Genomic DNA, 60,948 nt, shown 5'->3' on the forward strand with positions numbered 1-60,948 from the left:
CTCCACCTTCACAGTATCCAGTGACGATGCAAACATAGCAACCCTACATTATGAATGCATCACTTCCAATTTAGGACAAACACATATGAAAAAAGATGAACTACAAATTCGATATGTGCATCCCCACACACGAACACCGATTGACTCAAAAAGAAATGTGTCTAACCTTCTCGACCCAGGCTTCCTTAAATTCGACAATAAACGGGTGTTGAATTCGAGCAATAAGAGCCATCTATAATTCCAAATTCCCAAACATATATAAGGAAACCAAATTTCCACAGAAAACATACAAATATAAACAAAATTGCAAGTAGTGCTAAGGAAATCAGGATTTGAACTCAAGTATTGAATTGAACCTACCTCTTGATGGGCGGATCGCCGGCACCGCTCCGTCTGCCGTGCAAGGCGGATCTTCTTCAACACATATCTGAGAAATGCATCAAAACCAAATGAGCATCAAATCTGAATCTACACATTACCCAATTCTCTCTCTCTCACACACACACTGACATATGAATGTAAATTACTTCTTCTTCTCCGCCTTGTGGTGGACGAGGATGGCTGCGCCGAAGGCTCCGCGGCCGATCTGCTGCATGAGCTCGTACTGATCCATCCTGGACTCCATCGCTTGCTCCCTCGATCCACTGAGATATCAAATTAATTACAGCAATGGCTCTGAAGCAGAAAGATTCACCGATTGATTGAGTCGTGGAATTTACTCCAAAGCTCACGCCATTTCTCGAAACCTAATGATGGCGGATTTCGGATTTCAATCCATGGATCGCCAACCGCTGCTCTGGTGGCCACTCATTACCCAAAAGCGGTGCCGTTTTAGGGGTGGTTGGTTCAGTTGAAATGTGTGTATTATCTGAATATGGTTAGTGGCTAATCATGGTGTCAAGAAAACTGTAGCCAACTTTCTAAGTAAGTAAAACGCTCTCTTGCTTTCTCTCTCTCCTCTCTCCTCTCTCCTCTCTACTTTTGCATTGAGAGAGTGAGGGGGACTTGTGTGAGAGTGCGATTGGAGTCGCTGGGCCTGCTGCTGCCTTCTACGCCGACACAGGTAGCTGCCCCACTTCTACATTTTTTTCTATTCTTCTTCTGTGCTTATTTATTTAATTTCATTATCCAACTTTAGTTATTTTCTTACCATTAAAAAAACTTAGATATACCAAATTAGGGCCGGTTTGGCATTACTGAAATTATTTTAAAAGTCATTTTTTAAAAAAACTTGGGCTAAAATTGTGTTTTTTAAATGGAAAAAAAAAGTGTGTTTGGTAAATGGAAAAAAAAAAGTGTGTTTTCTCAAAATCATGGGTCAAAAACAACAGAAAACATAAGCAACTCTACCTTTACTTCTCAAGATTACTTTTTTTTTTTCACAGCACAACAACTCCGAACTAGCCTTTAGTATTACGGTCTACTGATATATTTCTCTATACTAGTAAGTGAAAGATTTTATGTTCGATTATTGTCTAAGGCAAATTTAAACGAAAATCAAACCACATTATTACTAGTTTATTATAAAGCTTAACGCGCTCTCCCATTATGAATAGTCCATTGCATTGAATTAGGTTCAATAAATCACATTCATTTACCTGATTTACCCGTATATCCCTTGAATTTATGATTATTTTCTCCTTCAATTTGTGATTAATTTTGACTATTGGAGGTTTTAAAATATAATTATGTCTCTACTGATAGGATAATTACAAAAATTATCTTCCTCTACTTATCCAAGTGTGGGCTCATCTCCTAATTTTATTTCTTCTTCCTCCTTCCTTCTTCTTCTTTCTTCTTCATGTTCCAATTTATGTAAAAGTCAAATCAAACTCCATTGCGCAACTGTCACACCTCAATTTGAGATACATAGCAGCAAAAAGTAACGGTACAATAATACATCAAGTCGATGAGACTCATACATAATATACATTAGATACTTAGCTGAAACGAAATTGCAAAAGGAACCAATCCTACTCTCGAGTGCATTGCACACACCAGCTACACTACAATCTTTGAAAACCTCTTCTCTAACCACTACCTGTTACTCTGCATAACAACCTTGCACCATGAGAATGGTGCACCGGCAAAGTTAAACTCGGATAAGCTATAAAGCTCGTGTGAGCGATACTAATATAACATATGTGGCTTAAAAATATTTCGCAATCCTTTATATATGTAAAGGGGTGTGATATCCACACACTCCATTTTACTTCTCTCACACCTTTTAAATTTTCGGTCGTCAAATTGGATGAATTGAAGAAGATCAAATGACAAAAATTAACAAGGGGTGTGAGAGAAGTAAAAAGGGATGTGTGGATAGCACACCCCTATGTAAAATATCCTCTCATAAATCTTGATTGAATCCAAACAGGCATCCAGCTGTCTTTTTATAATTGATGGGCACTCAATCATAGGGCTAGAGCGACAAATATCACAAAGTTATCCCTTTCAAAACCTCTCATGGAATTGAGAACAAGGATACGCAAAGTAAGGTCCTAAATAAACCTCTCGTGAAACCAAATAGAAACTATGCACATAATTCATGAACCTCTCAAGAACCAGAGTGGAATTCCAAAACCTCTCATGAAATATGTTGATGCACAAAATCAATGAGGACTTTGGTACAACAGAAAGTGTTAAGTTTGTGACCTTCGCTAGATTGCTCCGGTCACTAGTGTGGATAAGTATGTAAATGGATAGAGGCAGGGAAGCAAATACAAGATGTACTTGGTTTACCCAGATTGGCTACGTCCACGGAGTAGAGGAGTTCTCATTAATTGTGAAGGGTTTACACAAGTACATAGGTTCAAGCTCTCCTTTAGTGAGTACTAGTGAATGGTTTAGTACAAATGACATTAGGAAATATTGTGAGAGAATGATCTCTATTTATAGAAGAGAGTTTCTAGTTTCATTCTGACATTGACACGTGTCGTGTTGTGATTGGCTTCTGATGTTGACACGTGTTGCGCTATGATTGGCTTCTGATGTCGACACGTGTCGCGCTGTGATTGGCCTCTTAGTTGGAGGGAAACTCTTCTGGGTCCTTGACGGTATAACATTGACCGGTGCTCGGTAGTTTAGGGATTGGTCAAGTATGGTACAAACAGTGCTCCCTTAAGTTCCCGAGTGAGGGAAGCTCCTCGGTTAGGGACTTGCAAGATCCAAGCCGCTGAGTAATCACGAAACTTCTAAGTACCAAAGTGTGGTATCATCTTCACTTGCCTTATTGTCTCATAGGTAGATGTGGCATCTTCTCTGGAAGTACTCTTTCTCCATCCATGGGTGGTATCTTTAACCGGTGGAGATGCAAAAGGTAATGTATCAATTTCACTTGAAGCTTACTTGTAGTTTCAAGCTTGGTCAAGCGCGATACAAACCATGTAGTAGGAGTCCCCCAAGTCGCAGAGCTAAGAGATCTGCCGAAAGAGGTGACAGATAAGGTAAGCAATCAAAGTTCCAAGCAATCAGTCCCAAATTAGAAGTTTGATTTTGAGTTCCGGCTGATTGTTCTCATTCTCCCTATCTTACAGGTAGCAGGAAGGATAAAGAGAAGAAAAAGGAGAAGATATGATATGAGATACTTTTTCTTTTGAAGAAGTAACTTTCCACAAGCTTATTCTTGAACTAGGTTGGAGGGTTTTCTAGTTTCCTCCAAAGTATAAGGTCGACTCAAGAATTTGAGGGTCAAAACAAGTCCATCAAATCAAGAGTGCATTCGACCTTGATGATATGGGATACTTTTGCTGTTGACAAAGTAATAGATGAATCGGCACGTGTTCTGTTGTTCTTGTCTCCACATGCTTCCTTGTATCTTTCTCACTTGCCATATATGTGCCTCAGGCAGATGTGGTATCTTTTCTAGAAGCATAAGATGTTGAAGATGAGTACTTGAGAGCAATGCAGGTAAGTAATCAGGCAAGGAGTTCTAGGTAGTCAGTTCCTGACTAGAAGCTTGATTCCAAGTGCTGACTGATTGCTCTATTTCTCTTTGTCTTGCAGGTAAGAACAAGGCCAAAGGAAAAGATAGGGAAAAAGCATGATATGTGATACTCTTGCTTTTAACCCTGATGATATGAGATACTCTTGCTCTGGTGTGGCTTGTTTGCAGAGGTATTATCGGAGGGAAAATAAGCTGAGTATTTCGAGAGACTCTGTTGAGAGTGCCCTCTCAGATGTGAAGAAAAGTTGAGCATTTTTTTTTATTTGCAGGTTTGCCTGACTATAGAGGATGAAGGTCGACATATATAGGAATTGTCCCAACAACGAGTAGTAACACTATTCCTTTACCCTTCTCAGTCATAGCAATGTAGTGGGAGCTGTAAGATTCACGTGTTTTAACTTTGTCAGAGCACTTTGAAAAAATGGTCTGTGATATCTGGAAAGCTGATTTTGTGTGTGAAGATTGCAGATAAGCTTTATCCAAGGAAATCTGGCTCTCGAAGTTCAGAGAGCGGTGCCTTTTCAGTTTTCGAACAAGCAATCCTGTCGGGGATCTAGCTCTCGAGATTTGGAGAACGGTGCCTCTTCGATTTTTGAGAAAGCAATCTTGTTGGGAGTCTGGCTTTCGAGATTCGGAGAGCAGTGCCTCTTTAATTTTTTAGAAAGCAATCTTGTTGGGAGTTTAGCTTTCGAGATTCGGAGAGTGGTGCCTCTTCGATTTTTAAGAAAGCAATCATGTTGTGAGTCTGGCTCTTGAGAGTCGGATAGCGGTGCCTCTTTGATTTTTGAGAAATCCATCCTGGGTAGGACTCTGCCTTGCCACAGAGTAAGGAGGTTGACACACACAAGGACTTTCCAGTTATCAAGCAGTGATGCTGTTCCTTTACCCTTGTGGGTAATGGTAGGATAGCTGGACCTTCAAAATTTATGTGTCTAAGCTTTGTCAAAGATCTTTGGCAAAGTTATATGTGGTACCCAAGGAGCTGATATTGCGTGCGGGGATTGTCGACATATTTTACTCAGGAAAATCTGCTTCTCGAAATCTGGATAGTGGTGCCTCTTTCTTTTATAAGGGCACCAATTGTGTGCAAAAAGTACGTTCAGAGAGTTATTGCTTGTAGGAATTTTTCCTTTATTTTCGTACTTCAGAGATTTATTGGACCTTATTTCTCCTTCATCATCTCTGAAAATGTCTGGCCTATCCGACCGTCGTTTTGACTTGAACTTTGGTGAAGAGGCTGACATGCTTTCTCAAGACAACATATGGCGCCCATCATTCTTATCCCCTAATGGTCCTCTTACCGTTGGGGACTCTATGATGAAAAATGATATGACCACTGCGGTGGTGGCTAGGAATCTTGTCACTCCCAAAGAAAATAGACTACTTTCCAAATGGTCTGATGAGTTGGTTGTTAAAGATTCTCTGGCTTTCAGTGTGCAGGTTCTGTGTCTAATATGGCCCAACGTTGATTTGCTTGAACCCGCGAAGTTGAATCATTGGCGGCTGAAGTGATAAGTCTCAAACAGGAGATTAGATAGCTCAAGCATGAGAATAAACAATTGCACAGGCTCGCACATGACTATGCTACAAACATGAAGATGAAGTTTGACCAGCCGCAGGAATTTGATGGTCAGATTTTACTTGATCATCAGAGGTTTGTGGGTTTGTTCCAAAGTTATTTATTGCCTTCGTCTTTTGGGGCTGTATCGCGTAATGAAGCTCCAAATGATCAACCTTCGGTGCCTCCTCCTTCTGGGGTTCTGCCCAGTACTGAGGCTCCGAATGATCACCCTCCGGTGCTTACTCTTTCTGAGGCTCTGCCGACTGCTAAGACTTCTCTTGAGCAACCTTTGTGAAAACTCCTTCTTATTTGTTTATTTTGATTCATGTATATGTACATATTTGTAACTTATCGAAAATATCAATAAATAAGCTTTGCTTCATTTCAACGTATTGTGTTAAATACACCAAAGCCTTCTTCACTAAGTTCTTTGAATTTTTCTTTTGTTGAAGCTTGTATGTTGAAGCTTTGTGAGTGAAGCATGTATGTTGAGGTAGTGCTCCCTTAATTTCCCGAGTGAGGAAAACTTCTCAGTTGGAGACTTGAAAAATCCAAGTCACTGAGTGGTCGTGAAACTTCCGAGTATCAAGGTGCAGTAGCATATGGTAGGAGTCCTTCAAGTCTCTGGTCGAGAGAGTTGACGAATGAGGCATTTCCTTTCTAAGTGGTAGCCCAAAACTCCTCCTTCATATATATTTGTTATGAAAGCTGTTAGGCCCAAAAAAGATGAGGCCTAGGCAATTTTTTTTTTTCGAATTTCTGAATTTTTCAAATTTTCAAAATTTCGAATTTCCGAAAGAAAAAAAAAATATATTTTTTTTTTTTAAGCTTTGGTGTTGAAGCTTTGTGGGTGAAGCTTTGAGGTTGAAGCTTTGTTGGGTACCATGAATTGATTTTGCTTCACATTATCTTGATCAAGAGTGTGTGAAGCTTTTGTAGGTGAAGCTTTTGTGTTGAAGCTTTGTAGGTGAAGCTTTTGTGGGTGAAGCTTTTGTGGTGGGTGAAACTTTTGTGGGTGAAGCTTTTGTGGGTGAAGATTTTGTGGGTAAAGCTTTTATGGTGGGTGAAGCTTTTGTGGGTGAAGCTTTTGTGTTGAAGCCTTGTAGGTGAAGTTTTGGAGTTAAAGCTTTTGTGAGTGAAGCTTTTATGGGTGAAGCTTTTGTAGGTGAAGCTTTTATGGGTGAAGCTTTTATGGGTGAAGCTTTTGTAGGTGAAGATTTTATGGGTGAAGCTTTTATAGGTGAAGCTATTATGGGTGAAGCTTTTGTGTTGAAGCTTTGTATGTGAAGCTTTGGAGTTGAAGCTTTGTAGGTGAAGCTTTTGTGTTAAAGCTTTTGTAGGTGAAGCTTTGGAGTTGAAGCTTTGTAGGTGAAGCTTTGGAGTTGAAGCTTTTGTTGGGTACTATGAATTGATTTTGCTTCACACTATCTTGGACAAGATAGTGTGAAGCTTTTGAGAATTTGTAGTTGTCCTCCATTGATGAAGCTTTTGTTGGTCAAGCTTTTGTGGTCAAGCTTTGTTGGGTACCATGAATTGATTTTGCTTCACACTATCTTGATCAAGATAGTGTGAAGCTTTTGAGAATTTGTAGTTGTCATCCATTGATAAAGCTTTGTTGAATTTCCCAATTTCTTTTTTTTTTTTGGGAAATTTTGGGGAAAATTAGAAATTTGAAAATGTGGGAGAGACAACATATACAAATTTTGCTTCCACACTGTTGAGCAAGAGATTGTGATGCAAGCCACACCTTGTAGTAGTCGAAGGTTTGGACTTACCATATAAATTGAATTTGCTTTGAACAATCTTGATCAAGAGTGTGTGAAGCTTTCTACGAGTTGTAGTTGCCCTTCATTAATGAAGCTTTTGTTGGCACCATAAATTGGTTTTGCTTCACACTGTCTTGATCAAGAGTGTGTGAAGCTTTTGAGAATTGTGGTTGCCCTCTATTGATAAAGCTCTTCTTGGCACCATAAATTGGTTTTGCTTCACACTGTCTTGATCAAGAGTGTGTGAAGCTTTTGAGAATTGTGGTTGAACTCCTTTGATGAAGCTCTTGTTGACACCATAAATTGGTTTTGCTTCACACTGTCTTGATCAAGAGTGTGTGAAGCTTTTGAGAATTGTGGTTGCCCTCCATTGATGAAGCTTTTGTTGGCACCATAAATTGGTTTTGCTTCACACTGTCTTGATCAAGAGTGTGTGAAGTTTTCTACGAGTTGTAGTGTTTGCATTGTTATAGAGGAGAAATGTTTGAAGCAGATGCAAGAGGGCTTAATAGCTTGATCTTTGTATGCCATGCACTAAAGTTGTTGTTGGCTTGCAATAAGACTTTGTTGGTGACTATAACTCTTGTTGGGCATAAGTGCTCCCCTAGTTGAGTTGTCAAGCTTGAGGGTTTTTGATTATTTGTGAATGCTAGGAGTTCACATGTACAAGTTGTACCACTCGTCTTCTGGTAGGTGGAATGAATGGTGAGTTGCTTTCATCACTTGGTTGGTGGTACAAAGGTGAGTTCCTTCATCACCTTTCATATTATTTCATCACCTGGTTGGTGACACAATGATGGGTTCCTTCTTCACCTGGTTGGTGGCATAAATGGCAAGTTGCCAAATGATATTAGAGTACGGGTTGTACATTTCATCACCTAGTTGGTGGCATGGAGGAGAGTACGGGTTGTACATTTCATCACCTGGCTGGTGGCATGAAGATGAGTACCTTCTTCACCTGGTTGGTGGCATGAGTGGCAAGTTTTCGAATGATATTAGAGTACGGGTTGTACATTTCATCACCTGGTTGGTGGCATGAATGGCAAGTTGCCAAATGATATTAGAGTATGGGTTGTACATTTCATCACCTGGTTGGTGGCATGAAGATGAGTTCCTTCTTCACCTGGTTGGTGGCATGAGTGGCAAGTTGCCAAATGATATTAGAGTACGGGTTGTACATTTCATCACCTGGTTGGTGGCATGAAGGAGAGTACGGGTTGTACATTTCATCACCTGGTTGGTGAGAATAAGGGCAAGGTGTCGAGACACATTGTAGCAAGTGTCGAATGACACAAAGTATGTTGAACCATTTCGAAGCACAGTTGTCTTATGTATGAATGTGTTGGAATGTATGATTGAACGAATATACTGTGAAGCTGTTCGTTTATTTGTATAGTCTTGTTGACATATACTTAGACTTTGTTTCATGTTGGAAGCATTCATGTTGAAGCTTTGAACCCGAGTGTTTCATTGCTAGGAATGTAAGAGGATCATGACCGAGTTGTCTAAATCACCTCTTTATTGAATTCATGCCAAATAGTCTTCGTTACATAGGATGCCGAACGACTGAAGCTTAACACTTGTACAATGTGAGTTTACTTGTAATAGTACTTCAAGTGGTCAATGTTCCATGGATGGCCAAGGGTCTTACCATCGGAGCTTCTAAGCTTGTAGGAGCCAAGGGTCTTACCATCGGAGCTTCTGAGCTTCTAAGTACATAGGTTCAAGCTCTTCTTTAGTGAGTACTAGTGAATGGTTTAGTACAAATGACATTAGGAAATATTGTGAGAGAATGATCTCTATTTATAGAAGAGAGTTTCTAGTTTCATTATAACATTGACATATGTCGTCTTGTGATTGGCTTCTGATGTTGACACGTGTCGCGCTATGATTGGCTTCTGATGTCGGCACGTGTCGCGCTATGATTGGCCTCCTGGTTTGAGGGAAACTCTTCTGGGTCCTTGACGGTATAACGTTGACCGGTGCTCGGTAGTTTCGAGATTGGTCAAGTATGATACAAACAGAATCTAACAGGGTGTAGAGTTTTAGAAACTTATATATATACCATTTCACAAAGTCGATACTGATTGGGTAATAGCCATTTGTAAATCCAAGTTATACACACAAAGTATATAACAAGCAAATTTCATATGCAAAATACTTTTCACATAATATTAAAGTAAACTCACCTAAAGTCCAACGCACTTCCAGAATAACCGCAACAAAATCGTCACACAAAATGATGTGCACGGCACTTTGACGTCACATGTCCTTGATAAACTAACAATGCTTTGATAGAACCTAATTTCGCACACAACACTCCACTTAGAAAACTTATCAAGATTGATATGCAAAACGAGTCACAATGTTACTTGCACATAAATCGAGATGCAAGTCAACCAAGAATGTGACATCATCGTGATTAGCTAACTAAGCTCCATCAATCCTCAACAACATTCTATTTCCAAGTGCACAACAATCCGAAGGCAGATTCCTCAATTATGAAATTCGTACAGTGGTATAATTATCCCAAAATTCGAATAATCAAACCACTGTATCGAATTTCAAAAAATGGACCTTGAATATGGGCTCAGGATATCAAGAATGTCTCGCTATCTAAAATTCATATTTTCCCCACACACCACCGTGCGTGGTGGTTGTCAGCAAACGGAAACTCAATTTTATCAATACCTCCAAATGACACCAAATTTTTGTTGGAAATATGCCCTGAAAGTCAATCTTTTGGAAGAAACCTTTCAGGACAATGAATGTGTGTATATATGACTCTTATACATCAAAAGGCAAAGATACTAATTAGGACTATCTCAATAAACGATATATGTCCTAAATAGTGAATCCATGGACAATGGATCGATGGAAGAAGTAATCTAATGATGTTAGACTACAGAGACCTTCTTCACATAACCATCATGTCCAAAAAAGTTCCTGGTCATATGATTGTCAGAGGGATACTGACAATGCAAAGACCAGTACATGCTATGTCCCCTTCAATTGGAAGGATGGAAAGTCTCATCCCATTCATGTAGTGACACTAAGACAGGTATGTAGGTGCTCATTAAGGGAATGAATTCACTGAACACAATCGAACGAGAGTACTTGCATGGAGGTCTACTCACATGTCAAGCAAGTAACTCTAATGGTTGGAATAATGTAAGTAGTCCTTTGACCTGAGGCATCATAGTTGTCTTATGGTTAGGTCCTTGATCTTTGATTATGTCAAAGTCCCTCCATCCGCAGGTGTCCACGGCATAGTTGGGGTTAAGCCACTTAGCCATGGAGGCAAGTGAATGCGCAACAAGGGATCTCTAATCCTCGTTATGAGAGGTTGAATACTCTAAGATATGATTCGGGAATCTTCGGCCGAAGTATCGAGCGTAATAAAGGAAAGCGTTCCTATACGACTCAATTGAATCATATAACATGGAATAATCACATTAAGGGTTTGACATAATATATCCATACCCTAATAGTGTGATTGAGAGTATTGTTTTAGAGAATGATCGAATTACATTGTAATTCCAACTGAATAGGTTCTCCGAACAAATTCTACATTAGCTTGGGTAGCCATGATATTTGGTTAGATGTCACTCATGGCTTGTGAGTTCTTCTAGATGATTAAATAAGTAGTCGTCAAAGAAGAAGGAGAATTAAAAGTAAGTTTTAATTCGCTAAGTGATTGGATTAAATATAATCAATTGGATTGGTGCCAATCACCTCACTGCCTTGCTAATTAGAACCTAAAATGATTGTACACAGATACACTCTTGTAGTGAGACAACTAATGGATGATGGAAATAATTAATTGGAATAATTAAGTGTTGTGATTAATTAGAAAGTCTAAAGAAATCATAAAAGCGATAAAAGATCATTTTGGGTTTAAAGAAAAGTTCGGGTTTATTTGGGCCCATTGAGCCTAAACCCATTGGGCTTTTATAAAGTTCGGGTTTGTTTTGGGTCTTGAAATGATAAAAGCCCAAAACCCAAAACAAAACACAAAGGGCCGGCCAAAGAGAGGGAGAGAGAAAGTCAAGTTTGTTTCTTTATGTTATAAAAGGAACTTTATAGTGAAAAGTTTTATTAGGGTTTTTTGTGTGTTGATTTAACAAAAGGAGAAAACATATCTCTCTCTCTCAAACACAATAGGCCGGCCACCAAAGGGGAGACTTAGCTAATCATCTTATCTCCCTTTGGTTATTCCTCCATCCATCTCACTACACTAGTGGGTGTGGATCTTTAGAGGTCTTCAATCTTGGAGACTAAAGGAGAACCAAGGAGCACTCATTCTAGCAAACTGGAGGAAGCAAGGAGGGAGGCTAGGCTCAAGGAGTTCCAACAACAAAGGGCTTGGAGGTGGTCTATCCTTGGTCTCAAGTCTAGATCAAGAGGTATAAATCTACTCCTACACTTTGTTCTTCAATAAAATGTTTTGATGCATCTTAAATAAACCTATGCTTCTTGAAGGGGATTTGCATGACTATAGCTTTGATATTATGTGATACCATGCTTCCGTTGCGTATGTATATGAATTTTGAATTGTATATGCATGCTAGTCACTAGAAATCCCACATAAATCTCATTATTTCCCTTCAATTTTATATGCGTGTAGAGCTCAACAATAGGAATAACTTTTGTACCTGCGACGAAGTCCAAAAGTGGATGGAAGATGGTAAATTTTGCTAGGTGCACAAAACTTCATAGTATCGATTTGTCGCCCACGGTGGTCGAACGATGTTCGTTTCAACTCTGATTCATGAACGGTTTTCGTTTAAACGCTCGTGGGATCGAGCTCTATCCATCTATTCTAAACTCACTTTCAAATGCCAAAGAAAAATTTAAAATGACCAAGCGCCAAAGAAAAATTTAAAATGACCAAGCGCGCTTGAAATCATTTTCCTAAAACTATAAAATAAATAAATATATTTTCGGATCGGATATGACAGCAACGTCGGCAAGTAGCATTCTCTTCTGTAACTATGGAAGGGTTGTGCCTAAATTCTTCTTCATAATTGTGGGAAGGCATGTGTAAACCCCGTTACCAACTTAGATTTGCCTCAGTCTCCTTATTTCTATTTCTTTTCTCATTTTGTTGGTGTTTTGTTGTAAACCAAGAATGGAGCTTGATTTGATTTTTCCATCAAATTGTATGTTTTATTCTTAACCTATCATATAGGTAGATAATCACATGTAAGCTACGTTTATCATATATTTGTGTTTTTTTTTTTTAAATCAACATGTATCACTTACTACCTATATGACATTTTTTGAATAATCAACCTATATTACAGATAAGCTACATTTTTTTAACCATATCACAAGTTATTGTCTTGATTATGTTTTTGTTTTTGTACCTTTTAGTTAGGTTCGCAAGTGCGTTTATGTTGCATTGCTTAGATAGATTTCAATATGTTTTTTTTGTTTCTTAATATTTTTAAGGGGTATTTTGATCCAGGTCCAAAAAATTGAGCTGCTTTCGGATTAGGTCGAATTACATTTGATTTTTTGTATGTCCATTCTGCCTTTTAAAAATATAAATATATTTAAATTCCTTAAATTTGGATTTTGGAATTTTGAATCTTTAAATGCGTTTATCTACAATAAATCTTATAAGAAATATTTTAAAAACTCATATACAAAAAAGAACCTGTGATAGAGGTATATATAATAGGTAGTATAGATATGCAACATGTGATATGTGCGAGTGAGTACACGTATTTGCCATTTATCTTATATTTTCGTGCGCAATAAAAAATAGGTCGTAAAATCTGGCCGGACAAAAGAAACATGTTGCTTAACATCGTTTTCTTTCTTAGAAAAAAGGGGTCTAGGAGGACTGCTGGGTAGTCCAATTTTTTATCAATTACTTTTCTAAAGTAGGGTTTACAAATACAAGTAGGTCCATCCTTTATTAAAAGGGAACTTTAACGAAAAACACCCGGTACTATTCACTTTAACGAAAAACCATATTTTTACACTAAAAAGTCAATCATGGTACTATTCACTTTACCCTTTATTTTGTCCTTATCATTAAAACTCAAAGTTTTCAAGCCCTTTTCATTAGTTTTCCTTTATTAAAAAGGTAGATGAAGGTCGTGATCTCGATAGAATTGGGTGAAAATGTGATTGAGTAATACTAGGAAGATTAAATTTACATACTAAATGAAGTGTTACCAATAGGAATAAACACGTTTATCAACTTTTAAGTAATAAATTAATCTTCAACTTCCATGTCCTTTAGTTTTTAAAACTTTGTCTCCAAATTTAGTCTACTTAAATGTCTAGGTGTGGTGATGTTCTGATTCAGTTTATGTTTTGTGGTTATTAATTTTATGCATCTATTTAAACAAAAAGTTGAAAGTTGGGACAAAATATTTTTCCTTTTTATATAAAAGAGAAAATTGTCAAGTTTCAATCCAATTTTCTCAAATTTGAAAAGGCATCTAAGGAAAACGATATAAAAAATTTGTAGCTCTGACGTCATATGAGAGCCGACCGACATTTCTCACCTAATTATGAGAGCATGAGGTCATTCATATATGCTATTGTATTTTTTCAAATCGAATTCTTTGTACTAGAATCACCAAAAGTGGATGCATGTGCAACTCCTATAAGAAAGAAAATGACTTACGTAAAATACGAGTGATTGAGTGGAACAAAAAGTTTCACACGTCAATTTTTATTTATGATCATCAAATTTAATAAATTAAACAAAATTAATGATCAAAATTAAATATGAGATGTGCAAGAAATTAAAAATGTGTGAAAATCACTTCCCTAATTCAATGGCACATGACAATATGAGAGCAAGTCCACCCCTTAAAAGAATGCGCTAGCATCTACCCCATTTAATCAACTCAGTGAACAGTAATAGTCAAAATGCATCTCCACACCTCTTCCTCGTCGCCACCGCCGTCCACCCCTGGACTTCCCTTCCATTCCCACCGCCGCCTCCAAACCTCCTTCTCCCATCCTCCGACGTTGTCGCCTTCCTGTCCTTCAAATCCCAAGTTGACCTCAACAACAAGCTTCTTTACACCCTTAACGAGCGCTTCGACTACTGCATCTACACACCTCCTGTCCTTCAAATATGTTTAATTTCTGCATCTCCACACCTCTTCATCGTCCGCTTCGTCCTCCCGTCCTTCTCCCTCCGTGGCCCCTTCCCTCCCGACACCCTCTCCCGCTTCGACTAGCTCCGCTCCTTAGCCTCCACAACAACTCCCTCTCTAGTGCAAAAAAAAAAAAAACAAAAAAAAAAAAAACAAAACAAAAGGTGGTCGACGTCACGCTGGCATCAGCATGACGTCAGATGGACCGTCCCTTTACTCTATCGATTCTGGGCAGGCCTGTGGTCTGGCTTGGGCTAGGTGCCAGCCTATTAGGCTAGGGTGAAGCAAAAAAAGGGGATGCCGGTACATTTTTTGGCCTGGGTTCCAGCCTAAAGGGTTGGGGTGGAACAGCTATGAGGTAATTATCATGTTAAAAAGCTACTAGCAACAGTTGGTAGTTTACCCGCTCGCTCAACTACTATCTTTAAATTTTAAAAGGTGTTACCAAGCTGTTAAGTGAGCGGTGAGCAACCAATTGTTCCTAGGTACCCTCTATCATGTTACCTTATGGCGCGTTTACTAATCCGTAATCAAATTGAGAGGAATCGGATTGAGGAGGAATTTGATTGAGGAGGAATTGAAATGAGGTGGAATCAGAATCAGATTCATGTTGACATTGTTTACTAAAACTGTCTGGAATCGGAATACAATTCCATAAAGCTATTTACTAATTCAGCAGAATCGGAATATAAACCAGTATGATTACTAAAATGCCCTTGTCCCAAATCAAATATTTTATATACTTTTTTTTAATAAAATTTGATATAGTATATAATAGTAACAAACTGATTCTGCATTGAGTAACAAACTGATTCTGCATGAAGTAACAAACTGATTATGCATTGAGTAACAAAATGATTCTGCATGTATTTACAGAGTTACTTTAGATCAATTGAATTTACTCTAGGTCGACTGAATTAATCAACTAACCGTTCCAGAATAGAGCTGCATGAAAAGGGAAATAAACCAGTATGATTACTAAAATGCCCTTGTCCCAAATCAAATATTTTATATACTTTTTTTTTAATAAAATTTGATATAGTATATAATAGTAACAAACTGATTTTGCATTGAGTAACAAACTGATTCTGCATGAAGTAACAAACTGATTCTGCATTGAGTAACAAAATGATTCTGCATGTATTTACAGAGTTACTTTAGATCAATTGAATTTACTCTAGGTCGACTGAATTAATCAACTAACCGTTCCAGAACAGAGCTGCATGAAAAGGGAAATAATAGTCTAGGGTTAAAAGGATAATCTTGGAAATAATGAAAGTAAGTGAGGGCATAAAAGGAAAAAAGTTAGCATTCTGATTCCCCAAGCTATCTGGAATCCAAATACCTCATTTATCTTAGGAATCCAAATCAGCCAAATATTGGAATTGGATTCCAAAATTTGTGTGGGACCCACTAAATTTTGATTCCTCCAGTTTTAGTAAACACCGGAGTATACCGTAATCGGAATTCAATTCCGTTTCTTGATTCCGATTACCCTTACGTAAACGCGCCATTAGTGTCCTGCAAGAACTACCACATAAATATATTTTGTTTTTTACTTCGGGATTACTTGGAAATGTTTCTTTAAAATAACACATGTTCCTAAGGAAATACATGTTTATCTGAAAATGCTTTCTGAAGTACGATTAATGTTTTTTTTACCAAACATTATTAGAAACATTTTTATTACTCGAAATCGTTTTTAGTCATTTTAATCTTAACTGATATTAAAAAAAATCATGTTTAATGACTTTAATTACTTGTTCCCATTCTTTCTATGATTAATTTGGGCATTGGGTGAAGTGAACACCCTCTCCCGATCAATGATTAGAGTAACAAATGATGAAACTATAAATAAAAAACAAATTAACATTTGATTTAGTGATAGCCCGTATTTGGGTGAACGCCCTCTAAAAAATATTTGCGTTAATGGTCTATTTAATCATTTGAGTCCACATCGTACATCAAGATCTCTTTCATCGTCCCTGTCACCGTTCAAATATTTGAGTTCAGGCTTGCTTTAGTAGCCCTTTGAAACTCAAACTTAACTCTTTCTCTTTGTAAACATGAAATTCTATAACAAATAAGACAAGACTACTTGTACAAAGAATATTTGTATTAATGTTATTGTATGGTTACAATCTCATTACAACTTGATCCTTTGATTTGATCTCCAAAATGTCTAGATGTGTGATGTAGGGGTTATTGATTCAAGGGTCGTGATGACTTGATCTTGGATGAACAATTTCATCCAGGATTTGGCTTGTGGTGAAAGAAGAACCGGCACGTGTGGTGGTGTTTAATGACTCTCCAAAGGTTTTGGTGAAGAATGTAAATGGCTTTATGAATTCTTCTGAGTATTTGGGAATTTGGGTGCTTGAAAGTTTTAGAGTTTCAAAACTTCAGCGTCTGGGCGTGAAATGATTTCTGAACCTAGGGGTGGGTTCCGTAGTTACCATACCAAAACTTTCGTACCAATTACCGTACTAAACTTTCGGTTTGGCAAATTCTATTACCATTACCGTACCAAACTTTCGGTATACCGAAGTTCGATATTGTCAAATAATTCGGTTGGCATGGTATGGCAATGGTAATTGCCACTTTGTTTTGGGACAAAATATGTTTTTGTTTTTTTTACCCAATTCAAGGGCAAAACTTTTTTTTTGGGTACCTTTATCTCATACATTGTAGCTTAAATTCATCTATTATTTATCATTCACAATTTACACACACAATAATTCAAATGATGCTGTTTGGACCCGATTTTACACCATCGACCCGAGTAATCGAGGCCGTTGAGTGAGCATGGTTCTTAACCATCGGATGAGAAAGTTAAGATAATTTTCCATTGTTAAAAGATAATATTGTGGTTTTTAATCATAATAATTATCTCGATTTTCTTGTACAAAATAAATGGGATAAAAATCATAGCCCCAACGTAGAGATAGACAGAACAGTCCAATTTACTTTGGATTTGTTAGTAGTGTACCGTGTAGATTAGAGCATCTCGGCTTGGATTCTTATCACGTGGCATAGCATGAGATTTGCAAGGCTTGGATAATAGTGAGATAGGAGACCTAAGTAGGATAGGTTATTTATGGATGTTGTCAAATGAATTGAATTGATGATGGACTTGGCTTGCATGCCGTGTGAAAGGCTACCATCTATATAATTATATATATATATATATATATATATATATATATATATATATATATATATAATTGGTGGTTGTTTAGATGAACGTTATTTGTTCAAATCCAAGCATGCAGGTTATCTTGGGATTCGATGTGATAAGACTAAACACAAGGATCGAATTTGGTTGCATTTTTGACTAAGTTCAGAGTCTTGGGAGTAGTAAGGCTTATCCGAGGCTCAGGTTAGTGGAAGAGTTTTAAAAGCTTGGGAGTCTTTATCAGCTTATCAACCAGCGCGTACTCGTCCCTATAAATACAAGACACCATGCAACATTTCAAAGCCCTCAAATTCAACACATAACTTCCCTGCGCAAACCCTCGCTCTACGCAAAAACTCTCAACAACCTTGAGATTTTTATTTTCTTTTTCTCCCCAACACATCTTCAATTTAGATAAATAGCACTGTGGAGTTAACCGGCGAACATCTTCAGTTTGGATAAACAACACTGTTGCCGTATAATTAGTAGACCGCGAAGCACCTTCAGTTTGGATAAACAACACTATGTCGAGGCCAACTGGTTATCTATCCAAGTCTCGGTCGAGAAGTATTTTCGAATCCTTGTTGGTAGAGGTCATCTCATCAGTCTTCTCTACGAAGTAGGGTGTTACAGATTACTGGGTTAGGCACTTTGAACACCGAGTTGTTTTATGATTGGATACTGATAAGTGGGATTTAGAGTTCGGCATTCTGACGGTCGAACTACATTTACGATTACGACATACATTTGCTTTGAGTACTTGTGCCAGTATAGTTTGGTGTCGATTTGGCGTGCTTATACTCTTACTAATATAATCACTGTGACCGAATCCGGTGCCGACGATTTGTGAACTTCGTAGAATTAGTAGCCTTGTCTTTAGGCTCTAGAACCCGAAGGCCGAGACGTGTTCCTTCCTCGGTTGTAGTCACAAGATTAAGAAGCTAGCAGCGCGCCCAATGCCACGCAACACATTCTACTCCTCAGCTGAGCTCGGTCGACGAGTTGGCACGCCTAGCACACAACCGAATGACGTAGTTATCTTATTAATTACTCGGCCTGCGCGCCACATTGGTTTGGTAGATTTTAGGTTATGCATAAAGATTCATGATGAAAATTGAGCTTACAATCCAAATAGATGTTACAAACCAAAACAAATAGAAGTTAAAGTTTCAAACCAAATGGAAAATTGGAACTAAACTTCAAAAAGTAAAATTCATTGATCAATTCTCAATCTTGGGATGTCAAAGCTTTTGGAGGAGGCATTGAACTTGTGTCAAACCTACATTACAAACAAAGAAACATATTAGTTGCAATTAAAGTTGAAAACCATTTAATAACAAATTTACTAAAATGTTTAAAGCATATCTTACTTGTTTTTACTTCTTCCATTTCCTTGTAAAATTGAAGCATATCTTCTGTTGGCTTCTTGTAGAAGTTTACTTCATCCGTCTTAAGCCAATCATTAGTACACACTAGTGTCTCTACCATTTTAGGAGTCAAGGATGCCCCAAAAGTGTCCACAACCCTCCTCCCTAGGCTAAATGCATTTTCATTTGCAACAGTAGAAGTAGAGATTGCAAAGATATCCTTGGCTATTTGTGAAAGAATTGGGAACTCTTTTGTGCTTGATTTCCACCAACTCAAGAGAACAAAGTCACCAACAACAATGCTAATATAAGTAGGGTTTTATTTTCAAACTATTGGAATATTATCAATATATATATATATATATATATATATATACATATTATAAATATATGTAATATAATTATATATCATATAATTTATAAATGATATATTATATTATATTTACGGTACAGTACGGTAATACCGTGGTAATAGTATCCCTTACCAATATTGTACCATGAAATTTCGGTACGGTACAATGACGTACCATTACTGATTGGCACAAAATGGATGGCACAGTAGTTTGGCAAAAAAATCCACCCTTATTTGAACCCTTCCTTTGTCTTGGAGCCTTCTAGTTATAGATTTTTCAAGCTTTGCATATAAAAGAACCTAGACTAGGTTTGTGTCTTGGTTCGTGATTGACTCCATCCATTAATTTAAATCAATTAATTTGTTTGATTTAAATTAAAACTAAATAAAGAATTAATAAATATAATTCTTTAACTATTTTCCGCCAAATGTTGCCACTTGTCCTCTTGATGACTCATCCAGCTTTGATGAGTCACATGTCATTTATGCAATTTGTGAGATGCATGGTACATGCCATGTAAGCCATGGCATGCCGAAATTTAATGCGTTGGTGAACATTTATTTTCACCGAAATTTGCATGTCTACACTCTTGAAGATAAAAATATCACCACTTTACAATATAAAACTTAATTTTCGCTCCACTTTGATTGAATCTGTGTATTCAATAAAAAATTGGTGGAATATGCTGACGTAGAACAAAATTAGTTTAGGTTATTGAACTAGTTTCATCTTTCGGCATAAGTCTAGTCATTTAATTTTCTAGCATAATTTTTTTCTTTTATTAAGGTCAATAAAACTTTTGTTTTAAAAAAAATGTCAATAAAACCAATTCTTTTAGAATAGTATTATGTGTGCATACCACCACCCTTTTTTTATATTGAAAATAATTTACCCTTTAACAAAAAAAAAAAAAATACCAAACAAGTTACCCTAAAGCTTATGATAGAAAAGCAGGCACACACTTCCATGGAGGCTGGGAGTTGACAAATTATATTCAATCAATGATTGGTGGATTATGCATAAAAAATTTCATCTTATTTAATTAATTAATTTTTATAAAATGGTCATGCATATCGAATTGGCAAATGCATTAATGTGCGCCATTGTATCAGCTTGCTATTTCTTTGGTATTCAGGACCATGTGCTTTGTCCACTTCTAATGTGTGCGAGGTGGAGTTGCTTCTATTAGCATAGCATTTTCGCTACTGAACTACAGTATTGCAGTGTTCTGCGCAACGCTGGAGAACTCTGATTTGGAAAATGGATTATTCTTTGGATCCTGTAAAATGCGCACATGAAGCTACGGAGACGGATTTTCTCTCCACCTATCTCTCTGTACTCACGCGATCTCTTTTCTTCCATAGCCGTTTAACTATTCTAAGTTGATTCAGTGCTCCAATTTATCCACGCCAGCAAAAGACAATCGATATCATCTAGTACTGACTTGCGCTCTCATTTCTTCCACATCCATTCAAAAAATTCTAAACTGATTCAGTGCTCTAGATTATCCAGTCAGCAAAAGACAATCGATGGCATCTTCTTAGTGTTGATGCGGAGGCTGGAAGCTTTGAATCAACTTGAAGTTGTTTTGAACATATGTGAAAGCAAAGAAAGCACGGGAGGGCAGAGAGATAGAAGATGAGAGAATCCGGATCCTCCAAAATAATGTCTTCTTATTAATCACGTGTCCTTTTTTTACATAAAAATCAAGACTTATGCCGAAAGAGTAAATTAAGTGCCATGTGTATTCAACAATAGAGTATCTCCAATGAATATAAAAATGACACATGGAGTGCCGAAAGATGAACATTTATTTACTTTTGCATGCCGAAATTTAATGCGTTGGTGAACATTTATTTCACCGAAATTTGCATGTCTACACTCTCGAAGATAAAAATATCACCACTTTACAATATAAAACTTAATTTTCGCTCCACTTTGATCGAATATGTGTATTCAACAAAAAAATGGTGGAATATGTTGATGTAGAACAAAATTAGTTTAGGTTATTGAACTAGTTTCATCTTTCAACAATAGAGTATCTCCAATGAGTATCACCAATTTTTTATTGAACATAAAAAAAATGACACATGGAATTCGAAAAAGTAAGAAAATCCAAACGCAAAAGTTGCTAGCACTCTCCTTGTAACAATAGAGTATCTCCAATGAATATGTTAAATGTCAGTCAAAATAAAAATTTATCACTTATATGGGCATTTGAAATTGATGTAAGAAAAAATTGTTCCAAAAAAATTGTTAATGTGTTATAAATGAGAGCATTTTTTCTTACTATTCTTAACTGTGGTGTATGGTCACCATTCTCCTTTTGAAGTGCCATGTGTCCCAACACATAACACTAATTTTTTTATTCAATACAAATCTAGACCATCCAACTACCTCCACCCAAACCTATAATTACGGTCACCACTACTCTTTCTTGCATCAAATAGTACCACAGTTCAAGCATAATAATTTGAGGCATTTTGATAAAAGCTGAGATTCTCCCCTCCCACCTTCATCTATCTCAATCCCTTGCTATTTGTAAATATCAGTGATTTGTGAATCTTTGCTATTTTAATCCCTTTTCGCTTCGTGGGTTTCTCATTTGTTGCTAATCCCACAAATTTTGTGTGAGAGAGAGAGAGAGAGAGAAGGGAGGGTGTAGGGGCGTTTTTAGGAAAGATCAGAAACAACATTCATAATTTTCAATTCAGAGTTTCGAAATCGAATTGGATCACAATTTCAATATATAAGTGTATGTTTAATATTAAAATAAAGAACAAAATGTATTCAAAACTAACAATAAAATACAAATGTTTTGGAAATAAAATATAGACAAAAAGAATAAGAGATGATAGAGAACCAATTTATAATACACATTAAACTCGGATATATACAGTGGAACGAAGAATAATATTGCCTCGCCATTGGACCTTGTAGCTTTTGCCGATGAGTATTTATTTGAGCATTTCACGTAAGTTTCTCTGTATAAAGAGTAGGCAGTACCCAAATTAGTTGGTTTTAAGGCTTCATCAAGAGGTGCACAATAGCAATAACCACATCCCTATTGTTTCTTCGAGAGGATGAGAAGGATGGAAGGAGGTTGCGAGCTTCTACCTTTTTCTCGTTTGCTAAACATGAGTGTGTTTAAATATGAGTATAAATCCAACCCATGGTCACATCTCCTCACCCATTTCTTAATAAAAAATTTGATACCAGTTTTACCCTCTTGTAAAATGACATCTAAGGACCAAAGCAAAAAAAAACAAAAAAAACAAAAAAAAAGGATTATCTTTTATGTTCACCACCTTTCTACCACTATTTCAATTACTTCAAATATTTTCTTCATTTTCTATTACTCTAGTTTAATTATATATAATAGTTGTTCTAAACATTTTAGTAATGAAATAATTATTTAAAAATTTGAAGAAATGAAGGACTAGAAGAAAGAATTGGGCTTGGAGGGGTGTGATAAGAGCATATTTATGTGACTTAGTTAGCTTGTTCTTATGCATTTATGTTGTTATTTCTTAGTTAATTATGTATTTTAAGCTATTTTCGTGTGTATATAGGTCCATAGGCCTTATAAAGCAATAAGGTGCATTTTGGAGCAGTTTTGGGCTTGGAATGAATATCACATGAATGGAGCAAGAGGGATGGACGAAATTGAAGACCAAAGCATGCTAGGAATCAGCTAAAGAGAAGAAAAATTAATTTAAGTCAAGGAAGGAAAAGGAATCCAAGAAGAAGAAGGATTGACCAAATCAAAGTTTCCTAATCCTAATCTACAAAGGTTTCAGCCATAATTATGGTTCTTAGTCAATTTGGGACACTTTAATCTCAATCTAAGGGGGAGCCACACCTCTCCTTTCCCTTTCTTTCTTCCTTGCCGTGTAAGGGAGCCAATCCCTTTCCTATTTTCTGCACCATTTCACCTCTCTTTCCTTTCTCTACCATGTGCACAATATTCTTGTCCACTCCATGCACTCATTGCTACACCATCCCCCACCTTTCCATTCCATGTCGTGCCATCATCATTGTCCCCTCCATTCATCCAGATTTCATGCACCATTGCACTCAATTTCCCTTCCATGCCGTGCACTCATTCTTGTCCACTCCATTGAATCATTGTTGCACCATACCATTCCCTTTTCTTTCCCTAGTTGTGCACTCCTTCTATAAAAGGAAGTGTGTGTAACAGCCATAGGGGAGATTTTGATCCATCCTCCACCACCATTCAATAGAACCAAAAACACATCCAAACATTCCTTGCCGCAGCCAACCTTCATCCTTACACATCCATTCATCTTCTCAGCCATTCTTCCATACAAATCACCACCCAAACCTTACGCCAAACCTTGTGCCGTGAGTAAAGAAAGAAATGAGCACTCTTGGATGTTCAAGCTTGATTGTTGAAGCATTCTAGGTGTAATTCGTTCTATATTTACAATGTTTAAATTCTTTTTCTTTAGTTTAACTGTGAACATGAGTGGCTAAACCCCTCTTGGCTAGGGGTGATTTCAAAGCCATGATTATGTGTGTAATATGAGTTGATAAATTCCAGTTATGAAGTCTTGAATCGTGAATGCAATTGGCTTAACAGTTTGATTGATAACTTATTTGTATTTGTTGATTAAGGGTCGATACTTAATTGGCATGCATAAATTTAATGCTAGAGTATAAAGAAGTTTCACATAATCGTTACAAACTTATATTCATATGTAGTGAAGGTCGTTGGTCACGATCGCGTTAAGTTTAATTCCTAGCATAAGTGACAAGATGTCATAGTTGCAAGTACTTTGTCAATGCTTATGATTTTCATTGAACGTAATGATCTTTGATTGTATCTCTATTATGATGTCATGTAGGGAACTTTTGAAGAATACTTTGGGTTGTCGAATGATGTCATCCAATCTAATAAAACAAAGAAAATCTGAGGGTTAACTAGTAATGTCACGGTTAATTTGGGGCATTGTCGTTCATAATTCAATGAAGTAGTAACTAGAAATCGAGTTGTTTGCATACATGTCAGGTGTGGAGGAAAAGCCTCTAGCTAGCCCATCTAATTTCCTAAAATTGTCTTTAAACATGTTTTTAAGTTACAATTTGTTTTGTTATTTTAAATTCGTCCAAAACAAAACCCCTCGTTACTTTCTTGTTTCAAATTGTTTTAAACTTGTTTTGTTTGTGTTTTTAAGTGTTTTGAGTCAAGCCCAAACCTTATTTTCGTCCAAAATTGTGTTTAGTGTCAGAAACTACCTAGTTGGTGTTTTTAGCTTAATTTGAGTCTTGTGAACTAGTTTTGAGTCTTTTGAATCTATCCTATCGTTTTTAAGTTTGATTTTGTGTCTTTGAGTCAGTTTAGAATCAATTAGCAATCCCTCTTAATCCCCGGCATAGAACGATCCCTACTTATACACATACTACAATTGCCAAAAGAGGGTTTAATTTGTGTGTTAAGTAAAATTTCGCATTAGGCTGGGATTGGGTTGTCATGAATTTTGAAATAAGGCATGAGGATGAAATTTTAAAAATGCAGCATGAGGCTTGGTCGTGGGATTTGGAAGGGGAATGGAAGGGGGTTCTGTTGGGGCATGAAGAGAGAAGGAAGGAGAGTTGCATATCGGCTAGAGATTTGGGAAGTGACCGACTCTAGAATTCTAATTGGAATAAAAATCGGGAAATGAGGTCTTGGTGGTGAGTGAAGGCTCGGCTAGGCTTATCAACACTCTAATATTTATTCTTCTGAAAATTAAAAAAGATTTAGATATATATATTAAAGGTCATTTAGGAATAATAGTGAGTGGAAAATAGCATTTTAATTTTGAGTGCTGCTAGACCTACCCCCATTGTCTTATTTCTCCACCTAAATTATAATTCCACCCTCCACAAAATTAAAAAATTGAAATGCTATTTTTAATGCGTACCTAAATTCTTTTTTAATTGTTCATGTTGATGTGGTGCTCCTAGTCGGTGAGGGCAAGGACCTCGCTCTAGTCAACGTAGTTGACGCCGATAGCTTCAAGAATTGGGTCTCGACAAAGTGGCCGATGCTAGATTTGGCCATGACGGGGATAGTGACAGAGCACTTGATCTCCTCAATGAGCTAGGGGTCGGACATTTGGGCGACGCGACCCTAGGATTGGATTTCTGCAGGGATGCACTCAAGGGCCATGATGGAGCAAGCGCCGCCCTCTTAGGTGATGCAGGCCTTTTTTTGTCCTTAGTTGTCAAATAAGAGGGTAAAATTTATATCAAAATTTTTATTAAAAAGTGGGTGGAAATATAAGATAATGGGGTGGATTTATCGACATTCTTACTTTTTAACTTTTCTGATAGAAAGTAACTGGGGAAATAAGATATTGGAGTTGGTCTAGCAACAATCTTAAATACGGGTCTAGTGGTATTTCTCTTCACTTGTAAGTGAGAGGTTTTAGGTTCGATTTTCACCAAAGACGAATTTGAACCACATTATTGCTAGCCCATTGTGAGGCTAAGTCCACCCTCTCCCCTTAGCATAAATAATATCATTTGTTCAAAAAAAAAAAAAGGAAATTTAGTATTTGGGTTTGGGTAGATGAAGAAACCCCTCATCATGTTAATTATATTACAAACCTGAAAACTCAATAACAAGAGAATTCATAGAGCTACACCGGATGATGTGGTACTTTTTCGTCAATTAATTTATTAATTCTAATGTACATTGTTTTTCTTTGAAAACCAGAAGATGAAGTTATTGAGAATCATTCTATTGTAAAGGATAAAACATAGTTTTTTATTTGTTGAGATATTTTCTTGTATTCTGTTTTTGTAGTTTAAGTTTGTTAGATTGAGTGAGTGATGACAAAGCTTTGTATATATACCTTCGTAATCTTATCATTGAAGTTAATGAAGAATATTTCCTATTGTGGCACCCATCGACTCTATCTATCGACTATCTCTTCGATCCTAGCCTTTGCTTCCTCTTTCTTCAAACCCTCATCTGCAACAATGGCAGACTCTACATCTCCCTCTGAATCTACTTCGCAGCTGAATCCATCTTATTGCAGTAAAAACTCTTTTTCTACTATCTGTGTTGGCACTTCCTCTGCACAACCTACTTGGATTCTTAACTTCAGAGCAACCTCACACATGACAAATTCAGCTGCAAATATGCAAAATTTAAAAGCTTATATTGGACCTGAGCAAGTCTACATTGGTGACGGCGAAGGTTTGCCAATCTTTCATTCTGGATCATCTCGAGTTTATACTCCTAATCATGTTTTTGAACTTAAAAATGTTCTTCATGTGCCTAATTTACAACAAAATTTGCTTTCTACAAATAAATTTGTTTGTACCATACTTGACGAATCCCGAAACTACTGAGCACCGGTCAACGTTATACCGTCAAGGACCCATAAGAGTTTCCCTCCAACCAAGAGGCCAATCACAGCGCGACATGTGTTGACATCAGAAGCCAATCATAGCGCGACACGTGTCAACATCAGAAGCCAATCACAACACGACACGTGTCAATGTCAGAATGAAACTAGAAACTCTTTTCTATAAATAGAGATCATTCTCTCACAATATTTCCGAATGTCATTTGTACTAAATAATTCACTTGAACCTATGTACTTGTGTAAACCCTTCACAATTAATGAGAACTCCTCTACTCTGTGGACGTAGCCAAAATGGGTGAACCACGTACATCTTGTGTTTGCTTCCCTATCTCTATCCATTTACATACTTATCCATACTAGTGACTGGAGCAATCTAGCGAAGGTCACAAACTTAACACTTTCTGTTGTACCAAAGTCCTCACTGATTTTGTGCATTAACATGTGGCGCCGTCTGTGGGAACGACACTTATTCCCACTCTCTTCAGCTTGGTTAAGCTGGTTTCCACCGTTCGTACACTCTCTTTTAACCAGGCATCCCTCTCCAACATGGGGAGCGAAGGAAGCCACAACACATAGAATGACACCCATTTTACACCTAGTGCGAAGCAACGAAAGAATGAAGGAAACATGGCTGCTCTTCAAGCTAAAATCGATGAGCTAGAAGCTCAAAACAACAAATAGCAATGAAGAATGAGGTCCTCTATGAGCAGTATGAGAAGCTCTTTGAGACGCTCCACGAAACTAAGCGTACTCAAACATGCAAGCTTGTTACCCTTGTGGACATCAATCATCACTTGGGTGCCCCCCAACACGGAGGGTCACCTTTCTTCGACATGGGTATCCTTGATGAGGAGCGAGCTAATCATCAAAACATTGATCAACATGAGACTTCTCTTAACCCAGCTGCTTCGACCTGAAATAGGAGAAGTGGAGGAAAACACCTCATTGCAGAAGGGTTGGAAGGATCGAAAGCCGTTTATCGTGACTGCCGAGACTTCCTAAAGCAACGTTGAGAGAATCCCCTTCACATATGCTCGAAGATCAATGACCCAAGGGTTTCTGAAAGACTCGGTCCCCTCCCACGACCCAGGCCAGCTGCTAATTTAGGGAAGGAACGACAGGTCCCTAAGGAACATGAAGGTATAGGGAACTCTGAGGTATTCCGACAGACTCGCCCTGGAAGTCAGTACAGCGAGTCCAAGGAAAAATCACATGCCCTAGCTCAAACTTTCCTACTTCCAAAAGGCGATGGAGACTTATGAAAGAAAATCCCAGTGGTACATGACTCCACTCAGGACCCTCTTGTCCTACAGCTCATTGAGGAAGTAAACAAGTTGAAGGCCGAACGTCAGGCCGAGATACCTGACTGGAACCAACCCAGGCCTGACCCTCTCACAAGGAGGATCCTCGACACCTCCTTCAAGCGAAGACAAAACAAAAGCTTTTACAACTCAATACTAGAATGAAGGACCCAATTGAACACCTTAACCTTTTTGGGTCCACTATGGCATATTGGATGCACACCGACGAAGAGCGATGTCTTATCTTCCCCTCCACCCTCTCTGGCGGAGCTCTAAACTAGTATTGCCTTCTTCCATATGAGACAGTAGACTCATTTGAGGAACTGAGAAAACTGTTTGTCTCTCAACACATCTTCTAGACCGATCGCTTGCATTCTGCAGATAACTTGTACACTATTCGCCAGAAGCCAGATGAGTCATTACGTATGTATGTTGGCCGCTTCAGCCATGAGTATTCCCGTTGTGCCGAGGTAGACGATAAGACTGCCTTCAAAGCCTTCACTGCAGGCCTACGTGACTGTTTTTTCAAGTACATAATCAATACCAACACTTGGAAGACTTACTCTGAGGTGATGGCATAGGCTTACAACCATGCCTCCGCAGAGGCAAGGACATATCAAAGGAAACCCCCCACAGCCACCCCTTATCAGCAAGTAGGGAGTGGAAGCCAAATCCAACCAAATGAGAAGACTTCGACCTTCCAAACGGCAGCGGTGCCTCCCCCTACCTTACTTAATATTTTGCCAAGTCAACAGACATATCAATCTCAGGGCAAAAGAAAAGATTTCCATCCTCACTAGTCTCATTTTAGTAAAAGGAGTAAGGGACACTACCGCGATAACCAAGGGTATCACCATGATAATCCCCGACCCCAGGCAATCAACACAATGGGTCAAGCACGTGTCAGGACAACCCCTACCTCGAGGTATGAGGCATACACACCTTTGAACGCCACATGCGTGGCCATTTACCCCAGCATAGCACACTTAATATCGACGCCAAAGCCAAGGCACCCGAATTACAGGCCCACGAAGAACACGGGCACGTTTTGTTGCTGCTACCACGAGCATAATGGCCATGACAGCGATAAATGTATCACCCTTCGTGATCATATTGAAGTTTTGGCACGTGAAGGAAAAATTGATCAATTCCTCCTTCACCCTCCAAGGGGTAACTGTAACCAACGCCAGGTAAGTGTGATATATTCCATAAGTGGTGGCACACCCATATCTAAATCTTTCAACATGGCCATGAAAAATAGTGAACGAGCTTTAAGGTCTGGCCACCAAGTGTTTCACGTGGAAGACATTAGGGGAGGTAAGTATCAAAAGCCTAACTGGGATCCAATATGTTTCTACCCTGAGGAAGAAAGAGGTATCATCTACCCTCATAACGACCCACTGATCGTGGAAGCTCACATAGCCAACTTTGAAGTACGACGAATCCTGGTAAACATGGGGGCTTCGGTCAATATCATGTTTGCTGAAGCTTTCAGGGCACTTAATGTAGCTGAACACGTGTTCGATAGCTCGATTTCCCCTTTGATAAGCTTCTCCGGTGATATCGTGCAACCTTTGGGGAGCATACACTTACCTTTCACCATTGGTACAGGCCCTTACACAATTACCATTATCACTAACTTCCTGGTGGTTGATTGCCCAACGGCATACAATGTCATCTTCGGATGCACAGGCATCAATGATCTCAAGGCCATGGTATCCACACATATGTTGTTGATGAAATTTTCAACCCCCTATGGCAATGCTTACATCAGAGGAGATCAACTTAGTACATGATCATGTTACAACACTTCGGTCAAGCAACAGCACCTGCCTATGCCTAAGGAAACCCTTTCTATACATGACCAAGTCATAAAGACCAGCCCAGAAGAAGCCAACTTGGATCTTCACGGGGGTAACAGTCAACCCGACGATCCTCGAGATGACTCTTTCAACCAGCAAGCACAACCTACTGAAGAGTTGGAGAAGGTCTCTATCTTAAAAGATTATCCGGATCACATGGTAAAGATTGGCACCACCCTGTCACCACCCATTCGATTGGCATTGATCTCTTTTTTGCAAGAGAACACTGAGGTCTTCGCTTGGCCATACGAGGACATGCCAAGCATCTCTCCCAATATCATCTGTCATTGCTTAAGTATTGACCCTAAGACCTAGCCAGTGAGATAGAAGCGAAGATCTTATGACGCTGAACGGTACGAGGCAATGAAGGCAGAAGTTGAAAAAATCAAAGGCATAGGCTTCATCTGTGAAGTCAATTATCCAACGTGGGTAGCAAATGTTGTCCTTGTTAAGAAGAATTCGACCAAGGAAAGTCTCCTGCTCCAAAAGGTCTTGTGGAGAATGTGTGTCGATTACACCGACCTAAACAAAGGATGCCCGAATGATAGTTTTCCTCTTCCTCTCATAGACAGACTTATAGACTCTACGGCAGGGTGTGAACTTCTGAGCTTCATGGATGCTTACTCAGGATACAACTAAATCCTCATGAACCATTCGGACAAAAAACACACAGCATTCACTACTGACAGAGGACTATATTGCTATAAAGTCATACCTTTCGGCCTAAAGAATGCAGGAGCGACTTATCAGAGACTGGTCAATTCAATGTTCGCCGAACAGATTGGGAAGAACATGGAAGTTTACTTTGATGATATGCTAGTCAAGAGCAAACATGATGACCAACACATCACCAACCTATCTAAAACTTTCACCATTCTGAAGAGGTATCGAATGAAGTTGAACCCCAACAAATGTGCCTTTGGCGTAGGCTATGGCAAATTCTTAGGTTTCATGATAAGCCAATGAGGCATTGAGGCTAATCCCGAGAAGATCAAAGCAATCATCGACATGAAGGAACCAGTAACTTCAAAAGACATCCAGAGCCTTACTGGCAAGGTGGCAGCCTTAACTAGGTTCATCTCTAAGGCCACAGACAGATGTGTTCCTTTCTTCAAAGCACTTAAGGGAAGTAAGAAGTATATTACATGGACAGATGAATGTACTGAGGCATTCAAGAACCTCAAAGACTACATGAGTAAAGCCCATTTTCTCTCTAAACCTGAGGTTGGTGACACTCTCATTATCTATTTGTTGGTATCGACTTCAGCAGTGAGTTCCGTTCTCATTCAAAATGATGGTAATGTCGAACAACCTTTCTACTACGCTAGCAATGCCTTACAAGATGCGGAGACACGATATTCCAACATTGAGAAATTAGCTCTAGCATTGGTCATGTTTTCTCTAAAACTTCGCCCTTACTTCCAAGCATACTCCATCATCGTGCTTACCAATCATCATCTTTGATAAATACTCCAAAGTTCTGACACTTCCGGGCGAATGATCAAATAGGCAATAGCATTGGGTGAGTTTGACATCTCCTACCAACCAAAGCCAGCTGAGAAGGGCCAAGCAGTGGCAGACTTCATCGCTGACTTCACATATCCTGTTGCCATTGTTTCTACGCCTAAAGAAGTGGTTTCATTACCCTCAGATGCTTAGAAAATAGAACCAACAACCCCAGCATGGAGTCTATATGTTGATGGCTCGTCCAACCAATATGGTTGTGGAGCAGAACTAGTCCTTACGACCCCTGACAAAGTGGCGATGGAGTATGCTCTTCATTTCAAATTCAAGGTGTCGAACAATGAGGCCGAATATGAAGCCCTCCTAGCAGGCTTACGTTTGGCCAAACACCTTGGGGTTAAATGAATTGATATCTTTAGTGACTCCCAATTGGTGGTTAACCAGGTCACCAACAACTTTGACGCTAAAGATAGCTCCATGGCAGCATATCTGGCACAAACACAATTGTTGCTTAAGTACTTCCACTACCAGATTACCCAAATTCCTCGAGCTGCAAACAGTCATGCAGATGCTTTGGCTTGCCTCGCCTCAACGGTGGAAGACAAGATTGGGAGAAAAATTCAGGTCGAATTGTTGGCAGTACCAAGCACCATGGTTGCGGAAGTGTGCAACTTACAACAAGGAAATAGTTGGATTACCCCGATTTATAGATTCCTTACTCATGGCACCCTTCTAAATGACAAAGTCCAAGCTAAGCAGATTTGATACAAGGCTACCCGTTACTTGATCATTAATGACGAACTCTACAAGAGGGGTTTTAACCTACCATACCTAAGATGCCTTACGCCCGCAGAGGCGAAAACTGTCATTCGGGAAATACATGAAGGAGTCTGCAGAGATCATGCTGGATCTTGATCCCTAGCACATAAGGCTTTTCGCCAAAGATATTACTGGCCAACACTCCACCAAGATGCCATCAGAATATCCCGCTCATGTGATAAGTGTCAACGCTACGCAACTATTCCTTACTCACCTCCCGAACTGCTCACTCCTATGATCAGCCCTTGGCCCTTCGCCCAATAGGGACTTGATTTGATCGGCCCAATGCCTGCAGGGAAGGGCAAGGTTCGCTATGCAATCGTTGCAGTTGACTACTTCACAAAGTGGGCCGAAGTATAACCCTTGGCAACCATTACTGAGGCAAAAATAGAAGACTTCGTATGGAAGAACATCATTTGCAGATTCGGCATTCCCAATGCGATAATCACTGACAACGGGCGACAGTTCAATAACAATAAGTTCAGGATGTTCTGCTCTAAGTTCAACATTAACTTATGTTTTGCCTCCCCAGCTCATCCCCAGTCTAATGGACAAGTTGAAGCCATCAACAAAATAATCAAGCGAACTTTGAAAACCAGCTTGGACAAGGCTAAAGATTGTTGGCCAGAATTTGTACCTCAAGTTCTTTGGTTATACCGCACTTCGTATCGAACATCAACAGAAGAAACCCCATTCTCACTTGCCTTTGGTATAGAGGCAGTTGTTACAGTTGAGCTTTAACAAGCAACGTTCCGAGTCCAAAACTAGGTGCAAAGCGAAAATGACAAACAATTTTCCCTCAACTTAGATCTAGTCGAGGAACACAGAAACCAGGCCCACTTGAGGAATGTCGCCTACAAGCAGCGCATCTCCAACTACTATGACTCAAGGGTTAAACCTCGTTCTTTCAAAGTGGGGGACTGGGTATTGAAGAAAAGATTACTCTGCCACATAGTCCCAAGTGAAGGAACACTTAGTCCAAACTGGGATGGACCATTTGAAGTTGTTGGCATCAGTCGCCCTAGCTCCTACAAGCTTAGTAGCTCCGATAGCAAGACCCTTGGCCATTCATGGAACGCTGATCACTTGAAGTACTATTACAAGTAAACTCACATTGTACAAGTGTTAAGCTTCAGCCATTCGGCATCCTATGTAACGAAGACTATTTTGCATGAATTCAATAAAGAGGTGATTTAGACAACTCGATCCTAATCCTCTTACATTCCTAGCAATGAAACACTCGGGTTCAAAGCTTCAACATGAATGCTTCCAACATGAAACAAAGTCTAAGTATATGTCAACAAGACTATACAAATAAACGAACAGCTTCACAGTATATTCGTTCAATCATGCATTCCAACACATTCATACATAAGCCAATTGTGCTTTGAAAGGGTTCAACATATTTTGTGTCATTCGACACTTGCTACAATGTGCCTAGACACCTTGCCCTTATTCTCACCCATCAGGTGATGAAATGTGAAGAAGGAACTCATTTTCATGCCACCAACTAGGTGATGAAATGTACAACCCGTACTCTTCTTCATGCCACTAACCAGGTGATGACATGTACAACCCGTACTTCAATATCATTTGGAAACTTGCCACTCATGCCACCAACCAGGTGAAGAAGGAACTCATCTTCATGCCACCAACCAGGTGATGAAATGTACAACCTATACTCTCCTTCATGCCACCAACCAGGTGACGAAATGTACAACCTGTACTCTAATATCATTTGGCAACTTGCCACTCATGCCACCAACCAGGTGAAGAAGGAACTCATCTTCATGCCACCAACCAGGTAAAGAAGGAACTCATCTTCATGCCACCAATCAGGTGATGAAATGTACAACCCATACTCTCCTTCATGCCACCAACCAAGTGATGAAATGTACAACCCGTACTCTAATATCATTTGGCAACTTGCCATTCATGCCACCAACCAGGTGATGAAATGTACAACCCGTACTCTAATATCATTTGGCAACTTGCCACTCATGCCACCAACCAGGTGAAGAAGGAACTCATCTTTATGCCACTAACTAGGTGATGAAATGTACAACCAGTACTCTCCTTCATGCCACCAACCAGGTGATAAAATGTACAACCCGTACTCTAATATAATTTGGCAACTTGCCATTCATGCCACCAACCAGGGGAAGACGGAACTCACCTTCGTACCACCATCCAAGTGATGAAAGCAACTCATCATTCATTCCACCTACCAGAAGACGAGTGGTACAACTTGCACATGTGAACTCCTAGCATTCACAAATAATCAAAAACCCTCAAGCTTAAGAACTCAACTATAGGAGCACTTATGCCCAACAAGAGTTATAGTCACCAACAAAGTCTTATTGCAAGCCAACAACAACTTCAATGCATGGCATACGAAGATCAAGCTATTCAGCCCTCTTGCATCTGCTTCAAACATTTCCCCTCTGTAACAATGCAAACACTACAACTCGTAGAAAGCTTCACACACTCTTGATCAAGACAGTGTGAAGCAAAACCAATTTATGGTGCCAACAAGAGCTTCATCAATGGAGGGCAACCATAATTCTCAAAAGCTTCACACACTCTTGATCAAGACAATGTGAAGCAAAACCAATTTATGGTTCCAATAAGAGCTTCATCAAAGGAGTTCAACCACAATTCTCAAAAGCTTCACACACTCTTGAGCAAGACAGTGTAAAGCAAAACCAATTTATGGTGCCAACAAGAGCTTCATCAATGGAGGGCAACCACAATTCTCTAAAGCTTCACACACTTTTGATCAAGACAGTGTGAAGCAAAACCAATTTATGGTGCCAACAAGAGCTTCATCAAAGGAGTTCAACCACAATTCTCAAAAGCTTCACACACTCTTGATCAAGACAGTGTGAAGCAAAACCAATTTATGGTGCCAACAAGAGCTTCATCAATAGAGGGCAACCATAATTTTCAAAAGCTTCACACACTCTTGATCAAGACAGTGTGAAGCAAAACCAATTTATGGTGCCAACAACAAGAGCTTCATCAATAGATGGCAACCACAATTCTCAAAAGCTTCACACATTCTTGATCAAGACAGTGTGAAGCAAAACCAATTTATGGTGCCAACAAGAGCTTCATCAAAGCTTCACCTACAAAAGCTTCAACACAAAAGCTTCACCCACAAAAACTTCAACACAAAAGCTTCATCTACAAAAGCTTGACCTACAAAAGCTTGACCCACAAAAGCTTGACCCATAAAAGCTTGACCTACAAAAACTTCACCTACAAAAGCTTCACCCATAAAAGCTTGACCCACAAAAGCTTGACCCACAAAAACAAAAGCTTGACCCACAAAAGCTTCACCTACAAAAGTTTGACCCACAAAAGCTTGACCCACAAAGCTTGACCCACAAAAGCTTCACCTACAAAAGCTTGACCCACAAAAGCTCGACCCACAAAGCTTCACCTACAAAAGCTTCACCCACAAAAGCTTCACCTACAAAAGCTTCACCTACAAAAGCTTGACCCACAAAAGCTTGACCTACAAAAGCTTGACCCACAAAAGCTTGACCCACAAAACTTCACCCACAAAAGCTTCACCTATAAAACTTCAACACAAAAGCTTTACCTACAAAACCTTCACAATATCTTGATCAAGATAGTGTGAAGCAAAATCAATTCATGGTGCCCAACAAAGCTTGACCTACAAAAGCTTCACCCACAAAAGCTTCACCCACAAAAGCTTGACCCATAAAAGCTTGACCCACAAAAGCTTCACCTACAAAAGCTTGACCCACAAAAGCTTCACCTACAAAAGCTTGACCCACAAAAGCTTCACCCACAAAAGCTTCACCCACAAAAGCTTCACCTACAAAACTTCAACACAAAAGCTTCACTTACAAAAGCTTCACACTATCTTGATCAAGATAGTGTGAAGCAAAATCAATTTATGGTGCCCAACAAAGCTTCAACCTCAAAGCTTCACCTACAAAAGTTTAAAAAATATATATATATATATTTAATTTTTTTTTCGAAAATTCGAAAATTAAAAAATTCGGAAATTCAAAAATTCAAAAATTCGGAAATTCGAAGAAAAAAAAATCGAGAAAAAAAAAATTGCCTAGGCCTCCTCTTTTTTGGGCCTAACAACTTTCATAACAAATATGTATGAAGAAGGAGTTTTGGGCTACCACTTAGCAAGGAAATGCCTTATTCGTCAACTCCCTTGACCGGAGACTTGGGGGACTCCTACCATATGCTATTGCACCTTGATACTTGGAAGTCTCACGACCACTTAGTGACTTAGATTTTTCAAGTCTCCAAACGAGAAGTTTTCCTCACTCAGGAAATTAAGGGAGCACTACCTCAACCTACATGCTTCACTCATAAAGCTTCAACATACAAGCTTCAATAAAAGGAAAAATTCAAAGAACTTAGTGAAGAAATCCTTGGTGTATTTAACACAATACGTTGAAATGAAGCAAAGCTTGTTTATTGATATCTCCGATAAGTTACAAATATGTACATATACATGAATCAAAATAAACAAACAAGATGGAGCCTTCACAAAGGTTGCTCAGGAAAAGTCTCAGCAGTCGGCAGAGCCTCAGAAAGAGGAGGCACCAGAGGGTGATTATTTGGAGCCTCAGTACTAGGCAGAACCCCAGAAGGAGAAGGCATCGAAGGTTGATCATTTAGAGCTTCATTACACGGTACAGCCCCAGAAGACGAAGGCAATAAATGCCTTTGGAACAAACGCACAAACCTCTGATAATCAAGTAAAATCTGACCATCAGATTCTTGCAGCTGGTCGAGCTTCTTCTTCATGTTTGTAACATAGTCATGTGCAAGCCTGTGCAACTGTTTATTCTCATGCTTGAGCCCTCTGATCTTCTATTTGAGACTTATCACTTCAGCGGCCAATGATTCAACTTGGCGGGTTTGAGCAAATAGGCGTTGGGCCATATTAGACACAGAACCTGCACACTGAACATTGAGAGCCAGAGAATCCTTAACAGCCAACTCATCAGACCGTTTGGAAAGTAGTCTGTTATCTTTGGGAATGAGAAGGTTCCTGGCCACTACCGCAGCGGTCATATCATTCTTCATCACAGAGTCCCCAACGGTAAGAGAACCAGTAGGAGATAGGAAGGATATGCGCCATATGTTGTCTTGAGAAGGCATTGCTGCCTCTTCACCAAAGTTCAAGTCAAAATGACAGTCGGATGGACTAGACATTCTCAGAAATGATGAAGAAGAAATGAGGTGCAATAAATCTCTGAAGTAAGGGGAAAATTCCTACAAGCAATAACTCTCTGAATGTACTTCTTGCACAAAATTGGTGCCCTTATAAAAGAAAGGGCAACGGGCCGTTGGTTCAAGAATCGAAAAGGCACCACTCTCTGGATTCCGAAAAGGCACCACTTTCCACACGCAAAATCAGCTCATTGGGTACCACAGATAACTTTGCCAAAGATCTTTGACAAAGTTTAGGCACATAAATTTTGAAGGTCCAGCTACCCTACTATTACCCACAAAGGTAAAGGAACATCACCACTGCTTGATAACTAGAAAGTCCCAATGTGTGTCAACCTCCGTGCTCCGTGGCAAGGCAGACTGGCAAAAATGCCTAACCTTTACTCACATTCGAGAAAACACACCCAACAAGATTGCTTGCTCAAAAATCGAAGAGGCACCACTCTCCGAATCTCGAGAGCCAGACTCCCAACAAGATTCTCAAAAATCGAAGAGACACTGCTCTCCGAATCTCAAAAGTCAAACTCCCAACAAGATTGCTTTCTCAAAAATAAAAAAGGCATTGTTCTCCGAATCTCGAGAGCCAGATCCCTGATAGGATTGCTTGTTCGAAAATCGAAGAGGCATCGCTCTCCGAACTTCGAGAATCAGATTTCCTTGGATAAAGCTTGTCTGCAATCTTCACACACAACATCAGCTTTCCAGATACCGCATACCACTTTTTCAAAGCGTTCTAACAAAGTTAAAACATGTGAAGCTTGTAGCTCCCACTACATTGCTATGACCAAGAAGGGTAAAGGAATAACATTATTACTTGCTTAAAAATCGAAGAGGCACCACCTCCGAATCTCGAGAGCCAGACTCCCAACATGATTACTTTCTCAAAAATCAAAGAGGCACCGCTCTTCGAATCTCAAGAGCCAGACTCCCAACAGGATTGCTTTCTCAAAAATTGAAAAGGCACCGTTCTTCGAATCTCAAGAGTTAGATCACCGACAGGATTGCTTGTTCGAAAGCCGAAAAGGCATCGCTCTCCGAACTTCGAGAATCAGATTTCCTTGGATAAAGCTTCTCTGCAATCTTCACACGCAACATCATCTTTGCAGCTCCCACTACATTGCTACAACCAAGAAGGGTAAAGGAATAGCATTACTACTTGTTGTTAAGGAGACTCCTATATATGTCAACCTCCATCCTCCACGGACAAGCAGACCTGCAAAAATGCTCAACCCTTCCTCTGAGAGGGCACTCCCAACGAAGCCTCTCGAAATACTCAGCTTTCTTCCCCCCCAATAATACCTATGCAAACTAGCCACACCAGAGCCAGAGTATCTCATATCATCAGGGTCAAAAGCAAGAGTATCCTATATCATGCTTTTTCCCTATCTTTTCCTTTACCCTTGTTCTTACCTACAAGACAAGGAGAAAGAGAACAATCAGTCAGCATTTGGAATCAAGCTTCCAGTCAGGAACTGACTGCCTCGAACCCCTTGCTTGACTACTTACCTGGCATTGCTCTCGAGTACTCATCTTCAACATCTTATGCTTCCAGAAAAGATACCATATCTGCCTGAGGAACAGATAGGGCAAGTGAGAAGGATACAAGAAAGCATGTGGAGACAAGCGCAACAGAACACGTGCCGATTCATCCACTACTTCGTCAACAACAAAAGTATCCCATATCATCTAGGTCGAACGCACTTTTGATTTGATGAACTTGTTTTGATCCTCAAATTCTTGAGTCGGCCTTATACTCTGAAGGAAACTAGAAAACCCTCTAGCCCAGTTCAACAATAAGCCTGTGGAAAGTTACTTCTTCAAAAGCAAAAGTATCTCATATCATCTATTCTCCATTTGCTTCTCCTTATCCTTGTTGTTGTTTACGACACAAGGAGAATGAGAACAATCAACGGAAAGCTGAAGTCGAACCTCCGACCTAGGTTTCTTGCTTGGAAGTCTGATTGCTTACCTTGTCTGTTACCTCTTTCGGCAAATCTCCTAGCTCGGCGACTTGGGGGACTCCTATTATATGGTTTTGTATCGCACTTGACCAAGTCCGAAACTACAAGTAAGCTTCAAGTGAAATTGATACATTACCTTGTGCATCTTCATTGGTTAAAGATACCACCCCTGGATGGAGGAAAAGTACTTCCAGAGAAGATATCACATCTACGTATGAGACAGATAAGGCAAGTGAAAATGATACCACACTTCGGTACTTAGAAGTTTCGTGATTACTCAATGGCTTAGATCTTGCAAGTCCCCAACCGAGGAGCTTCCTTTACTCAAGAACTTAAGGGAGCACTGTTTGTACCATACTTGACCAATCTTGAAACTACTGAGCACTGGTCAACGTTATACCGTCAAGGACCCAGAAGAGTTTCCCTCCAACCAAGAGGCCAATCACAGCGCGACACGTGTCGACATCAGAAGCCAATCATAGTGCGACATGTGTCAACATCAGAAGTCAATCACAACACGACACGTGTCAATGTCAGAATGAAACTAGAAACTCTCTTCTATAAATTGAGATCATTTTCTCACAATATTTCTGAATGTCATTTGTCCTAAATCATTCACTTGTACTCACTAAAGGAGAGCTTGAACCTATGTACTTGTGTAAGCCCTTCACAATTAATAAGAACTCTTATACTCCGTGGACGTAGCCAATCTGGGTGAACCACGTACATCTTGTGTTTGCTTCCCTATCTCTATCCATTTACATACTTATCCATACTAGTGACCAGAGCAATCTAGCGAAGGTCACAAACTTAACACTTTCTGTTGTATCAAAGTCCTCACTGATTTTGTACATCAACAAAATTCATTCTTGATAGTTAGTGTTCTGTTCACCTATATCCTTTTCACTTAATTGTGAAGGATCTTTATTCAGAGATGATGTTTTTTTAAAGGTCTAGTGAGGAATGAATTTTATCCTTTTCATGTCTTTCCTTCTCTTGTTAGCAATCATCTATTTGCTGCAGCTACTAAAGACTCCTAAGAAGTTTGGCATTAACGGTTAGGCCATCCTTCATTCAAAATACAAAATAAAGTTTCTCAATCTTGTACTTCAGTTGCTTCAAGTGTAAATAAGTGTTTCTGTTCAAACTGTGCTTTAGGAAAATGTTCTAAGTTTTACTTTGTATTCTCTTCTAGCACCACATGTGAACCACTAGAACTGTAACATATTGATGTTTGAAGGCCAACATCAGTTTCTTCCAATGTTCTAAAAATAAGCGTTACATGATGGTCATTCGTCGAGATTAAGCTCAAATCGAGAGGCAAATCGGTCGCCTAAGGGTGCTAGGCAGAGATTGAGCGCTTAGGTGGATGTTGGAGACTTAGGCAGTCTGGGAATGTTTGAGAAAGAAAAAACGCAAAAGCTTTTATTTTCAATCTGCAACTCCATGAGGAATGCAGTTTTTTAAGGAAGAAGACAACTCTATACCCAATCCCACATGATAACGCCTCTTATTTTGTCTTTTTTTTTCCTGTAATTGTTGCCCAATAAAGATGTGCCACCTAGCAACCTAATTTTAAAGGTCTAACAATATGGTCGTGACACAAATATAAATAAATAAATATGATTTCATGAAAACTAAAGCCCAACCTCCTTTATTTGTAGGCCCACCAATTATTTATAAGATACGGGTTTAAAAAAATCTTACAACACCAACATTTAGAGCCCTAAAATTTATACATATATCTATATCTATAATTATATAATTAAAAAATGTTTTTTTTTTAGTTTTTTAAGTGTGCATAAGCACTTACACACACACACACACACACACAATATTAAATTTATTTAAATTTGCCTATTAAATTTATTTAAATTTGCCTAGTATGCCTAGGCACCTAGCCTACCACTCGACTAGCGCCTAATGTCTTTTAGAACCTTAGTTTCTTAAGCGAGTGATTACAAGTATTACATCATCTTGTTGATGATTATACTAAGTACACTTGGTTCATTCCTCTTAAATGTAAGTTTGAGGTGTTTCCAACCTTTGTACACTTTAAAAATCTTGTTGCAAACATACTAAGTAATAAAATTGTGGCTATTAGATCTGATTGTAGTGGAGAATTCTCAAGTTTTGCTTTTTCCCACTATCTTAAAGTTCATGGTATTCAACACCGGTTAAGTTACCCACACACACCAGAGCAAAATGAGTGTGGTGACTGCAAGCATAGGCATTTGGTGAAAACTACAAGAACCCTTCTTGCTGCTTCCAGAGTTCCTCATATATATTGGGTTGAGGCTTTCTCCGCAACCAATTATCTCCAAAAAAAAGGCTTCCAAGAATCTCGAAATGTTCACCTTTGGAATCTTTGTACAGAAAACCTCCAGATTACACAACCCTCAAAGTATTTGGTTGTAGTTCTTTCCCATAGCTCAGACCCTACACTACTTCTAAGCCAAAGAGCAAATCCTGTGATTTCTTGGGATATAGTTTGTACCACAAGAGAGTGTATATCATACATGTTCTTTTTGTTGAAATTACTTCATTTTTCATCATATTGCATCTAATTCCACCAAGTCATCATCTTAGATTACACCTACTTATCTTATACCCTCTACATTGACCTTTTTTCAGGTTATTCCTTCATCATCATTCATCTTACCATCATCACAAAATCCACCATCATTACCAAGCTCACCATCAACTTCACCACCAACAACTTCACCATCACCTCTCAATCTATCTCCTCCTTACTCGCATCAAATCTAACCTTCAACTAATATTCATCTCATGACAACCAGATCCAAGTCTAGCATTTTCAAGCCAAAAAACTATACAACAAGTAAGCATCCCTTACCATCATTAATCTCCAGATTACCTACCATCTACATACCTTTAAGCCTGAAAACACTCTCATTGTAGACAAGCAATGCAAGAAGAGTTCAATGCCCTTCTCAACACATGTACTTGGTCTTTAGTGCCCTTTACATCATTGTAGAACCATGTAGGCTACAAATGGGTCTTTAGAATCAAAAGAAAGCCTAATGGTACTATTGATTGATATAAAGCTAAACCATGTGCTAAGGGTTTTCACCAACATGAGGTTTGGACTACACAGACATTTAGTCATGTAGCAAAACTAGTTACCATCAGAATTCTACTTACTATGGCTGCTCAATTTGATTGGTTCCTTAACCAATTAGATGTCATTGGTGCATTCTTGCATGGCACATTTTTTGAAAGTCTTTTCATGGAGCAATCACCAGGTTTTGAGGACATGACTAAGCTAAGTCATGTTTGCAGATTACACAAATCTCTGTACGGTTTGAAACAAGCTCCAAGAGCTTGGTATGCAAAGTTACATGGTGTTATTACTTCTCTTGGTTTCACTGGTTCACAATATGATCATTCCTTATTCACCAAAAAGGATCATTTGGTATTTGTTCTTGTCTATGTAGATGACATTCTGGTTAATGGACCCTCTTCTCAAGCTTGCAAAATTATTATATCACAGCTCGGTGCTAGGTTTCCAATTAAGGATGTAGGACCAGTTCACTATTTTCTTTATCTTGAAGTTAAGAGATCTTATTCTGGAAGTTTTATCTCTCAAACAAAATACATTCTTAATCTTTTTGAGAAAGCCAGTATGGATGGTGCAAAACCATGTTCTACTCCACTGAGTACTTCTAAGTTGGAACATTCCTATCTTTTATTGGAAAATCCCATTGAATATAGATCACTTATTAGGGCTCTACAGTATCTTACATGGACAAGGCCTGATTTATCATTTGTTGTCAATCTTGTTTGTCAGTTTATGCATAGTCCTAGACAATCTCACCTTCAAGTAGTTAAGAGAATTCTTAGACATCCCAAAGGATCTTTGGTTTTCTAAAAGTTCAAAGCCACTCAATCTTAATGCCTTCTCATATTACATGGACAAGGCTTGATTTATCATTTGCTGTCAATCTTGTTTGTCAGTTTATACATAATCCTATACAATCTCACATTCAAGCAGTTAAGAGAATTCTTAGATATCCCAAAGGATCTTTGGATATTGATCTTTGGTTTTCTAAAAGTTCAAAGCCACTCAATCTTAATGCCTTCTCAAATGCAGATTGGGCAGGGTGTCCAATTAACAGAAAGTCTACCAATGATTTATGTATTTTTCTGGGGCACTCTATTATCAGTTAGAGTGTCAAGAAACAACTTATAGTGGCTCGATTATCCATTGAAGTTGAATACATATCACTTGCAACCATTGTTGCAAAAATTACTTGGATCTGCAAGTTTCTGATTGATATTGGTTTATCTCTTCCTTGTATTCCCAAGTTTTGGTATGAAAATATCTTAGCTATATCTTTAGCTAAGAATCCCATCTTTCATGCTAGAACCAAACATGTGGAAATTGACTACCACTATATTAGGGAAAATGTTTTATCATATGATATTTCTATGCATTTCATGTGTTCTCAAAATCAAATTCTAAATACTTGCACAAAATCCTTGCCCAAGCCAATATTTCTTCTTCTTAGATACAAACTTTCACTTAGAGTCCCTCAGTTTAGTTTGAGGGAGGATATTGAGAATCATTCTGTTGTAAAGGATAACACATAGTTTGTTATTTGTTGTGATATTTTCCTATATTTTGTTTTGGTAGTTTAAGTTTGTTAGATTGAGTGAGTCACACATGGTGTTGATAAGTCTTTGTATATATACCTTTGTAATCTTATCATTGAAGTTAATGAAGAATATTTCCTATTAGAAGGAATTTTCTTTAAATTAGTTTTCTTTGAAATGTATATAACTTCTTTTATTTTCACTTCAATACTTTGTATTCATTCATGCTTCTTTTATTTCTTCCCTCTTCTCCCATGACCTTTCTTTATCACTCATTTTTCTCATCTCTCAAGTAGAAAAAATGTAAGTAAAAAGTTAAAAACAAAATTATTATCTAACATGCCTTTAGAGCATCTCCAGTAAAAAATGCAAATCTTAGAACATCTCTAATGGATTATTTTTCTTTCTGTCACTCACGAAGGCCACCTTTTAAAGATATAAGACAAGATGTAGGTATATTTACAAATATTTTTACATTTTTTGACGAAAATAAATATTTTATATTTTCTCTTCTTTTAAAGAAATTCTCAATCAACAAAAAAGACTTTTTAGCCAAAATGGTCTCTGAGATTTTCATAACACATAACTTTGGTTACTGAGATTTAAAATCAATGGAAGTGGTCATTGAGATTGTTCACCATCCATTATTTTGGTCATTCCATTAAAAAACTCTATTAAGTGGTCCATAAGCTTTTTAATGGAATGATCAAAATAATGGATGATGAATAATCTTAGGGACCAAATTTACGTGTTATGCAAATCTCATGAACTAAAATTATGTGTTATGCAAATCTCAGGGACCAAAGTTATGTGTTATACCCTTAACTTAACGGAGTTTTTTAACGGAATGACCAAAATAATGAATGGTGGACAATCTTATGGACCGCTTCTATTGATTTTTAATTTCAAAGACCAAAGTTATGTGTTATGCAAATCTTAAGGACCATTTTGGTTAAAAAGCCCAACAAAAAATATAAAATGCCTATTTCAAAATACCTTGCATCTCCTTGGAAATGGAAAAGGATCCTCGCCGGATTCATTTTTTGGAAATCCTAGGAATCTCGTGATCGTAATCGTTTATTATACACCGTGTGGTTAGTTTTTGTTAGGTATTATTTATATTTAATTTTAAATTTTAAAATTTGAAATGATTTTTGACTGTACGATATATAATGAACGATTACGATCACGAGATCACTAAGATCCGGCGAGGATCCTATCCCCTTGGAAATGGTCTCTTGAAGACAAGTTAGACATTGGGAAATGGGAGAGAAAACATTACCAATATGTTGACTCTTCCACGTCTGAGTTTGTTGGATCCAAAATTCCAAAGGGTTTTTATCTTTTATTTATTTTATTATTTTGGGTGGGATTATTAGGAAGCTGGGAACTACACGATTCATTCAGAAGTTTGATTGGTCTGCCAAGTGGTGGTACAAAATCTCAGGACTTGGTCTTTTATTTCTCCTCTTTTTCCCTTATTTTCAAGACTATTTCCTTTCCTTTGTGAACCTGAGGAGGACAAGCTGGCCAATTGCAATTGTTTTTCAATTCCATTGAGCCTTCAAATTCCTTGCTTGCTTGCTGCTTATTGAATTCCTCATCATATTTGGAGTTTTGGAGCATCTGATTGAATTTGATAAGAAAAGAAGAGAGATGGAGCTTTCACTGGGAATGGGAAGAGAGAGAAAGAAGGTGGTAGTGGTGGGAGGTGGTGTTGCTGGCTCCCTTCTTGCTAAATCTCTCCAGTTCGTTGCTGATTTCACTCTCATTGATGAGTATGCCTCTCTCTCTCTCTCTCTATATATATATATATATATTTGTATCTTTCACTGATAGCTGAATACCCTTTTTTTGAATAACATATTGGAGTTAGTTTCATCAGTTTATTTATAATCTCATGCTTAAATTTTTTGGAAATTGGCTGAAACTAAGTAATGAAGGTTACAAATCCCAATTGGGGAAAGTATTTGACTTTGATCAGTTCAGCAATTGGGATTTGTAAATTCATCGTTTCGCCTGATTTCCCAATTTTTTTGTGTTTTCTTTCTGGTTTGTTTATTTATTTTCCAGCTAAAGTACAGAAACCCGAAACCTGGTACATCATAGATTCTTGGATTGCTGTTGAAATCCAACTGCAGCCTCTTCCAGTGGTAGTTTAGGAAATAACTGCTTTGACTATAAAATATGTCGTCAGCTACCATTTCCTGGTTTATGAACTATCATGTTATTTGCAAAATTATAAGATTATTAGTTTATAATTACGAGAATCATTCTGGAATTTGCATCCGCGCATCGTTCTTGTTGGTCCTTGAATCTCTTGATTTTCTAGGACTAGTAGCAAAATGCAATTAACTGCGGTTGTATGATTGACTTGTGGACAGAAGTACCTTTTTTATGTGTTCTGGTGTGCGAGTATAGCCGCACGGGAATTGAAAGCTAACAAAATAGACTCAGCCAGATTTCAGTCAATCTGGTATTTACAATTTCAAAGGAGTGCCAACTGTGGAGTACCATCCGCTGATCCTTCTTTCTTGTTTTTGAGTAACCATTTCCAACAGAACCCGTAAGAACACATTGGAGGTATTGAATTTGGTTAGGGTAGTGAAGGGGATTTTGTGCACTCTGCATTCAATTTCTACTTGTCCGTCTTCCACAGTAAGTGTACAGATGAAGACATTGAGAGGGAATGTTAAGGTAGAGTGAAAGGCTAAGCAACCTCTGTGATGTCCTCTGAATGTATGTGTGAGCGTGTGTCCGTGTATTGGCCTGCAGGCGTGTGTTGGGCAGGGGGTAAGGTTACTCGATGATGCAAATGTAGTTTCTTGATGTAGCGAATCAGCTAATCTGCTCATAATTCATTCCCTTCTGCTATTTTTTTATCAGGTGATATAGTTGTCATTACAAGAGTTAATTGGAATGCTATTTGCTTAAAGTGTATTTATGTATCATCTACTCAATCCAGTTAATTGGAATGTTTCCTCGATTGGTTACTGTAAACAGACCCATGCTCATAGGACCTGTAATATAAGTTTCTCGCTTGACATTTAAATGCATGTATTGTCTTTTGGTCATAGAAGTTTGCAAGAAACATAAGCATGATATCCGGTAGTTGCCATTTCTTGATTTATCTCGCTCTCTCCCTCTCTCAGTCTCTCTGAACTGAACTGAACTGAACTGAAGTGCTTCTTGTTGAAGTCGTTCAATAATTAATATGACATCTCATACAACTTTACTTGTATAGAACTGTCTCTGATCCTAAGTGAAAAAAAATCTGAAATCAGGAAGGAATATTTTGAGATTCCATGGACAAGCTTAAGGACCATGGTTGAGCCAACATTTGGAGAGAGATCGATAATCAACCATAGAGATTATCTCACCAATGGCCAACTTATTGCATCCAGAGCAATCAATGTCACAGACACGGAAGTGCTGACAGCAGAGGGTCGTCTAATTCCCTACGATTATCTTGTCATTGCCACTGGTCACTCAGATCGTGTTCCCAAAACTAAGACTGCCAGACTTAATCAATTCCAAGAAGGTAAAACTACATGGAGATCTGTTTTCTGGTTTTTTTTTTATTTTTTTTATTTTTTATCAATTGTCAAACAGAATGCTGAGATAAGTAATATCGCTTGTAATAAAAAAGAATCACACTTCACAATAAATTGAACTTTGAACATGTGCTTTTGTTTCCTATGATTTGTTTAGATCTAGATTAGCCGTGTTTAATCATAAGCATGCCTTTTTCTTGTACTTTTGTTAATTGTGCTTGAGTTAACATTAATCTTTCAATGGCAGAGAATCAAAAGATAAGGTCAGCTAATTCCATTTTGATTGTTGGAGGAGGCCCTACGGGTGTAGAACTCGCGGGAGAAATTGCTGTTGATTTCCCAGATAAGAAAGTAACTCTGGTGCACACTGGCACAAGGTTGTTGGAATTCGTGGGACCAAAAGCTGCAGACAAGGCTCTGAAGTGGCTTAAATCAAGGAAAGTTGAAGTGATATTGGAGCGATCAGTCGATTTAGATAATATCTCAGATGGATGCAAAACATATAAGACTTCAGAGGGAGAAACATTGACAGCAGACTGTCATTTTCTATGCACAGGCAAGCGTGTGGGTTCAGCATGGCTCAAAGAAACGGTTTTGAAGAATTGCTTGGATGTTAACGGGAGGTTGATAGTAGATGCAAATCTTAGAGTCAAAGGTCGAAAGAACACCTTTGCAGTTGGAGACATTACTAATATTGCGGTAAGTGCTAGCTGCAACCTTGTTATATTAACATTTTTATTTGCTTGGATAGTTTGATTCTATATATCATGCATAAAAGAACTCAGTCAGTTTTCGGTGTCTTAATTCTATGAGTCACTATCTGATTCTAACCTGAATTTAGACTCGAGATTTTTGTCGACGAAACGATGCCAACTTACCATTTTCTTAATTACTAGTAATTTACTTGTTGACTGGGTTACATTTAATTTAATCAAGTTCAGAAATTAAGAAGTGTTAAGACTTGACTTTTTTTTCGGTTACAACACATAAGTAATTAATTCTTGTGGACATGAGTTCCAAAAAGTGTTTTCCATATCATGCTGTTCTGCTTCGTTTAGGTGCGATCTTACTGTAAACATCATGTATTTCTGGTTTCATTCCATCCTTTCGAGTAGTCTATTTTGCCATATTCAGTCTGCATAATTTGAAGAGTGAGGAATATTTCGATAATGTTCAATCTCGATCCTGGATCTGCTCAACGATTCCTTATGCATATAGTTAGATATCTTGTATTCTGAGGCACCGCTTGCACTAAAACGCAATGGGAGAAAACAGAAATGAAAAAGGACAAGTATATATATAGACGATAGATATATGAATATGTTTGATTAGAGAAGCATTATGCTGGCCTTTGGAATGTTTATGCTTGGGGATCAATAGTAATGCATTTTCTGTGTGAAAATGCATGTAACAGGAAATCAAACAAGGGTATCTGGCGCAAAAACAGGCGTTGGTGGCCGCAAAGAACATAAAGCTATTGCTCGCAGGCGGAAGAGAGAGTAAAATGGAAGCTTACGAACCTCATGCGATAATGGCAATTGTTACACTTGGGAGGAAGCATGGGGTTGCACAGTTCCCCATCACGACCATTGGCGGCCGCATTGCGGGACTGATCAAATCTGAAGATCTTTTCGTGGGGAAGACGAGGAAGCAGCTGGGCCTCGAACCTCACATTTTGAAAGACTAATTTGGTTTGGTGTGTGTTGTATGTGTGTATGTATATGTATGTGTGTATGTGTGTATGTGTGTATGCAGATAGGCGTTTTACCTGCATGATTGGAACGCGTCGTCCACATGCTTTCATGACCGGTAGACTTATTGTTCTTCCTATTCATATTTAGTCTAAAACTATAAAGATGTGTAACGTTTTATAATCTCATGATCCGAACATATCATTTTTAGAATTTTCATTTTTTGTTTGGGTGAAGAACGGGGAGTAGAATACAAAGAGAAAACTACAAAACAACAGCAAAACGAGCCCGAGGGAGTAGAATTTTCATTTTTTTTTTATGTGTGCCGTATTAAGTTGTACCCAAGGAGTTAATTTAGTGGAAGATGGGCAAAAGTTTGAAAGATTTAACTTGAGTTTGAATGCCTACGGATACATTCATTTGAGCTATTGGCTTTGGCTTGACATACCATTTGACTTGATGACCAAAAGTACGATGCCTAACAAATTTGGTCATATTTGGTTAGCCATGTTTTTTAACCTAACAAACTTACCAAGACATTTTTTTAACAATATTATAAGGTTACGGTCATATTTAGTTGATTATTGCAATGGGCATTCACACCTTAATTTACAACAAGATACGTTATAAAACAAAATTAAAGTTTTACAAAAGTAAAATATAATTTTGCATGCTACCACCACCGTCACAATCGCCACCAACACAACATTATCCACCACCATCACACACACCATGGCCACCACTACCTCCACAGGCTCACCATTGTTACCACCACCATTTTCGACACCACCACCACATCCTCCACCACCATCACCCCGGCATCCGCTACCACCGTCCTCGTCTCACCATAAACACCACCAGTTGCATGGGTTTAGTTCTCTCTTTTTTTTTTTTGGTCAAACGTTTCTTCCTTTCGGGTATTAAAACCCCGGTTAAATCTCAGCAGCCCATCCAATCCTACGGCTCATATCAATTTCCCAAAACCCCGTACTCTCTCTCTCTAGGGAGAAAGAAACGCCTTTAATAAGGTCGGTTCACAAGCACTAGAAACCAGAGAGCAACGATAACTATCAGCCGCCATACCACTGCGGAAGCCATTGCCGCAGCTCGAAGCACACAACCACCCTACCTCTGGCCCGCCGTTAGGGTTTCTCAATCAGGTCGCCATGGCGATAGACAGCGGAAGCAAGGAGCAGCCGCACAAGGAGCACAGGTCCCGGCAGTCCGGCGCCAAGGCCGAGAAGAAGAAGAAGCCGGACGCCTCCCAAAACGGCAATAAGCGAAACCCTAAGGCTTTCGCTTACCAATCAGCCGGGAAGGCCCAGCGTCTTCACTCTCGCGATGTCGAGAAGCAGCAGCGCCGCCTTCACGTCCCCACCATCGATCGTTCGTACGGTGAGCCGGCTCCGTATGTCGTTCTGGTTCATGGACCTCCCAAGGTATCTATAATCACTGCAATATATTTCCTGCATTGTGTAATTCTCACTCGAACTGCTGTTAATTTGTTCGAATTGTAACTTTTTTGTCGAATTTCTTATTGTTGATTTGTAGGTTGGGAAGTCTTTGTTGATTAAGTCGCTTGTGAAGCATTATACCAAGCATAATTTACCGGAGGTTCGAGGCCCGATTACCATTGTTTCAGGTGCCGTGTTTCGTCCTTTACTTCTGATATTGCAATGTTTTTTTATTTAATTTGATGTTGGATTGAGGACTGTTGTTTAAATGCTTGATTGATTGATTGTGTTAGGGAAGCAAAGGCGGGTACAGTTTGTGGAGTGCCCAAATGATATCAATGGTATGATTGATGCCGCAAAGTTTGCAGATTTAGCATTACTTCTTATAGACGGAAGCTACGGTTTTGAAATGGTGAGACTTTTGTTAGAATATTTATGAATTCAACTCGTCTCATGCGTGCGTACACACACACACACACACACACACACTCACTCACTCATAGTTGTCATATGTATAGGACATGACTCTACTTCGATATTGATTCGGTGGAATTCTTGGTTTCTTGACACCTCTCTTTTGTTACTCGGGGATTCATTAAGCTGGTCACATTATCCATCAATATGCTATGAAGATATTTGTATTGTAATATTGTATCGGCTTCATTTACTTTGCAGGAAACATTTGAATTTCTGAATATATTACAAGTTCATGGTTTCCCAAAGGTTATGGGAGTTCTTACTCACCTTGACAAGTTTAAAGATGTAAAGAAATTGAAGAAAACAAAGCAGCACCTCAAACATCGTTTCTGGACTGAAATATATGATGGAGCTAAATTGTTTTATTTATCTGGTCTTATTCATGGAAAGTAAGTAGTCACTCTCTGCTTCCGATGATCCAGTCATGTGGGAAATTTGACAATTATTATGAATTCAATTCATTTTTTATAATTATCTTCCCCCTGCTTTAAAACAGGTATGTCAAACGTGAAATTCACAATCTGGCACGTTTCATATCCGTTATGAAGTTTCATCCTTTATCTTGGAGAACTGCTCATCCTTATGTTTTGGTAGATCGTTTTGAAGATGTCACTCCACCTGAAAAAGTGCATTTGGATAATAAATGCGATAGAAATGTCACACTGTATGGTTATTTGCGGGGATGTAACATGAAAAAAGGAACAAAGGTACGTGTTTGACTTATAGAGCTTGTATTATTACCTTTACAGATTTGTGTAGATTAATTTAGAGTTTGGATGGGGAAAAAAGGACCCTGTAATTAGGTTAAGAGAGGTTCTTCAATGCTCTCCTTGAATTCCAAATGAAGGCATGGAGCCAGGAATTCATTTAAGTGGGGACAACTTCTAAATGAAAAGCTCCTTGTTTTGTTCAAACATAGCAGTCTAGATGATTTTCCGCCAGTACACATATTTGGGTTGGTTACTTGGTGGCTCCTGTAACAGGCCCATCTCCACCAAAAATATATGAGAGAATACATTAGACTATATGAGTATTTGGGTAACTTAGGATTGATTGCTGGAATGCCACTGAATTAGCACTCATTTGGGTTAAGTTATCGGCATATAGAAGTAAACAAACTTAAACAACAGTAGGGCTTGACCGCTTGGTTGAATCAGGTCAGATCAGCTGGGGCAAGTATTAAGTGGATAATCTTACCCATTAAAATTGTATCTTAGGGGTTCAACTTTTTGGGATGATAATACAACATCAGTACTACACACTAGTAACTAAATACTGACACTACGATTGTGTAACTTGATACCTTCTTTTTTCTTGTTGGTTTCTTTAAGGTTTCCTTTCTCTTAGTTTAAATCCCAAAAATTACAGGATTATTTTTTATACTCACTGTAATATCTAGCATAAATTTTTACGCTTCAGATATAAGTAAATATGAACTGTGCATTGTCTATCCGTGTTTCAAAATTCTAGGAACATTGCATTTTGTTTTTGTTATTTTTGCTCAGAATTAATAGAAATTGGAGTCAGTCTCACAGGAAAGAGTCAAGGGACAGGAAATTAAGAAAATATGACTCTTACGCTGTTTATTTTTATTTATATATAGTTGTCTGATGTACATTGTGTATCAGATTCATATTGCAGGTGTTGGGGATTACAGTTTAGCTGGTATGACAGGATTAGCTGATCCTTGTCCTTTACCCTCAGCTGCCAAAAAGAAGGGACTGCGTGATAAGGAAAAGCTGTTTTATGCACCCATGTCTGGACTTGGGGATCTCCTGTATGATAAAGATGCTGTCTATGTAAACATAAATGACCACTTTGTCCAGTTTTCAAATGCTGATGAAAAGGGCGAAGCAACAAAACAAGGTTTTTATATGTTTTTTTAATTATTTTTGTATGAATATTAGTGTATGTGGTTGAGCATTTCAAAGATGCATATATTTAGTTTTATTCCATTATATGTATCTTTCACAATCTCTCCCTTGTGTATTTTTTGAAGAAGATAATCTCTTTTTCCCAATTACAACTTTGATTTTTATTTTTAAAGCAAAAGTCAAGTTTCATTTTCTCCTTTTGCTCCCATCAATTTCCTCACGTGATACTCGTGTTCTCGTGTAACAGGAAAGCCCCAAGATGTGGGTGTGGCTTTGGTAAAATCTCTTCAGAACACAAAATATTCAGTTGATGAAAAATTAGAAGAGAGCTTCATTAATCTATTTAGCCGGAAGCCTAATTTATTATCGAATGCTCAAAGTGATGGAATAGATACTGATGAATCTAGAGAACAGAATCGTATGATAGAGCCTTTAGAGGAATATCACTGTGGGGAAGCTATCAAAGGTGATGGTTCTGCTGAAGAAAGCAATGCAGAAGATTCTGATGGTTCTGAATCAGAATCTTTAGATAAGAATGAAGCGGCTCATAAAGATGCATCAGATCAAGATGCTACTCTTAAAGATCACTTGAAGGAATATGTTGAGATTCATGATGGAAGGTCAAGGAGAAAAGTTATCTTTAGAAATGACCTTGATCATAACAATATGGAGGTGAACAAAGTTTAACTTATCATGCCTGTTGAATAGAAATCATCATTTGGAGAAGAAAAAAATATGATGTTGTGTGTGTGTGTGTGTGTGTGTGGTTACACGCAGAAACTTGAAGTTCACTTGTGGAGGCTCCTAGACATTCAGATGCTCTGATTTTTATTTGCTACTTTGGTGTTTGCATGTTTTTGTTTGCTCACTGGGCTTTTTAGTTTGCTAGAGTTGTTCGATAACTTCCGTTATTATTGAATATAAATAATCTAATATTTTTTCTACTCCGTTTACTTTATTAATGTCTAATCCTCATAGGTTGCTTGGTCATAGTTCTCCGAAACTAAAGCACTAAAATTTTGTTCTGGTGAACTTTACCATCACGTAAATTCTGGATTGAGCATTTGATATATATGTATGATAGATGTCAGTTCTTCTAAAGAACAACATTTCTGATTATGGATGTGAAGAATCAAGAATATAAGCAGTGAAAAGAAATCTGTATACGCATGAAACCAGAAATCTTATGCTCATGTTCTCCACATTATTCCATTATAGGATTCAGCTGAAGAGACTGAAGAAGAAGATGATTGTGATGATGACAACAACAATGATACTAATAATCAGGATTCTTCTGGTTCAGAGTCTTCAGCGGAAGATGAAGATTATCATGAAACAGGTGGTAAATTTATTCCTAATTTGCAAAATTGTTGTATGTTGTGGTATTCTTATTTTCTATGCAAGAAGTACTGTGCTCATATTTTCTATATTAGATACAAGTATACAACATTTTTGGTTGTAAGGATTGTGATGCCAAACCCTATATTATGTATGTTGATAGAAGTTAAAAATATGTAAGAAACTGGTATACAATTGAAAATGATGTCGATCATTTTCCTACATATTATAATGTCCATTTGTTAGGTTTCCCAATGTATTCTGTTCTCTAATTCTATCTACCCCTTTTTTCGCCTCATACTAGATGAGACAGGAAACATTGCAAAGTGGAAAGAATCTTTGGTGCAAAGGGCTTCATCAAGACAAACTATTAACCTTATGCACCTTGTATATGGGAAATCTACGTCAATGCCAACAACTTCTAGCAACGAAGATCACAATAGTAGTAGCGCAGATGATGAAAGTGACGAAGATGATGACTTTTTTGTGCCAAAAGGAGAAGGAAACAAGGTTTGTTCTTGAACTACTAGTTCATATCTCACAGTAACTGCTGCATGCTTTTTACAAAAGACAGAATAATATACCTTTCCACTCTGAGGTAATTTATTGGGATAACCTTCATAACTGAAGAGAGCGCTGTCATATTATTGTTTTTGCTTTGTTTATGCAGAAACATGGAGGAATAGAAGGTGGAAACTGGGATGTCGAGGACTGTTCCAAATTCACAAATTATTCAAATATCAAAGACTGGAAAGAGGAAAAGCTTAGAGAGGGTATTCGTGATCGTTTTGTTACTGGTGATTGGGCGAAAGCTTCTCAAAGAAATCAACCCACAGAAGCTAAAGATGAAGATGATGATGCTTTCTATGGTGACTTTGAAGATTTAGAAACAGGTGAGAAGCATGGTGGGAACCATACAGATGACTTAAGCGTTGGTGCAAACCACAAGGAAGATGATTCGGCTAAAGAGGAGAGGAGGCTGAAAAAGCTAGCTCTTCGTGCAAAGTTTGATGCTCAATATCCTTTTCACTTGAAATATCTTCTTAGTGTATTTTTCAAAGAATTACATGTTTCTCTTCCACCACCAAAGACCAAGGAACATTTTTGTTATGGTGATATGATGTTCTATTAGCAATTTCAGTGTGTGAACGTTACTATTTTGTGTTTGGTCATATTTTTTTTTATATTTGTAGAGAAGTTCTGAAATTACGTTTGTGCCCTTAATTTAACCAACGTTTGATGGAGCTGAGGCATCTGAAGAGGAGCTTGATAATAAACCTGAAGGCAAGTTTGGTCGAGATCAACCCAAAGAAAGTGACTACTTTGACAAGGTAAACTTTCCTGCATATATTTAAGATTGTTTGCACAACACAAGGTACTGAGGTAGTGGGAGCTCACACCTAGTTCTTCCAGTTGAAGGATGAGATTGAACTTCGGAAGCAAAAGAATATAGCTGAACTCAATGAACTGGATGAGGCCACCCGACTAGAAGTAGAGGGTTTTCGAACAGGGACATACCTACGGCTGGAGGTTCATGATGTCCCTTATGAGATGGTTGAATATTTTGATCCCTGCCATCCTATTTTGGTTGGAGGAATTGGTCTTGGTGAAGAAAATGTCGGATATATGCAGGTTAGTGCAAAGTAATTTTACTGCTTTTGTTTTTCATTTTATAAAGAGGTCGCACTTGGTGCGATGGCAAGTGCCTTCGCCCATGAACGGTAGGTCTCGGGTTCGAGACTTGGGAGCAGCCTCTCCATAAATGGGGGTAAGGCTAGCCGACATTCACCTCTCCCAGACCCTGCGTAAAGTGGGAGCCTTGTGCACTGGGTACGACCTTTTTTTTTTTTGTTTTTCATTTTATACTAGCCCTTCCTGCTGCATGTGTAAGATAGCTTCCCCTATTTCATGCTCTTGAAGAATCAGTGTGTGGTTGTATTTTAATAAAACTATTATGATATTTGTTGGTGGTTTTAGACAATTTAGGCGCCAAGAGATTACACATAGAAAGAGGCACCAAAAAAGTGATTTACACATAGAAAGAGTCGTATTATAATTTTTTGCATCATTTGCTTTAACATGAAATGCTAAGAGACTGTAAAAAGTTAAAAAGGGAAAATTGCATAAGCACAACCTGAACCATCAGTGGTGTTCACAAAGTCCACTCAACCTAAATCTTGTCACCTCCTAGACTCATGTTTTAGTGCGAATGTACTTCCATTATTTTCTTGAAAAATTTGTCAAAATGTATTATCAGCAACACATGCGAGCCATTTTTCAAGGTTATTACCACTTGAAGACAACTGGATGACTTAGGGTAGAATTTTAGTTGATTAAAGCTTGTGGAACATATCTTTGCTTCCTTGAAGACAAGCTGTAGTCAACGAAATTCTTACCCCAAGTCGTCTAGGGGTCTTGGGGTGGTCAAATACACATGAAAAAGTGCTCACACACGCAACACATGATGAATTTTGATGGAATTTCTAGCACAGTTTGACAGAGGTGGTACATTGAAGCTAAAAGTGGTACATTGGGTGGTAATTACCAAGATTTTTAGTTTGAAACTGAGTGGTACCAGGTGGCGTTGTTGCACATTCCCCAAGTTAAAACATGTCAAGGTCTTAATAGCCAGTCACTCTCAGTGATTGCTTACTCTTTCATTGCAGAGTCCCTTATGAGCTCAATGTTCTTATGTATTTGAAGAATATTTATCTCATCAGATGTTGTCTTCCATTTCTTTCAGGTCAGGTTAAAGCGGCATAGGTGGCACAAGAAAGTACTTAAGAATAACGATCCCATTATTGTTTCTATTGGGTGGAGGAGATACCAAACAATACCAGTTTATGCTATTGAGGATCGCAATGGAAGGCATCGCATGCTTAAGTACACTCCTGAACACATGCATTGCCTTGCAATGTTTTGGGGCCCTCTTGCCCCTCCTAATACTGGTGTGGTTGCTTTCCAGAATTTATCAAACAATCAGGTTTGACAAGATTCGTTTATTTTCTTTTTGGTTTTGTCTTTCTTTATGTTTCTTTCATCTCTTAGAAATTTGTTGCTCGCAAAGGTACTTTAAATATTTTTCATTTAAAACTCATCTAATTAGGACTAACTTGAGGATCGAATGTGAGGCCCACCTTTCAACGTGGTCCCTGCACTCAATTTTTTTCCTTGTAAACTAACTACATGCACCGCATATTGCATGAGGTGAAGTGGCACATAACGTTGCATATTATTTTAGATAAATGAGGTTCAAAGTGGGTCCATTTATATGAACATGAATGTTGCCACATTAGATGGGATTTGAAAAGTTCAAATAACAGTTGGTGCCAAATGAAACAATCGTCCTCTTATTTATAAGTAATAAAAAACTATGATTGGGTTAATAGAATTTTTCAAAGTCGTTCTCATTATTTGGAACAGAGGAGAATTTAATCAATATGTTTTCGCCTCTCCCATTCAGGTTCTCGCTCGAATTGGTACCATTATATATTGGTAGGGTTTCAACTCTGCCGCATCTGTTGGTAATGAAGAGTTTGGAAGTATTACTCAAATTTCAGTGCACAAGACACACCAATCTGTCTTGGTCTAGCACTTAAGTGCTGGTTATGCTATTTTCTACCCCTATAAGTGTCCTTGATGTCTAGTTCTGATTTCATATAACTAGATTTTGTGGAATGGCGTCTACCATAAGTTGATAAGGAAGTAAATGGTGTTCAAATCTGATCTCCAGACCACTTTTACCACATTTTGGATTGATCACTTGTTTACTTACCTTTTGTGAACTCTATCCTTTGGGTTTTCTTGCTTTGTGGGTCTACTAAATCTTTTGTCGTTAGTCTATTATAAGCTCCCTCCTGTAGTTCTATCCACTGAAATAAAAATAAAACACAAAAGAGGAAAATGATAAACTAGTCAATCATAAGCCATTGCGTCACATTATTTATTGTTTTGATTGATTCTCTTATCATTTAATTTTTTTCGAATTTAAAGTCTACACCATGTTCTTTTTTCCTAAGGAATTGTTTTTGGTTTGGCAGGCACAGTTTAGGATCACAGCAACTGCAGTTGTCCTTGAGTTCAACCATGCATCACGAATAGTGAAGAAACTCAAACTAGTTGGTCACCCCTGCAAGATTTTCAAGAACACTGCCCTTGTGAAGGATATGTTCACCTCGGATCTTGAAATAGCTCGATTTGAAGGTGCTGCTGTTCGAACTGTCAGTGGAATCCGGGGGCAGGTCAAAAAGGTATGAACTGGGCTGTCTTTCTAATTGGAATGTTATTCGTTTTGTAATTCTTGAGCTGGCATGGAGAATGAATATGATCATATATATATATATATATATATATATATTCACAAGTAACAGAAACATAAGCACATTACAGATTGTATTTATTCGTGGGGCGCATTTCATCATATGGCCCATAATGCTAATATAATGGACTTTTATTAATTTTAATCTTGACAGGCTGCAAAAGAAGAAATGGGTAACCAACCAAAAAAGATGGGTGGACAACCAAAAGAAGGGATTGCTAGGTGCACCTTCGAGGACAAAATTAAGATGAGTGACATTGTTTTTTTGCGTGCTTGGACTCAAGTTGAAGTTCCTCGATTTTACAACCCATTGACAACATCCCTGCAACCTCGCGAAAAGACCTGGCAAGGGATGAAAACTACTGCTGAATTGAGGAGAGAACATAATATTCCTATTCCTGTCAATAAAGATTCACTTTACAAGGTAATATATGAGGATGTGAAGCTACTTATTGCAGCAGCACGTGGTTTCTCACTAAATTCTGCCCTGGCCATACTGCATCTTCTCTCTCTTTAGTTTATTTTTTCCTGTTCTTTATTTTTTCAATTGTTTTTTTTCTGTTCTTTCTGTCAACAGCCAATTGAAAGGAAGCTGAAGAAGTTCAACCCCTTGGTGATTCCCAAGTCACTGCAAAGCGCTCTGCCATTTTCTTCAAAACCTAAGGATATACCCAGTAGGAAAAGGCCGCTTCTTGAAAATAGAAGAGCTGTTGTCATGGAGCCTCATGAACGTAAAGTTCATACTCTTGTTCAACATCTCGGATTAATACGAAATGAGAAGGTATGCACCTTAAGACAACATTGTGTTTGAACCCTCATCCCAAGGGCATAATTGATGGTCAAATTTGTTAGAAAGCAAAATTAGTTGTGCGACACTAATATAGAGTCACAACTTAGAGGTGCTCACAGTGGTAGACATATATCTGTTTGACTATCAGTTATGGTTTGGAAGTGTTTGTTTAACCGTGGTAAAATTACATTTAGGAGCGGATTAATTTTTACTTTTGACACATGGAGCTTACGTAAACACCTTTGAAGCAAACCAGAATATGCATGAAGTGTGACCGATTTAATATTTCCCGGTATCTGTAACTTGTTTTAAAGCTATCGACTGTTTGCTAACCATTTTGTTTTTAGCTTTTAGTTTTAACTTTTTGGGTAGAAATAAAGAGGAATTTATTTTTTGTTTTTGTTTTGAAGAGTCATGTATGCAGTTGTTTAGCAATTCCCAATTGAAATTGGAGTTTTTCCTATTCGATTTTGCTTTTGCAGATAAAGAAGCGCAAGCTTAAAGACGATAAAAAGAGGAAAGAAAATGAAGCGCAGAAAGCCAAAGAAGAGCAATTGTCTAAAAAGCGCCAGAGAGAAGAACGACGGGAGAGATATCGGGCGCAAGACAAAATGAAGAAGAAAATTAGGAGAAGCACAGAGGACTGATGGATGCACAAATGTTTTCACATACTGCTGCTGTTGCTTGGGATACTAGGCTGTGAGCTGCCCGAAAAGAAAGATAAGTGGTACAGCGAGACTAGGGAAATTGGTTGCAATTCGCCGCACTTGGGATTTGATACTGTCTCAGAAACATGGCCCTGATCGGTGAGATAAAACGACGTGCCATAATTGTTGATATGCATTTTCGTGCATTCAATGTTTGTATTATTTTGGTACATTGGACGGAATGAGACATTCTCTCCTCATAGGTTTTAATTGCTAATTTATAGGAGCATTTACTTTAAACACTTGAAGTCTTAAATATCATTCTCTCTCGTATGGATTTACAACCACTAATCTTCTATGAGAAATTTCGCGTGCGTAGAACTCCGGCTGGAGTGTTCACACTACCTCCTTCCATGTGTTTGCCTTCGTTGGAACTGTTGCTTGTGGATTGCTTCTTTCCGTTGGCTTCTTTCCATTGGTGGCAATCCTAGTGGTGCTTGTTGGAGGATGCTCGAGTCTTCTTTTCATCCACTTCTAAGGACTTGCTTGGCTTCATTTCAGGCGGTTCTTGGGGGCTTGGTATGCCTCATTCTGGCGCAAGGGGTGGCCCTGAAGGCAGCTAGGGTTTGTTTTTTGGATTTTTTCTGTTTTGGACTCTTTTATTTTCTTTAGGGTCCATTTCTTTGTTGTATGTTTATCTTGTAATTGGGCTTCTTCTTGTGTTTACATAAGCGTCGTTTGAAAACCATTTATATTCAATTAACTTTTTTTTTTAACTGAAAACTAAAATTTTATTTTGTAATTACTTTTAGTTTTTAGTTTTGAAAAATAAAAATAAAAAAACAAAAAAGTGAAAACTCAATATCAAAATT

The 60,948-nt window shown here is 38.3% G+C and overlaps 3 protein-coding genes across 6 annotated transcripts in view; 2 read left to right on the top strand and 1 right to left on the bottom strand.

The window, feature by feature from the left end:
• Nucleotides 1-983, bottom strand: part of LOC126591509 (serine/threonine-protein kinase Nek5-like) — a 6,822-nt gene extending 5,839 nt beyond the window's left edge. The window contains exons 1-4 of one of the 3 annotated variants that reach the window (XM_050257211.1): nt 528-983; nt 361-427; nt 167-232; nt 1-43 (exon numbers count right to left, since the gene is read on the bottom strand). The exon at nt 1-43 is cut by the window's left edge and continues 4 nt beyond it. In XM_050257211.1, the coding sequence (XP_050113168.1) occupies nt 1-43; nt 167-232; nt 361-427; nt 528-625 (274 nt within the window). In that variant the 5' untranslated portion in view covers nt 626-983. Of the gene's footprint in view, nt 44-166; nt 233-360; nt 428-510 lie in introns of all 3 variants that reach the window. The other 2 variants (XM_050257210.1, XM_050257212.1) reach the window with 2 other exon arrangements.
• A 44,308-nt stretch (nt 984-45,291) lies between these two features.
• On the top strand, nt 45,292-49,361 carry LOC126591510 (uncharacterized). The gene is made up of 4 exons (XM_050257213.1): nt 45,292-45,711; nt 47,218-47,474; nt 47,735-48,186; nt 48,902-49,361. Exons 1-4 carry the CDS (start codon nt 45,590-45,592, stop codon nt 49,172-49,174), a joined length of 1,104 nt encoding a protein of 367 aa, XP_050113170.1. The 5' UTR covers nt 45,292-45,589; the 3' UTR covers nt 49,175-49,361.
• Nucleotides 49,362-50,182: 821 nt separating this feature from the next.
• On the top strand, nt 50,183-60,378 carry LOC126591508 (uncharacterized). Of its 2 annotated transcripts, none has more exons than XM_050257208.1 (17): nt 50,183-50,617; nt 50,730-50,820; nt 50,926-51,044; nt 51,308-51,498; nt 51,606-51,816; nt 52,738-52,975; nt 53,231-53,655; nt 54,202-54,322; nt 54,626-54,831; nt 54,992-55,334; nt 55,552-55,652; nt 55,735-55,953; nt 57,065-57,304; nt 58,362-58,571; nt 58,794-59,063; nt 59,217-59,420; nt 59,912-60,378. In XM_050257208.1, the coding sequence occupies exons 1-17, from the start codon at nt 50,345-50,347 to the stop codon at nt 60,074-60,076; spliced, it is 3,627 nt and encodes a 1,208-aa protein (XP_050113165.1). In that variant the 5' UTR covers nt 50,183-50,344; the 3' UTR covers nt 60,077-60,378. The 2 variants fall into 2 exon arrangements, with proteins under 2 accessions (XP_050113165.1, XP_050113164.1); XM_050257207.1 differs by having other exon boundaries at nt 50,185-50,617; nt 54,992-55,338; nt 55,556-55,652.
• Nucleotides 60,379-60,948: the final 570 nt, after the last annotated feature.

The sequence above is a fragment of the Malus sylvestris genome, chromosome 11 (genome assembly GCF_916048215.2).
Source record: "Malus sylvestris chromosome 11, drMalSylv7.2, whole genome shotgun sequence".
Lineage (NCBI taxonomy): Eukaryota > Viridiplantae > Streptophyta > Magnoliopsida > Rosales > Rosaceae > Malus > Malus sylvestris.

Bases quoted from the DNA above. Each gene is read 5' to 3' on its own strand.
- LOC126591510 (XM_050257213.1), top strand. From the start codon at position 45,590: ATGGAGCTTTCACTGGGAATGGGAAGAGAGAGAAAGAAGGTGGTAGTG. The intron at 47,475-47,734 runs GTAAAACTACAT...TTTCAATGGCAG, and splicing joins ACTTAATCAATTCCAAGAAG to AGAATCAAAAGATAAGGTCA. The intron at 48,187-48,901 runs GTAAGTGCTAGC...TGCATGTAACAG, and splicing joins GAGACATTACTAATATTGCG to GAAATCAAACAAGGGTATCT.
- LOC126591508 (XM_050257208.1), top strand. From the start codon at position 50,345: ATGGCGATAGACAGCGGAAGCAAGGAGCAGCCGCACAAGGAGCACAGG. The intron at 55,335-55,551 runs CTCAATATCCTT...CCTTAATTTAAC, and splicing joins TCTTCGTGCAAAGTTTGATG to CAACGTTTGATGGAGCTGAG. The intron at 55,653-55,734 runs GTAAACTTTCCT...TAGTTCTTCCAG, and splicing joins AAAGTGACTACTTTGACAAG to TTGAAGGATGAGATTGAACT.